Here is a 60,948-nt window from a genome sequence, read left to right as displayed (position 1 = left end):
TAATGGAAGAGTCTGATGGTGATGGCTTCAGGTGTGGCTACATCTAGGGGCTCACACAAAGTCTTCAGAAGTCCACGTGTCTCCATTTCTCAGCTCTGCTTTACTCAGTCTTGGATTATTTCTCTGTAGATCTTTCCCTCATGGTAGTAAGACAGACAGCTGTTGGAAGTCACTTTCTCACAGCTTGGACATCCCAGTGGGGAGCAACGAGGTTCTCATTCTCAGCAGTTCCAACAAAAGTCCTTTATTTGAGTCCCACTGGTTCTAACTGACCCAGCTTTGATCACATGCCCAAACTCAAACCAGCAGTTCTGGCCAGGGGGATGCTGTGCCGGACTGGTCAGGGCTCATCACATGCACCCCATGGGGTAAGGAGAAGGAGGGGTGAGGAAGTTCCCCAAAGGAAAACTGGGTGTTGTTACCAGGGAAGCGAGGAGAGCTGCTAGGTGGCCAGAACAGGGGGTGGGCAGGAGGAAGTGTGGAGGAGGCCCCACTGGGTGAGGAGAAATGGGGAGGGCTGAGGTGAGCAAGGAGGACTCTTCCCTCATTGCAGGGCCTTGGTGCTGTGGTCAGAGTTGGTTCCTGGCTTACGGTCACTTCCCCTCTCTGAGCCCCATGACACTTCTCTGTAGCGTAGGCATGGTTATAATGGAACCTGCCTCTCCTGGGCAATGTCAGACATCAGAGAGACCATGAGGTAAAGCACACCGTAGGTGCTCAATAAATGCTGATTCCAACTCCACTCAGGAGGCACAAGGACACCCCCCGGAGCTGAGAGCGTATTTGCATCTCATGATCTCTTTTGGTTGTTCCAGGCCTCCCTGAGTGCCCATCCTGGGCTGGGTGTCTCCCTGGCCACCCTCACTGGCCTCTGGTGCGAGAGGACCCAGTGCCCCATGGTCCAGACACAGGCAACGTGGCTCAGAGAGGGGCAGTGACTTCCCCAGGCCTCCCAGCCCCAAGAACTTGAGATCCCCTTTCTCCTATGTCAACACGGGGATGGTTGGGCCTGAGACTGGAGGAGGAGTTGGGGGTTCGGCCTCTGCTGGGAGGCCGTGGGCTCTGGGAAGATATTTAAAGCCAGCCTGAGGGTGGATGAGCTCCTGGGTGGGGGGGTAGATACCCTCTGAGGGCTTCAAAGGGGGGGAACAATCAAGGTTGCCTTCACTCCTCAGTGAAGACCTCGTGTTTGATGATTACACTATTTTACTAGTTCCCTTCCCTGACCTATTGCCTTTCTCACCTTCCTCACAGGTCCTCTGCCACGGAAGACTCTTGTAGCAAGGAAGCGATGGAGGGCTCATCCTCCCCGCCTCCCGCCTGCCCCAGGGCTGGGCCTGGTTCCCACATTCTCTGGGCTCGGTTCTGCCAGACCCTGGCTCCTGTGACCTAGGCCTCCAGGCCTGGGAGCACAGGGACTGTCACCTTGATCCTGCCCTCCTGCCCTCTCCTCAGCTGTGGTCCGGGCCTCCTGAGGAGTCCTTCCCATCCCAGGAGGTGTGGTCTCTCTCAGGGTTAATGATTGCTCAGGGGAGGCGGAGGTGGTGTCAAAGTCTGCTGGCCGCACCACCGCAGGCCCCAGAAGGTTCCCACCTGTGCCGCAGGGCCCATCATCTGCCTCCAGGGCCCCTTCCGGGGCACAGGTAGGGAGGGCACAGCTCCTCTGCAGCAGGGGCGTGGGGTCTCCTGGTCGGGGGTAGGGACCGAGTAGGGTCGTTGGGGCCACGGAGTGCTCTGGGGGTCTCCCCCACAGTTGGGTGGGAGTGCTGGGAGGAGGGAGCAAGCACTGAGCGGACCTGGAGTGAGTCCCAGCCTGGCCGCAAGGCCTCAGTGTCTCTTGCAGTGTGAGGCTAGTAATACCTATTCCCAAGTTTCCGATGGCTCCCTTTCCTTCTAAGGCCTTGGGCGATTTGGATCCAATGAGGTTTCTTCTCACGACAGAAGGGAGGCAGGTGCCCTAGAAAAATGAATTCACATGCCCCGGCCCCTTTCACGGGAAGCCTGAATGGGGGAAGACAGGGTGGCTGAGCCAGGGGGCTCCAGGGCTCAAAGAGAAAGGACTGGGCTCCAACTCCAGCTGCTTGGGTTCAGAGCCCAGCTCCATCCTGACTTTGGGTGGGCTCCATAACTCTTCTGGGCCTCAGTTTCCTCATCTGTAGAATGGGGAGGGTAATAGTGCAGGAAAGACGCTGGAGAGCCCCAGAGCAGTTTGGCCTGTGGTCGGTAATGAAGTCCGGTGCCTCCTCGGCCCAGACTAGGAAGTGTCTAGTTGGGACTCACTACAGGTGGCCCCCAGCTCTGGCACATTCCCAGGCCCCGACGCATCTCTTTGCCCTGGGGTACCAGGTGGAGACTTGGCTGAGAGCTGAGCCGGGCCTGGGCCTCTTCCCTGAGGCAGGGACTGCTGGGTTGGGGCACCAGGCACAAAAGCAGGGGCCTGGGGAACACTGAGATCCAACTTATGGAAACAGGCTGTGACCAGTGTGTGGACTCTGGTTCTTATCCACACCCTATTCTCAGGGGGGAAACTGAGGCCAGGAGGATAAGGGCTTGCCTGGGGTAAGTGAAATGCGGCAATCCAAACTCCGGATCATTTGACTCCATGTCTGTTTGCCAGGGAAGCAGCCTGGGGATGGGACTGGAGGGGCCCCAGGGCCCTGGTGGCATCAAGTGGAGCCCAGACCAAGGCTGGCCCAGGGGCTCCTGGTTTGGGAGCCCGTCTGGGTCTAACACTCTGCCTCTTCCTCTGGGCCATCCCTCTCTGAGCTTCTCTGAGCCTCAGTTTCTTCACCTGGACCCCGGAATGATAATTCCTACAGCTGGGAAACAACTGTGAGAAGTAAACAAGAAGGCGAGAAAGCAGAAGTGAGAGTTTGTGGTCAGTTGGAAGTGGCGGAGTGGCTGGTGGCTGAGCCTGCCTGCAGGGGGCCCATGGGTGGGGAGGGCCACCTCCCTCTCTGACCCTCCTGGAGGCCCTGAGCAGTCCTAGGGTCCACACTCCCAGTGCCTCCGAATTCTAGAAAGTCTTGGAGCCATGGGCTGTTGAGAACTGTGGCTGCCGCAGCGGGTGGGTAGGCCCCTCCCAAAGGGACAGGCCCAAGGGCCTGCATGTCTCATGGGGTGGGGGCCAGAGCCACTCTAATTCACCTCTGCATACTTTTTTTTTTTTCTTTGCGGTACGCGGGCCTCTCACTGCTGTGGCCTCTCCCGTTGCGGAGCACAGGCTCTGGACGCGCAGGCTCAGCGGCCATGGCTCACGGGCCCAGCTGCTCCGCGGCACGTGGGATCTTCCCGGACTGGGGCACGAACCCGTGTCCCCTGCATCGGCAGGCGGACTCTCAACCACTGTGCCACCAGGGAAGCCCTCTGCATCCTTTTTGACCCTTCCCCAAGCACTTTTTGAGGGCTGGGAAAGGGGAAGTGTAGAGAGAGCTTGGGGGAGGGGGCTTGGGGGAAAAGAAGCTGTAATTTCTAGAATGTAGATAGTCTCATTTTTCAGGAGACAAACTGAGAGTCAGAGAGGAGCAAAGCAGAGCCCCAGGGCTCAGCTGTGCAGGGACTGGGGCCTGGAGAAAGCCATGCCTCCTTCACTCCCATGCCTTGGCCTAGGGCTGCCTGGCACGACGGAGCCCTGGGGAAGGGACTGGCCTCGGCCCTGTCGGGTCCCTTCCCCAGTATAGCCCATGGGCAACTCCATTCACTTCTCCCCCTCTCCCTCCCCCTCCCCTCCTCTTCTCTCCTTCTTCTTCTACCCCTTCTCCTTCTTCTTCTTCTTCTTCTTCTCCTTCTTCTCCTTCTCCTTCTCCTTCTTCTCCTTCTCCTTCTCCTTCTCCTTCTCCTCCTTCTCCTTCTTTTTCTTCTTCTCCTTCTCCTTCTTCTTCTTCTTCTTCTTCTTCTTCTTCTTCTTCTCCTCCTTCTCCTCCTTCTTCTTCTTCTTCTTCTTTTCTTCTTCTCCTTCTCCTCTCCTTCTTTTTCTTCTTCTTCTCCTTCTTCTTCTTCTTCTTCTTCTTCTTCTTCTTCTTCTTCTTCTTCTTCTTCTTCTTCTTCTTCTTCTTCTTCTTCTTCTTCTTCTCCTTCTTCTTCTTCTTCTTCTTCTCCTCCTTCTTTTTCTTCTTCTTCTTCTCCTCCTCCTCCTCCTCCTCCTCCTCCTCCTCCTCCTCCTCCTCCTCCTCCTCCTCCTCCTCCTCCTCCTCCTCCTCCTCCTCCTCCTCCTCCTCCTCCTCCTCCTCCTCCTCCTCCTCCTCCTCCTCCTCCTCCTCCTCCTCCTCCTCCTCCTCCTCCTCCTCCTCCTCCTCCTCCTTCTTCAGTTTAATAGTATTTTCAATGTTGTTAGTTTCAGGTGTACAGCAAAGTGATTCAGTTATACATATATTCTTTTTTCAGATTTTTTTCCCTTATAGGTTATCACAAAATATTGAGTATAGTTCCCTGTGCTGTACAGTAGGTCCTTGCTGGTTATCTATTTTACTCTATTCACTTCTTGTTCATTGGTGCTCGCTCTGTTCCTTGCCCCTGCTGGCGTACCAGGAGCTTAGGGGCCAGTGGAGGGGCCACCAATGCCTGAATTTGGCTCTACACCTGACCTGGCCTTGGAGGATAGAGAGAATTTGCACATATGCAGAAGACTAGGGAAGGTGTTCTGGGCAGAGGGGAGGGCATAGGCAAATGTCTGGAGGCAGGAAAACAGGCTGTGTACTGAGAACAGGAGCAATCAATGCCCATTGGCCACAGAAGGGGAAGAACAGCTTGTGTGGGAAGAGACTCAGCAGCTGTGAGGCCCTAGCTTGCCAAGCGGAGGGACAGGAAGTGGCTTCTGCAGCCAGTGGGAGCCATGGCGGAGGTTTGAGCTTGGGAGTGGCCGAGCCTGGTGACGTGGGCAGGCTCACTGGTGGGGCAGGTTCAGCCTGAGCCTTCCCCAGCTCACATGGGCTCTGTGCATCTTTCTCAGGTGACCGAATCCAGAGGATGATGCTCTGACTGTAGAACTTTGGCCTCATTATGATCAAATGAGTGTGTGTTTATAAAAGTTTTTGTGACAAGGAGGAGGCAAGATTGCGTGAAACCCAGGGCTGGGGCGAGGCAGTGAGAAAGAGCGCTGGACCAGCAGGCAGCGGGGTGGTGTCCCGGCTCTGCCCCGGGCGTGGCGTGTTGAACAGGAGCCTGAGCTTCCCTGAGGCTCAGCCCTCTCCTCCTTCCCGGGGGACGGTGAGGGTTTGATGCAGGTAAAAGACTCCGTGTGCCTCACACAGAACAACAAAGGTCATCATGCTGTTCTGAGTAAGCGTCACAGGCATCTTGAGGCCCCATGAGAATGGGAGGGGGGAGTCAGAGAAACTTTGATGAGTGATGGGTAGAGCTGGGTGGGGGAAGGGGGCCTGGAGGTGGAGGCCTCAGGGACCCTGCAGAATGAAGCCCGTGGTTAAGGCTGTTCTGCCCCCATCTCGACCCTGGGGGCTCTGCATGGCCTGTGGGAGAGTCTGGCCAAAGAGGAAGAGAAAACCAGAAGCCTGGCAGGAGAGAGCACAGACATCCTGCTCTGAGTTCTGACCCCGTTACTCACTGGGTCGCGTCCCTTCCCATCCGGGACCACAGTGTGCTGAGGAATCAGTGGTAATGGGTGCAAAGTTCCAGCCACAGCACTCGGCCATCGTGCCTGCTCCCTTCCCCTGGGGACTGGATCCCAGGACAGGAGTCTCCTGTCTTCCCTACTGCACTTTGACTTGGTGAGGAGTACAGCTGGCATGTGGCCGCACACTTAAGTGTCCAATAGTCCTATGGCTGCTGATTCACCTCTAAAGGAGGGAAAGCGAGGGAGCAAAAGAGGTGAGGGTATTAGGTCCAAGATCACACCCCAAGGGGGTGCCAGGGCTAGCTACATCCGGCCAGTGTTAAGTGTCCTGGATTTTGCTCACACAGTGGATGCCAGCAGCCTATCAGCATCAATGGAGCCCAGCTCCATCTGCATCCCCACCCGCATCATCACGAACATCACTGTTGCGTCCACCCCCACCTCATCCCCACCGCCATCACTGCTTCCATGCCCTCTGCCATCCCTACCCCTAACCAAACTGCTCTCTCTGGACCCCAACTCCATCGCGCCAGCACCTCTCACGGCATTGCCATCCCCACAGCACAGTCGTCGTCTCGCTGAGGACTATGGCTCAGCACACGTGATTCTGAGGACTGAGGGCTTATTAATTCCTCCCAGGAAGCGGGTCCATCTGCACTTCCCAACCTGGCTGAGCATAGCCCTGCTGTCCAGCATGTGGGCTTTGGAGACCTTGGCAAACCAACAGTTTTCACAGCCACTTCCCCAGGGGCACTGGCTAGAGTCCCGCTGCAGGTGATGACCCAGAAATACAGTCCTTGGTGTCATCCACACACAGCCCTGCCCTGTTCTTGACCTCTACACTCAGTCTCAGGGCATGGGCAGGATCATGGGCACAAGGGAGAGACGGGAGCGGTTTCTGTGGTGACCACAGTCATAAAGTGAAGATGGCCCCACAAGGTGCACAAGGAAGGGATTTGCATTTGCTGAGCACCTACTGTGTGCCAGGCACTGAGCTGGCACATTCTATTCTCATTCGCCGCCCCCCCCCAACTTATCACTTATTGGAGGTATCATTCCCATCTACAGATGAGGAAATAGGCTCAGGGAAGGGCAGTGAATTGCCCAGCGCAGCTCTGCAGCTTCTCAGCTCTGTAAACTCAAGTAAGGCTCTTCACCTCTCTGAGCTTTAGTTTCCCCATGTGTAAAGTGGGTATAATGGCTTCTACCCTTAAGTGCTCCTGTGAGTGTTACATAGCACCCGGGCCAGAGTCTGGCACGTCGTAGCTGTTCCTTACATGGCAGCTCTTACTGTTCATCACCACGATGTCAAATGGCTGCCACACGTTCTGTCAAGGGCTCGGCCACATTTTTTTAAGCATTTGCTTGTGTTTCATGTTTAGGTTACTTCCATTTTCCAAGGTCAGAAATAATGGCTTGTGATGAACAACTTTCTGCAAAAAGTTTCTTTATTTTAGGTTAGTTAGATTACTGGGTCAAAGAGGGTGCATGTTGGGCTTCCCTGGTGGCGCAGTGGTTGAGAGTCCGTCTGCCGATGCAGGGGACACGGGTTCGTGCCCCGGTCCGGGAAGATCCCACATGCCGCGGAGCAGCTGGGCCCGTGAGCCATGGCCGCTGAGCCTGCGCATCCGGAGCCTGTGCTTCGCAACGGGAGAGGCCACAACAGTGAGAGGCCCGCGTATTGCAAAAAAAAAAAAAAAGAGGGCGCATGTTTTAAAGATTTTGAGTCCACAGCTGAACTGGGTTTTTCCTCTCCTGCTGGGGTCCTGGCGGAATGTGGGGCTGCACCCTTCCCTCTGTGCATGGGAGAGACCAGGGCCTTGAGCTTGGAGAACTGTGTTTGAATCCCACTCATTTCTAGCTGTGAGATCCTTAACGGATCAGTCTAAGCCCCAGTTTCCCTGTCTGCAAAAGGAGATTAAATTATGTGAATTCCAAACATCCGGCCTCCAACATATATCTCTACTCTCACCTCTTCTCTCCTGTACTGCTGCTACCATTTCAGCTCACTGGCACACAGCAGCTGGAAAGATCTTTAAGAAAAGTAAATGAATCCCTGTCGCTCCCCTGAAACGACCTTCTGTTTTTCTTAGAATAAAACAAACCATCCTCACCATGTCTTACAGGGCCCAGCATGATCTGGCCCCAGTCTACTTCTCCAGGCTCATCTCCCTCTCCCCTCTGTCCCTGTGCTCCAGCCACACAGCCCCTCTTTCAATTCCTGGCACACACCTGGTTCTTACCTGACCCGGGGCCATCTCTTGTATTGTCTGTACAACCTGGAAGGACCCTATAACAGTGCTCGCTCTATCAAAGTAACACGGATATTTAATGTAAACATTCCAAATAATACTACAAGGTTTAGAACAAAAACCAGCCTCTCAGTTGCTTTTTTCCATGTTTTTGTTTGATTTGGTTTGGGTTTTTTAGTGTCTGTCACTGGTGTGCAGGTTTCCATGATTTGATGTGTTTGCTTATTTCCACGGTGTAAATACTTCCATCCCCGCTGATTTCAAGCTGCCGACATAATGCCAACCAGTTTGCTAAATTCCTGAAACGATGGGTGCCATTGCCTCTGTCTTCCTTTTGATGCCTGGTGATCCCTGGCTGGCTCTAACTAAGGAGGAGGCTCCAAAAAGCTGACTGGGGCCCTGTGGGTGGGGCTTGTTTCCTGGAGGCCACACCATAGAGTGATCCAATGGAGGCCCCGGCAGTTCAGAATCTGTGGGGCTTTTCTCTTAGGTGCGTCAGCTTTCTCTGATTTTTATTTCTGGTTGTTGGGGGAGGGCTCATATCATCAGCCAGTGCTCTTGGGACTGACTGGGGAGAAGGGGCTGAGAGTGTCATCATTTAGTGTGTGGTCTTTCACTTAACGTCCTGTCTTGCTATGGTGTCCCTACCTCCACTGGGCCTCGTGTCCCTGAGTCCAGAGCTCTCTGATTCAGCCTCTCCAGGAAGCAGCCTCCTTGTGCTCTAGGGTGAGGATGAGGAAGTAGTGTCTGGAGTCTAATTGCTTCTCATGCAAACCTTCAACCAGTTTCCTGCCTTCAGGCCACTGCATACCTCTGCTTTCAGAGGGTCCTAGAACCTTCAATCCTTCAGGCTTGTTGGCGTTTTGAGCTTGCTTCCTGTGGCTGTTCTTTACCCCCATCCTTACTCTGGTTTTAACTATCATTGGCTTGATAAGGTGATCATCTCTCATCAATTCATTCCAATTCTAAAATCTTTACTATCATTTTAGTGGGGTTTCAAGAGGGAGGAAGTGGAGATCCATGTTGAACTGTCCATGGTTCACAGGAGGCGCCCTCCTCTACCCCTTACACCTCTTCTCAGCCCTCAGATCTCTGCTGACATTTCACCTCCTCAGAGACTCCACCCTATGTGTTCCCATGATCCACTCCTTCAGAACAAACCATGCCAAGGCTCACTGGCAAACAGCAACAGCAGTCATTTATTATGATGGGAAATCTGCCATTTGGGCAGGGCTCAGTAGGGATGGCTCATCCGGAGGTAGAGGGACCATTTCAGGATGGCTCACACACATGGCTTGCTTACATAGGTGGGTGTTGCCTATCGACTGGTAGCTCGACTGGGCTGTGGGCCAGGAGCTTTGGTTCCTCTCCACATGATCCTCTTCAAGGAGCTGCTTGGGCTTCCTTATTGCATGGCTGCTGAGTCCCAAGAGCATGTGCTCCAAGAGGCAGGAAGGGGAAACTCCCAATATCATAAGACCAGGGCCTGGAAACTGGCACAGCATCTCTGGTGCCATATTCTGTTGATCAGTCACAGGGCCTGCCCAGATGTCTTAATTGTAAAACCTGTGGGATTTTTATTTTCTTTTTTTTATTGAGGTATGGTTGCTGTACAATATTATATATGTTTCAGGTGTACAACATAGTGATTCACAATCTTTAAAGGTTACAATCCACTTCTAGTTATTATAAAATGTTGGCTATATTCCCTGTGTTGTACAATGTATCTTTTTAGCTTATTTATTTTATACCCAGTAGTTTGTATTTCATCCCCTACCCCTATCTTGCCCCTCTCTTCCCTGTTCCCACTGGTAACCACTAGTTTGTTCTCTATATCTGTGTCTGTTTCTTTTTTGTGATATTCACTAGTTAGTTTTATTTTTTAGATTCTACATATAAATGATATGATACAGTATGACTTATTTCACTTAGTATAATACCCTCTAGGTCCACCCATGTTGTTGCAAGTGGCAAATTTTTATTCTTTTTTTATTGCTAAGTAGTATTCTACTGTATGTATGTATGTGTGTGTGTGTGTGTATATATATATATATATATATATATATATATATATATCTATCACATCTTTATCCATTCATATGTTGGTGGACACTTAGGTTGCTTCCATATATAGGCAATTGTAAATGATGCTATCATGAACATTGGGATGCATTTATGTTTTTGAATTAGTGTTCTTTTTTTTTTTTTTTTTTTTTTTTTTGCGGTACACGGGCCTCTCACTGTTGTGGCCTCTCCCGTTGCGGAGCATAGGCTCCGGACGCGCAGGCTCAGCAGCCATGGCTCACGGGCCCAGCCGCTCTGCAGCATGTGGGATCTTCGTGGACCGGGGCACGAACCTGTGTCCCCTGCATCACCAGGCAGACTCTTAACCACTGCGCCACCAGGGAAGCCCTAGTGTTCATTTTTTTCCAGATACATACATAGGAGTGGAATTGCTGGGTCATATGGTAGTTCTACTTTTAATTTTTTGAGAAACCTCCATGTTGTTTTCATAGTGGTTGTACCAATTTACATTCACACCAACAGTGTACAAGGGTTCCCTTTTCTCCACATCCTCATCAACATTTGTTATTTCTGTTCTTTTTGGTGATAGCTGTTCTGACAGGTGTGAGGTGATATCTTATTGTGGCTTTAATTTGCATTTCTCTGGTGATGCTCAACATCGAGCATCTTTTCATGTTCCTGTTGGCCATCTGTATGTCTTCTTTGGAAAAATATCTATTCACATCTTCTGCCCATTTTTTAATCAGGTTGTTTGTTTTTATTGATGTTGAGTTATATGAACTGTTTATGTATTTTGGATACTGAGCCCTTGTCAGTTGCATCATTTGCAAATATTTTCTCCTATTTGGTAGGTTGTCTTTTCGTTTTGTTGATGGTTTCCTTTGTTGTGCAAAAGCTTTTAAGTTTAATTAGGTCCCTTTTTAATTTTTGCTTTTATTTCCTTTGATTTAGGAGGCAGATCAAAAAAATATTGCTACAATTTTTGTCAAAAAGTGTTCTGCCTATGTTTTCTACTAGGAGGTTTATGGTTTACCAGTCTTACATTTAGGTCTTTAATCCATTTTGAGTTTATTTTTGTATATGGTATGAGAAAATTTTCTAATTTAATTTTTTACATATAGCTGTCCAATTTTCCCAGCACCAGTTATTGAAGAGACCATCTTTTCTCCATTCTATATTTTTGTGGTTTTTTGGCCACGTTGCACAACTTGTGGGATCTTAGTTCCCCAACGAGGAAAGTGCGGAGTCCTAACCACTGGACTGCCAGGGAATTCCCCAGGATTTTTAATTTATGCAGATGACGTAGTGATGACCTGGAGAGGCTAAAGCCATTGAAGGAAGATTTTATTACTCACAGTTCCCTAGAGGAGGGGGCATGCCACACCATGGAGGGCCATATGGGGAAGCACCAGGTTTGGTCAGGAGGCAGAAGGAGCAAGGGGAAAGCAGGGCCCAGAGCCTTTACTGCATTTTCCATGGGAAGGAAGGTGGGAAGGAAGCTGCAGGTTAAGCAGCTGAGCAGGTTTAGGATTGGATAGTTTGACTACTTTTGGCAGGTTATAGGAGTCATGCTTGGTCATCCAGTACCTGATGCTAGGGAGACTGGAGGCAGCAGGAGTATTGGTTTGGTGTGTGAGCGTTGATAAAGGTGGCAGCTGGGAATACAGGCTTTGATTTGGTTGGTTTATATATGAGAGGAGTGTTTGCAGACAAATCACTTGTTATCTCTAAGAATTAGTTAGCCCTGATAGGGGCAGCCTTTCCCAGACCAGCAAGGCCCCCAAAATGTCAAAGCATCATAAAATACAGAAAATAAAAACATGATGAATGCACCAGATTCAAGGGGAGCAATCCTCACATCTTGCTGAGAGGAGTGTTAAAAAGTCTGGAGGCCTCTTTATCTGCCAGACTGCCTAAAGTAGTGTCCCCTTACTGTACTCTTGCAAGGCCCACATTCTCTTCCTTCATAACACTTAATGCAGTAAACCATTAGACAGTACTTTCCTTGCTTGTTTAGGGTCTGTCTTATTCACTAAGCATAAATTTGGTGAAGGCAGCACCTTGACTGTTATACCTTCTGGTGTATCCCCAGTGCTGGGAACAAGGTCTGGCACATAGTGGATCAAGGACACCCAATAAGTATTTGTTAGGGGAATGAATGGATAAATAAGGGTACTCAGCACAGAGTAGGTGCTCAGGAAATGTCAGCAGATATTTAAAATGACCAACCTTCTTGATGCCCCAGTAAATCTGGGCAAAGTTGGGCAAAGACAACTCTGAGTTAAAGGGGGAAGACTAAAGCTGGAACTTCAGGACAGGTGGAGGCAAGCCAAGCCCAGAGGATAGTGGCCAGATTGGTGCCAGTGTCCCTCTGGCTATCTAGGGGACATTGACCGAGAGGGGCCTGTGAGGTGACCAAGGCTGGCCAGGGCAGAATATGGGGCTCCCAATGATGAGGGGGGCAGAAGACAGACTTTTATCTTCTCCATAATAATAGTTGCTGACGTTTTTTGCTAACACACTTTGAGCCAGGCACTGTGTAAGCCTCACACAGACCCTGTAGTGTAGGTGCTGTTATTATTCCCAATTTACAGATGGCGGAACTGAGGCCCAGAGAGGTTAAGTTACTTGCCCAAGTTTACATTGGATTAACACCCAGGCTCTCTAGCCCATATGTTTACCCCTTGCACCCTGCCCCACTTCTCAGGCTTTCCACATCAGGCCACTGGGGTTACAGTGATTCACTGGCACACTCATTTATTCATTTCTGAAATGCCCCCTGATCTTGCCCTGGGCTTAGCCCTGGGCTCGGTCCTGGGGTCACAGAGATGAATCATACCTGGACCTTGCCTTCACATCTCTCCTGGTTTGCAGGGAGAGGCTGATCTGCAAAGACATAATGGGCCCTGAGAACTACAGAGGTTAGGCTAGGATCTGAGCAGCGTCTGGTGAGGTCTCTAGGCCAGCGCAGGAGTCAACTCCTCCTGTGGGAACACTGAAGGAGTGTCTGGACAGAAGATGACCTTGGGGCTGCTCATCAGTTAGCAAGGCAGGGAAAAGCATTCCAGAAAGAGGGAACTGCATATGCAAAATGAGGGAAAACGGAGTGGGTCTGTGGATGTGGGAGGTGTGAGGGAGGGAAGCAGGGCCGGATGGTCTGTTCAAAGCCTTTGTATGCAGTTTGGCAATGGGGAGCCACTGAAAAGTTTGGAGCAGGGGAGAAAGGTGATTAGAGGGAGTGAGGAAGGATAATTTTGGTTGAGAGGACTTGATTAGAGACGGAAGGGAAGGAGACCTTGAGGAGGGCTGAGCCGGGGAGAGAGGAAGCCTGTTGCAGGATGGAGAGAAGTGTAAGAGGTTCAGGAACTGGACTGGATGTGGGACATTCGGGAGAGGAGGAGTCAAGGGTGATGGGGGAAATGGGCGATCCCTGAGGCAGGAACACAGGAAGAGGGGGAGGTGGTGGGAGGGAGAGGAGTTGTGGTTTCTGATGTGTTTCATGGTCAAGGTTCAGCTCTGGAAGCCATTCCTCACCCACCTCGGAGGGCCTGTCATATGGAGTCTGCCGTGGGTGAGGGTCCCTCCTTCTTGGTTCTCCCATAGCTTTGGAGCCGGGCCCCTCTGGAAAACAGCACTTGTCTCAGCCGCACTGGGGCAGGAGTGGGAGCTGCCCGGGACCCAGTGAGGGTGCTTAGCAGCAACTGTGTTCCTTTGTGTGCTTTATAGCTTTAACTTATCTTTGGAAAAGTTAATATATTCACTTAGCACGAAATCCAAAAGGTACAAGAGTATGCAATAAAAACCCTGTCTTATGGAATGATCATGTAGATGCAAGCATGCAACACATTTTCTTGACAGAGAGCAAGAAGCATTTGCGAAATGTATCCTGCTCTCCCTCTTGCTTTGGTAACAATTGTCTTTGGGATGAAAGAGCCTTGGGGGTTCAGGTATCTCTCGAGGACAGTGAATCAAAGTCCCTCTTTCCCCAGGTGAAGGATAGCTTGCAATGTAAGATGACCAAGAAGACTGGGCAGGGCAGGGTTTTCCAAGTGTTCCTGCCCAGCTGTCAATCAACAAGAGGAGCACAAAGCCCTTCCCAAACTGACTTAACCAGGGAACCCTTCTGTTATGGGGCATCTTACAGGGCTGGGGTTCCATGGAGTACACTTTGAGAAAGGATGCAAAGGCAGCTATGAATTGTGTCAGCAAGTGAGACAAAGGACCGAGCCCCCCCGACAGAGACTCTGGATGGTCCTGGACAAGTCATAGTCCCTCTCCAGGCCCCTGATTTTGAAGGATGCTATTAGCTTGGACTTTAAACAGGCAGGTTAGTGCAGTGGTTGAGGGAATGAATTCTGGAGTTCAAAAGACCTGTTTTCAGAGCATGGTCTTGACATTGACTCTCTGTGTGGCCTCAGGCAAGCCCCTTAGCAGCCACCTAGTTGTAAGAATAAAGAGATTATGCATGTAATATACTTGGATCCATGCCTGCTACACAGTGGGCACTGAACCCTGGGGTCAAGTTCAGGGTCAGTCTCAGGCTGGGGCTCTAGACCAGGCTCAGCTACCCTGCCCCTCCCTGCCATGCCCTCCAACTCCCCGTCCCCTAGAACATCTGGCAAATGGGCAGAATTTGATAGGGGCCTGGGGGAGAACCTTGAGTGATGGAGGTGAGTCGGCCAGGTTCAGACCTGACTGATCAGGGTCCACCAGAGGAGGGAGGCCTGGGTTCAGGTGACCCTCCCCTGATGCCTCTTCCCCCAGGTCCCTCCAGACGTGATGGTGCGGCCGTGGCTGTCCTGCCTCTTTCTTCCTGCCCTCATGGTGTCTGGTGGGTATCTCCCCTCTCCCACCAGGGAAGCACTCCTGCGGATCCTCAGTAGAACCCTCCAGAAGAGTGGGATGCTGCTTCATCAGCAAGCACCCAACTCCTATGGCCCAGCCCCGGGCTTGGCTGCTCTGGGGAGGCCTGGAGAGGAATCCAGTCCTGGGCCGGTGAGCTGGACTGAAAGTTGGCCAGTGGGACTGGTGTGGGCTCCCACAGGGGCAGATGGGGGTCAGTCTTTATGGAGGTGTCCAGATGTTCCAACACTCTGTGTCCCTACAGTGGCAGCCAACCTGGCCCCAACATTCCTGGCCAACATGTCATCAGTGAACCTGCCCGAGGACCTACCAGTGGGTGAGTAACTGTCCCTGTGCCCAGACTGCACCAAATACTTACCCACAAGAGGGCCCCAGGGTCTCCTCTGTGGGCTTGTTTGCCATCCCTGCAGCTCCACGGCTCGTCATGGGGCAAAGGTGGCCTGAAGGAAGTTTGTTCCAGAAGTTTGTTTTCTCCTTTGCAGCCTTTGGGTCGAGGGCCCTCACACAGCATCAAATAATCAAGACTCACCCCAAGAGAACATTCCTCCCATTTCCCATCTCTTTCAGTCTTTCTGATTTCCCAACGGAGACAGTATCCATTTGGTATCATTATTTCTCTTCTACCTCTCTCACTCGCTCATCTCTCTTCCTCCTCTGCTATTTTTTTTTTCAGACAGAAAGAGAGCAGGCTTTAGGCTCAGAGCCTTTCATGCACACATCTCACCAGAAATTGATACTTTTGCTGTCTTCGTTTGTAGAGTTACCTTCGCTCTATGGCAAGTGAGATGAGTTTTCTATGTACAGTAGCCATCTAGTTTGCTTTTAAAATAAATGTATTTACATAAAACAGTAAGTCAGTTAAAAGGAGGGTCATAAACAATGAGACGTGGGTGTGGTAATGATCTTGGCAGTGTACAGGAGTGAATGATGTTCATGAAATATTGTTTTGGATGAAGCCACAGGGACTGGATGCCAAATTCCCAGCAGGCAGGATGGGGGTTGAAGAAGCTGAAATTATAGATGACTGTATTCATTGGGATACAGGGTCAGCTGCGCATAACAGACCCCAAATAACAGAGCTGTAAACAAGGTCAAAGTTTCCTATTCTCTTACATAGTCATCTAGAGCAGTGAGCCCAGGGCTGTCAGAGGCTCTGTTCCATCAGGCAGTTCCGTGCCCTATGCTTCTGGCATCAGGGACCCTCCTTCCATTTCCAGGTTCTGCCTCCCCTAGGGCCTGACCCTCATCCACATGGTCCCAGATGGCTCATGTCGTGCCCTATTCCAGTGAGAGCTGGAGGCAAGAAAGGGCCAAGAGGGCTCATTTCTTTCTCCTAAGGACAGGGCTCCAGATTTTACACATGTTACTTCTGCTCACATCTCATTAGCCAGAACTTAGCCACATGCCCTAGCTGCAAGGGAACTGGAGAAATGAGGTCTTTATTTTATTTAGCCATGTGCACAGCTCAAAATCTGGGGTTCTATTAGTCTGAGAGAAAGGGGGCTGTGAATACTGGGGGACAAGTTACAGTCTTTGTTGCAGTGTCAGAATTGGGACCCCAAATATCTAAATCTACTAGATGAGGCCAGAGACTGCATCAAAGGTGAAATCCAAAGTCTGGCTTGGAATCCAGAAACCCAGGTCTAGGTACATGAAGAAAGGGTGGGCGATGGGCTTCAGAGCCATGAAAGCCACATCCATTTGGATGTGGTTGCCAGGACAGCAAAGTCTACTAAGGGTTATATTAATAAAGGTTTAGATCCCAGGATGAGGGAGGTGATAGTCTCATTACATTCTGAGTTGGCACAATCCTCCCTGGAGGACTGGGCTGAGGTCAAACTATTTGATATCTGTGAATACAACAGAGAAGTAGTATATACACGTTAATGATATTTTATGTATATTTTCACAGCTGTTTGGTCGTGGATAAACACACACACACCTCCAAACAAATGTCACAAACATATGTAACCCAAATGTCCTCAAGCTCTCCATTCTTTTGGGTGATCCTTTAATGTCAGGTCTGATCTCAGCCAGACCAAATGAGGGTCTTTTCTTTGATAACCACAGGGCCCCTCTCTGGGCTTTCTTAAACCGAAGAGCAATTTCTTCCTTTCTGAGATGAATTGTATGGCTCTCTTGGGATGAGAAAGCATTTTCAGTCAGGTTTTTAAAAAAATATTGTTTAGACCTTTCATTTTGAGGTACAATGTATATACAGGGAAGCACACCGACCCCCTCTCTGCCCTTCTAGTCACTCCCCATCCTTTCTCTCCTGCAGAAGACCTGTTTTCTTGACACTCACACTGTATAGTAGTTTAGTTTTGTCAGGCAGACTTTTTTAAATGCGTCAAATTTGTGTTTAAAGACAGAGACCTAATATATGTCTTTTATTTCTGTAGCTTTTATTGATTTATTTGTTACAGTTAATTCTTTTTCAGACAGACTTTAAAAAAAGCTTTTTCTCCCTGATCCTTCTTTCTGTGTCCATGAACACATGTGTACAGAGAAGGATTTACACATCTCCACTCACTTCCCATATTTCCTTGGGTATAAGGGCCATATCAGTTTACATTTTGACATTTTTGAATCAGGATGTGTCTTATATTTGACATAGTCAGTTAACAGAGTGACTCCCCACCCCAGCAGTCATTAAATTGACAGTGTGTCTCACAACAGAGGAAACATACTGTAGATACTAACAGCTTTCTAGCCCGATGGTCTACCTGGAGGAGGGGGCCTGGGTGGGAAGGGACCAAGCTTTCTAAGGGGTTTCTGGAGGAGCCAGAACTATTTGGTCAAAGAAGAGCAGACTCCAGATGTGCTGCCCAGACTGTCCCTGAAAGGCTGTCGTGGGCAAGGGTGGGGGCAGGCTGGTTCTCTGAGACCCTCAGGCTGGGTGCTTGGCCCCACCACCATGTCACTGTTCTGGCACTTTTGCTTTTGTAGGCCTCTCCCTCTAGAAAAATACATTAAAAATATACTTTAATATACTGCATGGGCATAAAGGCAAATATCCTGAGGGCTAGATTATAATCATTTATTCCTTTTGATTTTTTTTTTACTGTTTGAAAAAATGAGGTATAATTGACATACAATATTATATTAGTTTCAGGTGTACAACATAATGATATATTTGTATATATTTCAAAATGATCACCACAGTAAGTCTAGTTAACATATGTTACCACACATAGTTGCAGATGGCTTTTTTTTTTCCCTTGGGATGAGAGCTTTTAAGACCTAACTCTTAATAATTTTCAAATACCCAATACAGTATTATTAAGTCTAGTCACCATGCTGTACATTACATCCCCAGGACTTATTTATTTTATAACTGGATATGTGTACCTTTTGACCCTCTTCACCCATTTCTCAGTCCCCTGCACCCCACCTCTGGCAACCACCAATCTTCTCTGTATCTATGAGCTTGGTTTTTTGTTTTTAGATCCCACATGTAAGTGAGATCATACAGTATTTGTTTTCCTTTGACTTATTTCTCTTAGCAGAATTCCCTCTAGGTCCATCCATGTTGTTACAAATGGCAAGATTTCATTCTTTTTTTAAGGCTGAAAATATTCCACTGTACATGTATATCACATCTTCTTTACCCATTCATCCATTGATAGACATTTAGGTTGTTTCCATGTCTTGGACCTTCTAATTTTAAAAGAAGCTTTGACATTCTTGTGGGCCTCATGGGCAGCTTGGCCAGGCCAGCATTGAACTAGGTGATCGTGGACCCTGTGCATTCCCTGTCCCGTCTGCAGGTGCTGAGGTCTTCTGGCTGATAGCTCAGGACCAGGAAAATGACCCTCTGACCTATGAGATTAGTGGCTCCTATGCCTACTTCTTTAGTGTCACCCAGAATACTGGGGAAGTGAAGCTGGCCAAACTTCTGGACTATGAGGTAAAGGGAAGCAACCTGAGAAGGTCTCGTGCAGGATTGGGGAGGTAGGGAGGGCTCTGGTGGGCACCCGAACAGGACTTACCTTGGTTCCCTTCTCTCTGCCCACTGCAGACACTCGACTGGTTTTCCATCTACATCTCTGTGAGCGACGGTCACAACAACCCAGTGAGTCAGAAGTGGGGAGGGAAGGGAGGTCCAGGGATCAGAGGGCAGGGGACTGAGGGCCCACCGCTAATTGCCCACCGCAAATAAGCAGAGAGAGCCCCAGCTAACAAAAAATGAATTGAATGTTTATTTTTATCGAAATTATACTTCTCCATTTTTCATCATACAATATTAACCAAGATTTTAGTTTTTATTATAATTTATATTAATTATACAAATATATGGTTTATCTTCTGTGTATTTTGTATATCTATTGTATATCATTAACTACATTATTATTTTTTAAAAGATTTATGTATTATTTTTTATTTATTTTATTTACTTTTGACTGCATTGGGTGTTAGTTGCAGTACGCAGGATCTTCGTTGAGGCACGCGAGCTATTCGTTGTGGCGTGTGGGCTTCTCTCTAGTTGTGGCGCATGGGATCCAGAGCACATGGGCGCTGTAGTTTGCAGCAGTCGGGCTCTAGTTGAGGCGCGAACTCAGTAGTTGTGGCGCATGGGCTTAGTTGCCCCGTGGCACGTGGGGTCTTATTTCCCTGACCAGGGATTGAACCCGTGTCCCCTGCGTTGTAAGGCAGATTCTTTACCACTGGACCACCAGGGAAGTCCCAATTACATTATTAACTTGTATTAATATACTTATTAATAAAAAAACAAGTGCCAAATACCTCCCTACCCTCTCTCCACTGAGGTCATCACTTTCAACCCCTTTGGCTGATGGGTTGGTCTCAGTGTTCATGTTTCTCAATAACACACTTATACAGCTGCGTCTTGTATCTGTGAAAGTTGGGGGTTTTGTCTTTATAACCTATTCCCCAAACACTATCCATTAAAAAAAATCATTTTAATGACTTGAATATTCATAAATACTTTCTCTTTGTAAACATTTTAAAAAGTGCAGATAAAGCTCAAGTCCCCTTGGGCAACCCTTCCCAGCCCACTCCCACCTGAAGTGTCCGCCATCACCGTGTTCTTTTCTATCCATCGCTAAACACTGGCATGCATATATGCATCCACGGAAGAAAGATGATAGTTTTGGGTGCGTTTTCTGAAATCCAAGTGAGATCCTACCGCATATATGGTCTTGAACTGCCTTGTCGACTCAATAATCAGCTTTGGAAGACTTCCCTGGTGGTCCAGTGGCTAAGACTCTGTTTTTCCACTACAGGGAGCCCGGGTTCGACCCCTGGTCAGGGACGTTCCGCATGCCGCGGGGTGCGGCCAAAAAACAACAATTGGCTTTGGGGTCCCTTCTGTGTCTGCACATGAGTCTTCTGTTTCCTGTGTGTCTATATCCCAGTGTGGGGACTATAAGCACCACGGTGCTTAGCTGGTCTCCTCAACACTTAGGTTGTTCACAGCTTCATGCTATGGCTAACAAAGCTAAAAGAAACATTCTTGTAATAGGACATTTTAGATTTTTTTTAATGACCTAATGATTTCTACAACATACTCTCCAAATAGTTCAGTAAATCTGCAGAGAGAAAAACTAAATAAGGGGTAAATCTGGATGAAGTGTATCGGGAATTCTTTGTACTGTACTTGCAACTTTTCTGGAGTTTGAAATGGTATCAAATAGACACGGAGGGGAGAGGGGGAAGCTGGGGCAAAGTGAGAGTAGCATCAACATGTATACACTACCAAATGTGACATAGATAGCTAGTGGGAAACTGCTGCACAGCACAGGGAGATCAGCTCAGTGCTTTGCGACGACCTAGAGGGGTGGGATAGGGAGGGTGGGAGGGAGGCTCGAGAGAGGGGATACGGGGATATATGTCTGCATATGGCTGATTCACTTTGTTGTACAACAGAAACTAACACAGCACTGTGAAGCAATTATACTTCAATAAAGATGTATATAAAAAAAGTCACCCCAGACACCACCTAATTGTCCTCCTGAGAAGCTATACCAACTTGCACTCCCATCCTGATGCTCCTGACTTTGTTTTCTCAAGCTCCCACGTTTTCTGGGCTCACCTGGGCTTTCTCACTTGCAGGTGCAGAAGCAAATGATGGTGATCGTGGAGGACAGAAATGACAACGTACCCATTTTCCAGAACACAGACTTCTCCACCAGAATCAGTGAGGTAACATCTGCCTTAACGGGGTGTGTGTAGGATGCAGACATCCCACAAATGTGCTTAGAGTGGGAAGGACCAGAGATAGCCAGCAGGGCATCCAAGATTGGGAAGTGCACCTCCTAGAAAGGGCAGCTGCAGGAACCAAATTCAGGGGGTTGCATGTAACCCCATGTACCATAGTTACAACAACGTTTTGCAATCTATCAGACTGGATTGGAATGCTTTAAGTTATGATAGTCAGAGGTGGTGGGGGGGAAGGAGTTGATTTTCTCATGTTTCTTTAAAAATTTAACAGTATATCTGACTTTAGGCATGGCTGGATCCAGGTACTCAAGCCATGTCATCGAGAAGAGATTTCTCTCCACCTAGCGGCTCTGCTTCTCTTGTTGCCACCATCCTGGGGTGGGGCGAGCAGTTCTCCCTTATGGTGATAAAAGTGTCTCCCAGCATCTCCAGGCTCACATCCCACCGGCTTTGCAATTGCAACACAGACTGTCTCTTTCTCAGTGGTCCCAGCCAAACCCCCAGGACTGACTCTCATTGGCCCATTTTGGGTCAGGTGCCCATCAGTTGAGGAGTATGGAATGCTCCAGTTGTCTAGGTCTGCATCATGTGCTTTCCCCTCCAGCAAGAGGAGCAGCCCCACTTGAACTGCATAGGCAGGGAGGAGGTTTCCCAGTGGTCCCAGGGCAGCAAACACAACACCAATCCTGAATCTTCATTACCACGTGGCTTCAAAGTCCTGACAGGTGTGGGTCCCCCTCCCCCAGGCCAGACCTAAGGCTGGTGAGGTTCAGAAAGCCCTTCAACAGGCTCTGATTTGAGCGCCTACTGTGTGTCTGGCACTGTCCTTGGTGCTGAGGGTATCCAGTGAAGACAGACTTGGTCGCCACCTTCGCAGCTCACATTGTAGTGAAGAGCACAGACAACAAAACATTTAAAAAACAAAGCATTAAACAAACAAGATTATTTCAGATGGTGATGAGCTCTATGAAGAGCATAAAACATGACTGGGGAGGGGCCTGCTTTAAGTTGAGCCAGTCAGGAAAATCTTCTCTGGGTAGATGACATCCAAGCAGAACTAAATGTTGAGGAGCCAGCATGGGCTGCTCTAGGAAAAGGATAGTCCAGGCAGGGAACAGCAGCTGCAAAGCCTCTGAGGTGGGAATCAGCCTGGAGTGCTGTAGGCATAGCCAGGAAGCTGGTGTGTGTCGGGGGAGGAGGCTGAGGAGGAGGCGAGGTCAGAGAAGTGGGAAGTGGCCTGACCCTGGAGGGCCATGTAGGCAGTCTGGACAGTATTCTGGGCAGAATGGGGGAACCACTTGTTGGTTTTGAGCACGAGACTGATGTGGTCTGGTTCCGGATTTTCAAAGATCTTTTTGGCCACCGTGAAGAAATAGTGAGGGTGTAGACAGGTCCTAGAGGAAAAGCCTCCCAAAAGAACCTTCCAGCTCTGCGGGGTGCTGTGTGGAACCTATTGCTGGAGGCTACAGAGAACACACAGGGCTGTTTAAGCAGGGGAGTGGCACAGCCTGAGCTCTGGAATGATCACTCATGGTGGTTCTGAGGGGCGCTGCAAATCAGAAGCCAGCTCACGTTTCAGGGAGGCTGTGTGGGGGGAGGAGAAGGGGGAACTCTGCTCCCTGCCTCCATCCAGACGCCCCCAGAGGCCCAGCCCAGGTGGGAAGGAAAGGGGGACATCTGTGGAATGCTGGGTTTCAGGTTCTGGAAGGTCCATCGCTATCCCCGCGTGGTACAGTTGGAGGCACTGAAACTCCAGGAGGGGGCATGATGTGCTTGGGCATGGAGATGTGTTGGAGCTCGGAGGTGACAAAACCCTTGTTACAGACCCTGCCGGTTGGCTCCCTGATTTTCTCTGTGCTGGCCACGGACAGAGACACGGGGTCCGGAGGCGCCGTGGTGTACTCCATAGTGAAGGTAAGTGTGTGCGGGTCCACGTGGGAGTGTGGGCGCCACGTCTCCTCATGGCCACCAGGGGGCAGCATCTCCCACACAACCTGCAGGGACCTTCGGAGCAGGGGCTCTGCGACGGCCCAGCCCTGGTCCCCACGCTTTCCTCTGGCCCCCTCTGGACCTCATTTGGCCCAGCCGCCTAAGGAGGGTGCCTGCTGCAGACCGGACCCTCCTTCCCACCCTCTCGCCTGGGGCACTGTCTGTATCTTTGCCCGGTTAGCGTCACACCACCTGATGGCTGCGGCAATCCTGGCTTCAAAGAAGAGGAAATCAAGGCTCAGAGAGGTCCAGGGTCTTGTCCAAGGTCACACAGACAATGACGGGTGTGACTCCAGTTCTCATGAAGACACATTGGCTAGTCACGGCCCCCATCATTGAGCGCCCACTACGTGCCTGGAACCTACCTTAGCTCACTTGACCCTGTTTTCGTCCCACTGAGGCGATATCTAGCCCATTTCCCAGGCTCAGAGAGGTTAAGTGACCTGGTGAGGTTGAGAGCAGAGCCAGGATTCGACCCCAGGTCTCTCAGAGCAGGTCCTGGGGGCAGGGCCGTCCTGGGGAGCCTGGCCTGACTGTGCACTGCCTCAGGTCATCCCTAGCACGGACAGCAGTGAGTACCTCTTTGGGATCCTGCCCAACGGCTCCATCATCCTCAACGGCAGCCTCAGCCACAACAACAAGAGTGCCTTCTATCAGCTGGAGCTGAAGGCCTGTGTGAGTGCGGGCGCAGGCGGGGTCGGGGGCGTCGAGACCCGAAGCCCCAGCTTCACGGAGACCCATCTCCCGGCAGGACTCGGGCGACAATTACAACAGCATCGCCGTCCAGTGCTCCTCGCCTGTCTTCGTGTCCATCTCTGTGATCGACCAGCCAGACCTGGACCCCCAGTTTGTCAGGGAGTTTTACTCGGCCTCTGTGGCTGAGGATGCACCCCAGGTGTGCCAAGGAACTGGAGGGGTCTGGGTGGAGACAAGAGGTGGGGAAAGGGTCTGGCCACTGACCACGCCTTCTTGCAGGGAACCTCAGTGCTGAAGGTGGAGGCCATGGATGGCGACAGAGGCATCAATGACCCTGTGATCTACAGCATCTCCAGTGAGAACGAGGTGTCCCCAGGCTGGGGCTGAGGCAAGGGAAGGGGTGGGGGCTCCGTCAGAGCCACTGGAAGCAGCTGCTCCTGCTGCCTTTTCCCAGACTCCACAAGGCCTGGCTGGTTCGACATTGGGCCAGACGGGGTGATCAGGGTCAACGGTTCCCTGGACAGAGAGCAGCTGCTGGAGGAAGATGAGGAGGTGCAGGTGCAGGTCACGGTGAGTGAGAGGGCCACTGCCCACTTTGTACTCTGACTTTCTAAACTCTGACCTTTGATCTCAGCTCTCTCTGAATGCTAGTTTTCTGACCTCTGCCTCTCGGCCTCTGCTGTGCTCTCAGGCCACCGAGATGCACCCCAACATCTATGGGCAGGAGGCCAAGGTGAGCATATGGGTCATGCTGAGAGTGACAGACGTCAATGACCACAAACCTGAGTTTTACAACTGCAGCCCCCCAGCCTGCACCTTCACCCCCCAAGAGGCTCAAGTCAACTTCACTGGCTACGTGGACGAGCACGCCTCCACCCACATCCCCATCGATGACCTAACCATGGTGGTCTACGACCCAGACAAGGCAGGGGCACCCAGACCATGCGCGGCATGGGTGGAAGTGATGGTTGGGAGACCGCTGGGGGAGGGAAGTGGCGAGTGACCAGCAGAGTGTGGTACCACAGTGCTCGGCGGGGCAGCGGGCAGTGGGCAACAGTGGTGCTGACCATGAGTGGTGGTTGGAGTTGATGGGTGACATTTGTAACTGCTGAGTGATGTTGAGCTGGCTGCTAGTCTTGTGTTCAGGGTGGTGCTGCGTGGTGGGGAACAGAAAGGCAGCACTGAGTGGAGGTTGGTCCTGGATGCTGGGTAATGTTGAGTGGAATGTAATTTTTGGCGGTGTTGAGTAGAGGGGGTAGTGATGTGTGGATGGTGAAGTTGTGGGGTGCTGGGATAGTACTGGGTATTGGGGGATGTGGGCAGTTTTGAGCACAGTGTGGTCTGGGTGGGTGTCAAGTTGGAGGGTATTCCTAGGTGGAGGTTGATACTGAGGGGTGGGTGATTTGGGTAGTATTGAATGCTGAATAACTATGGATGGTGTTTGGTAGTATTTGGTGATAATGAGCTGGTACAAAATGTCGACTGGAGGGTGATATTGGGTAGTGGTGGATGGGTGGGTGTGTTGAGATGGTGGTTGGCCTGACTGGAGAGGGGTGTGGAGTAGAAGGGGTGTGGATAATGGACCGATGTTGGACATTGATGATGTTTGGTGGTGGTATGGGTGGTGGAGGGTGGTGCATGGTGGCTGGTATGGAAGACTCAAAGGGAGTGAGGGGTGTGTGTCCAGGCGCTGCAGCCCAGGCTGGGGCCTTGGGTAGGTCTTCTTCTGATGAGCCCACATTGACAGGGACTAGTGACCAGTCTACCCTCCTGGGACCTGTGGCCAGGGATTGGGAGAAAGATGCAGGTGGGTACATTGCAGGAGTGGGGTCCCTAATATACAGCCCACGTCTACAGGGCAGCAACGGCACCTTCCTTCTATCCCTGGGGGGCCCTAATGTTGAAGCCTTCAGCGTCTCCCCGGAGCGGGCGGCGGGCTCAGTGGATGTGCAGGTGCTGGTGAGAGCACCGTCGCTGGTGGACTATGAGACACAAACGGTGATGCTGCTGCAGGTGGGGGGTGCTCCGGGGCACCACGGAGAGCGGGCCATGGGGTGCTCCAGTCCCAGTGCCACTGCCTCTTCCCCTGTCCTCAGGTTGTGGCCACTGACTCGGTCAGCAGAAGCTCCTCGGTAGCCTTGGTGACCATCCACCTTAGAGAGATTAACGATCACAGACCCACATTCCCCCACAACCTGTACAACCTCAGTGTCTTCGAGCACAGCGCGGTCGGCTATGTGGTCACCAACAGCATCCGAGTGAGTGATGGGGGACAGGGCTGGGCAGGGCTGGGAGAGATGCGGAGATTGGCCGGCCTGGGGCTGTGGCCCTGCTGGAGTCCCTGTATCATCTGATGTCAGCGGGGGCCAGCAGGTGTGTATGCGCGTGCGCATGTATGTGATGTCTATGTGTCAGTCTGAGCGTGTCGGGGGTTTCTCCCTTTGGGTCAGGAAGCAGGACGGCCCTGTCCTCATCAATTGCACGGTTGACAGTGCGGGTATGGCTTCTGCTCAGTGTCCCATTATCTCTCTCTCTGCCTCACAGGCCTCCGACCCAGACACGGGCGAGGGGGGCCGCATCACGTACAGCCTGCTTCCGGGGAATGGGTAAGTTACCTGGGTGGGCAGCGGACAGGTGGGCGAGGGGCACCCAGGCTCACCTCTCTGCCTCACAGCAGGGCTGGAGGAGTCAGATAAAATATAGGGTACCCAGTTACATTTCAATTTCAGATAAACGATGAATGGGTGTTTTTTTTTTTTTAGTATAAGTAGGTTGCAAATATTCCATGGGATGTCCTAAAATATTTTTCATTGTTTATCTGAAATGCACATGGAAGTGGGCATCCTGTATCTTTATTTGCTCCATCTGGCCACCCTGCACAGGGCGGACATCTTTGCGGTGGATCCAGACTCGGGGACGGTGACGGTGAGAAACAGTGAGCTGCTGGATCGGGAGAAGCAGGCCGAGTACTACCTCACGCTGTTGGCCACGGACGGCGGGAACCTGTCGTCCTCCACCACGCTGCAGATCGTCGTGCTGGACATCAATGACAACAAGCCCGTGGTCAGCGGCTCCTACAACATCTTTGTCCAGGAAGAGGAAGGCAATGTCTCCGTGACCATCCAGGTGCAAGCCGGCCTGTAGCTGATGGGTGGGACGGGCACACGGCACCATGCCTGCCTCTGTAGTCATGCTGGTCCTGGGTTGGAATCTGGGCTCTGCTGTGTAGTCCTGAGAAAGTCACTCAGTCTCTCTGGGCCTCCGTTTCTTCTTTGGAAAGTGAGGACAATCTCAGTACTTATTCCCAGGGTCATAACGGATGTAAAGTGCTCGGCACAAGGCCTAGCACAGAACAAGCCCTCAAAAACATATCGCTCTTTTAAATTCAGGCCACTGCCTCATTCCAAAAAGGATTTGAGGTGGCTTAGGTTTAAAAGTGTGATACAAGAAATAAGGAAAAAGAGAAAATAAGGATGGTATTTTTTTAAAGCGCACAAAGGTAGAAGCCAAACAATTGCTAGGAGTGGGCTGAATACTCAGTTCTGAGCTTCCTAATGGCCAAAGCAAAAATGGAAATGAGATCAGAGGTCAGGTTCACAGACTCTGTGAGATAAAAACCCACTACTGGCTCCAGAGGAACACTGGAGAGAAGCTTCTCCCCTGATTCTGAGGCCTTCAGAAGCTTCTCCACTGAGTCATCTGTAAGGGGATCTTGTGAGAATCGAGACACCAGGTCCTCGGAATGACAATCACATGGCCATGGAGCCCTCCCATCTTTCTGGGGCTTGTGGTTTCCAGAGTACATTCCCATCCCTGATCTCTTGACAAACTTATGAAGTAGGTGCTCTAATGCTCCCCATTTCACGGAAGGAGAAAACTGAGGCTCAAAGAGGTTAAGTGACTTTTCTGTGGTTATACAGCCAGTCCGTGGCAGTGCTGAAACCTGGGCCTTTCTTCATGCACCTCAGTGCTCCCCACCCTGGTCTGTGAGCTCTTTGGGGCAGGAGCATTTCAGATCTGCTGCCAGAAGCATGGTGCCCAGTGTGAGCCCTGAGAAGTGCTTGGTGAATTAACCGGCCTGAGTTCAGAGTGCCAAGGAATGAACAAAGTTTTTCATTTCATAAACACGATCTCAACAGATCTGAAACAAAAACCTGAAGGTGGCAGTGGGCAGAGAGGAGGAGAAAGAATTGGATCCAAGTGGGACTAGCCCAGCTCTGTATTCAAAGCCATATTTGCACCAAGCCCTTTGCTGGGCCCTGGGTCCTCCGAGATGAATCCACCATAATTCCTGCCTTCAGGGAGGGTGGCGGACCATCATCCAAGGCTGTCACTTGTGCTGTACTGAAGGTAGCACAGGGGTTGTGGAGGACCAGGGGAGGCACCAATCGGACCTGGAGTCAAGCAGACAAGGTGTAGAGGGCATTCACGTGCATGTGCAAAGGCCTGGTGGCAGGGAAGAGCATCTTGTGCTCTCCGTGCTGGATCACCCCAAAAGCACACTAAGCATGTGTTCAGGATCTTGGTAGGACAGAAACACACACACACACACACACAGAAACACACACACATAGATTGGATGAAGAATTTCAGCTATTTAAAAAATACAGCACTGAAGTAGTCATCATGGGAAAATCAGAATCTTGTTGGACTTCACACTTATTTATTTATTTGGCCGTGCCGCATGGCTTGTGGGATTTCAGTTCTCCAACCAGGGCTTGAACCTGGGCTACAGCAGTGTAAGCCCAGAATCCTAACCACTAGGCTACCAGGGAATTCCCCCACACTTTTTTTTTTTTTTTTTTTAGTTTATGGCTGCGTTGGGCCTTCACTGCTGCGTGCAGGTTTTCTCTGATTGCTTTGAGCTGGGGCTACTCTTCGCTGCGATGCGCGGGCTTCTCATTGCGGTGGCTTCTCTTGCTGTGGAGCACAGGCTCTAGGCGCATGGGCTTCAGTAGTTGTGGCTCGCAGGTTCCAGAGCGCAGGCTCAGTAGTTGTGGCGCATGGGCTTAGTTGCTCCGCGGCCTGTGGGATCTTCCCGGACCGGGGCCCGTACCCGTGTCCCCTGCATTGGCAGGCGGATTCTTAACCACTGCGCCACCAGGGAAGCCCCCCAACACACTTATTTTTGCTTGTTTATTTTAAACTTCGACTGTCTATATTATACTGCCCCCACTCTTCCCTCCCCACTAGAATATCAGCTCCATAAGGGAACTGTCTTGATCATGGCTCTATTCCCAGTACCTAGAACAGGGGTGGGCATGTGATAGGTAAACAGTTGTGGGATGAATGAATGACCTCAATGTTTCAGACCTCAGAAGCTCTTGAAAGCTGTTGGTCTGGCCCTCTCAGATGCGAGACTGAGACTGGGAGATTGGGGAGCATCCCTCTAGCTTCAGGCCCAGTTACTGCCCTCATGGGCCAGCGCTGGAGGGGGAGTCCAGATTGCAGGGCAGGGGCTGGGGCCGGGGAGCACCTGATGGCTGACGTCCCAACCCTGCTTACCTGCACAGGCTCACGACGATGACCACCCAGGCACCAACCACAGCCTTCTACACTTCAGCCTGCTGAGCAGCCCCTACAGCCACAACTTCTCAGTGGACCCCAACAAAGGGATCCTCAGAAACCTGGGGCCCTTGGACCGAGAGGCCATCAACACCACCCTGGGGGGCCGCATCGTGCTGACCGTGCGCGTGTCTGATTGTGGAGAGCCTGCCCTCTGGACTGACGTCAATGTCACCGTCACTGTGGAGGTAAGGTCTGGCTCAGCCGGGGACAGGGTCCAGGATGAGCCCTGTACTGGGGACTCCTGAGCAGATGGCCAGCTCCCTGTCCTCCCAACTCAAGACACATTTCTGCCCTTTGCAGTGCAGTGGGTAAAAGAGTTCTGGAACCAAGCCGATGGGTCAGAATCCTGGCTCATTTGTTGTGTGGTCTTAGGCAATCGCTCAACTTCCCTGTGTTCTCAAGTTCCTCATCTGTAAAATGGGGCTGAAAATAACATAAAACGAGTTAAAAAATGGAAAGTGTTTCAAAGAATGCCCGGCCCAGAGAATACACTCAGTGTATACCTGGTCCTGCAAGGGAGGGATTGGTTAGCACCATTTTATTGATCAAGGGACTAAGGCACACAGAGGTTCAGTAGCCTGCCTCGGGTCACAGAATGGGGTTTTGAATCCAGTCTGTCTGGTTCTAAGGCTGCCACTGGGTCACAGGCACCTTCCTCTACAATGTCCACAATGTGGTTGGTGCCCCCTCGGGTTGTGCAGTGCAAAACCTGCACCACCCCACACAGCAGCCCTGTTTCCCACTGGGTTGGGATGTGCCGCTTTCCCACAAGGATCAGAATGAGACCTCAGGGAAAATAGAGAAACAGAAGTCAGATGAGGACTTTCCAGCTGTCCTTGGGGTGGAAGTAGGCCGCAGAGAAGGAAGAAAGCAAAATTGCATTTCCTGAGCGAGAAGGGTCCTTTCACACCCATGAGCTCTGTGAGTAGGGAGGACCACTCCACTCTGCAGATGAAGATGAAGTCACATGTGAGGAAGAGGTGGAGCTGGACTGAACTCAGAGCTGTGCTCCTAGCCCCTCCTGTGAGTTAGGACGACCTTGAGAATGCAGTTGGCCATGTGCACGGAGGCAGTAATGCCATCTCTGGGAAATCGCCCTCAGAAATTACATCTGGGGGCTTCCCTGGTGGCGCAGTGGTTGAGAGTCCGCCTGCCGATGCAGGGGACACGAGTTCGTGCCCCGGTCCGGGAAGATCCCACATGCCGCGGAGCGGCTGGGCCCGTGAGCCATGGCCACTGAGCCTGTGCGTCCGGAGCCTGTGCTCCGCAAGGGGAGGGGCCACAACAGTGAGAGGCCCGCGTAACAAAAAAAAAAAAAAAAAAAAAAAGAAATTACATCTGGTTAAGGGGGAGAGGGCTCAGTTTTCAAAGATGTTCGCTCTACCATTATTTAGAAAAAGCTGAAAGCAAAAGCAGAGACCTCTGCACCATCCTGGGGAAGGACTGGGAAAGCCAAGGGCGCCCAGCACGCACCAGCATCAGGGGAGGAAGCACAGGCGGAGTTGGCCTGATGCTGTGACAACAGGGGCAGCACTCTGTCTGGGCGGGGTGACCAGGGCTGGAGAGGGAAGGCGAGAACAGAACACAGCGGGCGTCTCAGGACAGGACCAGGTCAAGTCCTGGCAGGTGCCCCCAGCCCAGCCCCACCTGAGCACAGAGTGAGTGTCTTGGGGTCGACCGAGGGCAGGAGGGACAGGAGAAAGGAGGGGACCACGGAAATCTTGGGCCTTTGTGGGATCATGGTGGTATTGGAGCCAACCCAGTAAATCCGAGAGATGGGGAGTCAAGCTGGGCCAGACAGGGACACAGGTGGGGACTCAGAACTATCCGTCCTAAGAGCAGGGTCTAAGACGGCTCTGAGTGGTGCACAGGGAAACAGAGTGTACACCAAACTTCAGAGTACCGCCACAGACCTCTGAGCCCCAGGGGTGGGGTCTGGGCGAGTTCTGTCCGCTTGAAGTCTGTTTCATCATCTAGGAAGTGGGCAGTGCTGTCTGAGGAGACCTGGACAGAGAGTCTGGGCCTCGGGCCAGGGGAAGTATTGGCTTCTCAGACTGGATCTGGGGAGGCTGAACCTGGGGTCTCCTGAGTTTCCTGGGCTCAGAACTGCCTCTGTCTGCAGGACATCAATGATAATCTGCCCATCTTCAACCAGTCCAGCTATTCCTTCTCAGTGAGGGAGAGGGACCCAGGTAAGTCCTCCCTCGGCCAGGCTGTACGACCCCTTCGAGGGCAGGCCTGAAGCCCCCAAGGGGGGTGAGGACAGAGGATGCCCCCAGTGGCCGGGTCAGTGGTCCCTCCACACTCCGCCCCTCATTCACAGGAGTGCTGGTGGGCGTGGTGGAGGCCTGGGATGCAGACCAGAAGGAAGCCAACAACCGCATCAGCTTTAGCCTATCAGGGGGCGGTGCCAACAACTTCTTGCTCCGAGGCTTGGTGCTGGGGTCTGGGTGGGCAGAGGGCCACCTCTGGCTGCCCTTGGACATGAGCCTGGACTATGAGACACAGGACTTCTTCAATCTGACAGTGAGTGCTGAGAGCCCAGACCCCCAGGGGCGTGACGCCACAGCAAAAGTCCTCGTGAATGTGGAGGACGTGAATGACGTGCCACCCACCCTGGACTCAACCTCGCTCCGGGGCATCCGTGTGGCTGAGAATGGCTCGCAGCACGGTATAGTGGCTGAGGTGGTGGCCCAGGACAGGGACACCATGTCCCAGTTGGAGGTACAGCTTGTGAACGTCATCTGTACCAAGGCTGGGGTCGACGTGGGCAGTCTGTGCCATGGCTGGTTCTCTGTGCTGGCCAACGGCTCTGTGTTCATCAGTCAGAGTGAGGTCATCGACTATGAGACCTGTGACCTGGTCACGCTGGTTGTGCGGGCCTATGACCTCACAACGGACCCCCGCTTCCAGGCCTACAGTGACAATGGTGAGGCAGCCTGGCCTGCAGGGCACAGCAGGCTGTAACATAGGGGCTGTGGGAAACAACTGGCACCTGCAAGGTCTGGGTTCAAATTGTGGCTCCAGCCCTTACCAGCTGTGCCACTGGGAAAGTCATGACACCTCCCCAAGCTTTAGTAGCCCCATCTGTCAAGTGGAGCTGGGTAGTAGGTTGGCTGCGAAGATTAAAGGAGAATATATACGTAAAGCATTTCGTGCAGTGTTTGGCACGTAGTAAGCACTTAATTAATGCTATTATGTTGTGAGGCAGCGTAAAAGAAAGAGCACATTTCAGAGCCAGATGTGCACTCAGATCCCACCTCTGACACCAAGTAGCAATAACAATCACATTAACAGCTAGCATATACTGAATCCTTACTACAGCCAAGAGCTATGCCAGATACCTTGCAAGCATTTCTTCATTTTATTCCCACACAATCCATGTGGTAGGTGGTCCTTATCCAATTTTATAGATGAGGAAACTGAGGCACAGGGTGGGCAGTTCAATAATCTAGATTACACAGCTAGTAAGTGTCAGAATAATGTTGTGGTCAGGTGGAACATACCTGGTTGGGCTCAATCCTGGCCCACTGCTCTTGCTATGTGACTTTGGACAAGTTGCTTTATCCTCTCTGAGGTCTGGGGAGGATTCTCCCTCCTATGAAGGCCAGAGGAGACTGAGTCAGCATCCTGAGTCAGGAGCAGGGGAGGGCACTGAGCATGGGAGATGCATGGGAGGGAGGCTGCTAGGAGCAAGACTGAGGACCAGACTTTCTGGGTCAGGTCTTTGCTTAGATACCAAGGCCAGCCAACATTTCCCCCCTAGGAAGCCTCCCCATCACCATCGAGGATGTGAATGACAATGCACCCTACTTTCTGCCTGAGAATAAGACTTTTGGTAAGCAGCAAGCCCCTCCCTCCACACTCAAACACTGTACTCTGCCAGGACTACCTTTGGGCAACTCCCACAGATGCTCCTCAGACCCCAGGTGTGCCCTTAGAAAGGGAAGAAGGCCTCCAACCCTGCCTCTCCCTCAGGGTTTCAACAGGAGGGGAGACCTGAGTTTTCACCCCAGCTCTGTCCCAACTCACATCTGACCCTGGGCCAGGCCCTCCTTCTCTGGGCCTCAGTTTTCCCATCCGCACAATGGGAGGTGGAGGACCTGCTAACTAACGGCTTAGGGGTAGTTGTAATGGGGGTCTCTGGTGGTGGAGAGGTTAAGGGCAGGTTTGGTGGGATGAGCACTGAGCTGGGCTTACGGTCAGCACTTGGCCAAGTGGGCACTGGCCCTGACCCCACTGACCTCTTCCTGTTCACACCTGTAGTGATCATCCCAGAACTTGTGATACCCAACCAGCAGGTGGCTTCTGTCCAGGTAAGTCCTTGGCTCCAAACTTTGTCATTCACATTAGCTCCAGGAGACACAGGGCCTAGGCCTTTAGGTCCTTCAGTTGCCCCAAAATGTTTTAACACTAGAAAGAAAATCTATTGGCTCCAACATATGAAAAGAAAACCTCAGAATGGAAATGAACACCTGCTTAATTGATATGATTAAACTCCATTAACTGTTAAATGTAGTATTCATAAAAATTTCATGACCGTAAAAATCACTTGCAGTGGTTTTCTCGCTACACCAGAATTCTGGAGTAATTCAGAGAAATCATAGTAACTGTAAATTAAACAAGTTCCTCGTATTAAATAATTTTCAGAGCAAAATTGTAAAAATACTTTCAATTTTTATGGCATTGTATGTGTTTATTAGAGGGTGGCAGCTATGCCATGCAGGGCAGCGGGTAGTGTGGCCTCCCATACAGCCCTGGGGCCTGGGCCTGGCTTGGCCTCTTACTGAGCTGGGGAGCTGCCACACCTTTCTGGAACTCACTTTCCCTCCTGGACAAGGAGCTGTCAGTTCTTTGCAGTAACTCCTTAGGGTTAAGAGACAGGTTATATGTGGGCGCCACGCCCTGCGCTGTTGAAAGGGCACAGGTGTGGAGATGGATGGGTCTGGCCCTCCCCACTTAGAGCTGCGTGTGCCTGTGGGCAGGACGGGGTCTCTCTCAGAACCCCAGCGTTCTCCCATAAAAGGGGGATAGTGATTCTCCCTCTCCAGGTTCTTTCCAGGCTTAAACAGTCAGTTTTCCAGTCTTCAGCCAATTGCATTCCAATGTCATGAGTCTGGCCACGGCTTTGAACAATTTTCTTTAAATTGACTCCTTTTTGAAACATAAACACCAGCTTTGGCCTCATCCTGAAAAGTGATGTCAGTGGACTCACAGCTCTGTGTGTTGGTTATATTCTTCTCTAAAAGGCACTAGAATGAATAAAAGTGCTTGTGCCCTCTCCCTCCATCATTTCGTGGTCCACTAGGGGAATTCGTACTCATGTTAGCACACACTGAAAGGAGGGATCTAAGGGAAGGTGACTGGCACACAGTAGGTGCCCAGGAAATCTGAGTGTCCCTGAGCTTGTGTGTGTGTGTGGCAGTGGCGGGGGCAGGGGAGAGCAGGATGGGATTTCCACACGGGAGGGACTTTGGGCAATGACCTGTTGAGCTGGGGGGCCAGAAGCAGGGACTTATTCAAACACTGTTTACAGCATTTGGTCAGTGGCCTGGGGAAGGCTGATAGAGATCATGGGGACAAGCCTCCCAGGCCACCCTAGCCTCAGACTCCTGCTGGGGGTGGAGGGGTGCCTGGCCTGGCCTGGCCCGCAGATGTTGTTCGCCCTTTCTCCTAGGCCAGAGACAGTGACTCAGGGAACAATGGGGCCATCCTGTTCTCCATCCTCCAAGTGGATTTCATCGCTAAGGATGGGACCGTGATCCCTTTCCAGGGCTTCTTCCGTGTCTCCACTTCCTTGGAGGCCAGCGTGTTCATTGGCAACATTGAGTAACTGTGGGCAGCCCCTGGATGGGGTGGGGGGAGCCAAGCAGGGCCTCAGGGCAGTGAGTTCCTCGTCATGGGAGGTGTACCAGGAGGTTCCAAGGAGACTTCAGCTTGGGTTTCCAGACTGAGCTCTGCCCTCCTACCTTCCATAGGCTGGTGACCAACCTTGATTCCACTCTCCAAGGCACTTATCAAGTGACGGTCAAGGCCCAGGACAGGCCTTCTGAGGGTCCTGCCCAGGAAGCCAAAATCACCCTAAATGTGAGTGTCGGGTTCTGCCTGCAGTTCCTAGTGCCCTCTGCCAGCCCCTGGGTCCCTTGTGCCTCATCTTCCCCATACCCTCTTTCTGTAGCTCTTCACTGTGGACCAGAGTTACCGTGTGAGGCTGAAGTTCTCCATGAGCAAGGAGGAGGTGGGCGCCAACATGGAAGAGATTAAGGCGTAGGTCTGGGGAGCTGGGAGGGGCCTGTGGGGAAGAACATGGCCTGGGAGCCTGGTCCCTGACAGAAACCTGGATGGCATATCTCTCTTTTTTTTTTTTTTTTCGGTACACGGGCCTCTCACTGTTGTGGCCTCTCCCTTTGCGGAGCACAGGCTCTGGACGCGCAGGCCCAGCGGCCATGGCTCACGGGCCCAGCCGCTCCGCGGCATGTGGCATCTTCCCGGACTGGGGCACGAGCCCGCGTCCCCTGCATCGGCAGGCGGACTCTCAACCACTGCGCCACCAGGGAAGCCCTGGATGGCATATCTCTTAACCCTGTCCCTGGCCCACACTTGACCTTGTCCTTGTCTTTTTTTAAATTAATTTTTATTGGAGTATGGTTGCTTTACAATGTTGTGTTAGCCTCCACTGCACAACAAAATGAATCAGCCATACACATACAGATATCCCCTCCCTTTTGGACTTCTCTCTCATTTAGGTTACCACAGTACATTAGGTAGTGTCCTTGTCTTTGACCCTGTACCTGTACTTGCACTTCCTTTCTGCCTGTCCCCAGAAGCCTATGGTTGCCTGGGCAGAGACAGGCCTAAATAGGGCTGCCATGTACAGTTGCAAAGGCTGTGCATTGCACAAGGGCACTCCTTGCTAAACTGTAAACCCAGTCCCAGAGGAAGGGGCATCCTTGTCTAATTTGCACAGAAGTGCAACTTGCTTGGCCAATGGAGCTGTCCAGAGGAGATGCCCCTCACACAATCCTAATTCCACTGGCAGAGCCCTGGCCGCAGGCCTGGGCTAAGGCCCCTACCCCAGCCCTCTGTGACACCTGCCCCCTTTGCAGGGCTCTTGTCCAGGCGACCAGGACTACTGTCTACGTTGTGAACATTCAGGACACAGAATCCATGGCTCGGTGAGTGCCCACAGAACCGGTGGTTGGGGCAAAGAAGAGAAGACCAGCAGCAGAGGGGCCTGTCTGGTGGTTCTGCGCTGCTGGCTTCACCTCTGTCCCATTCCAGGGCCCGAGGCCGTTCCTACCTCGATGCCTACTTTGTCTTCTCAAATGGGTCAGCCTTGACCCTTGATCAGCTGAGTGTGTGAGTGGGGCTGACCTTGGGGTGGGCAGGAGGGTGAGCAGGAAGCCTGGGGGATGCCAACGTCCCTCGGGCCTGAGCGGGGCTCTGTGGCCAGGACGATCCGGAATGACAAGGACTCCCTGACCGAGCTGCTGCGGCTGGGGCTGGTGATGCTGGTGAGTGTTGGCAGGGTGGAGGTAACAGGGGGGTGAGGAGGGGGGTGTTGACCCTACATCCTCCCCCATCACAATCCTTCTTCTCCAGGGCTCCCGGGAGAGCCAGAAGTCAGAGTTGCCAAACACGCTCCGTAACATCATCATAGGATTGGGAGTGGCTTTGCTGCTGGTCATCGTCATCATGACCACGGTCCTTGTGTGTACCCAGAAGAGGTGCTGCTCCCATCACCCCCTGTGTCTCCAACCTCACCTCTCCCACCACCCAAGATATCTGAGGGGTAGAAAGACCTGGGGTTTAGGTGTCAGGTACATCTGTATTCAATCCCCGGTGACCCGTTATGACCTCTTGGGTACGTTAAACTCCCCTCCCCAAGCCTCAGTTTCCTCATTTGCAGAATGGGCATGACACTAGATTCCTCAAAGCATTCAAGGGAACCATGCACATCTCATACCGAGCAAGGTGTCTGGCACATACTATACATTTAATAAATGCTGCTTCTTTTTCCCTTTCCAATTCATATGGAGCCAGTAGCCACATCTGGGTTTGATTCTGGGCTTTGCCACTGGTCAGCTGCGTGGTCTTCAGCAAATCATTTCCCTTCTCTGGTTCTTCCTTGTACCCTCTGTAAGATGGAGCTAACACTCCCATCTGCCAGGGTTGTTGTGAAGTCACACTCTCAGGGCCTGCACTGGGCACACAGTAGGTGTGCAGGGAAAATAGTGATGCCCCCCGCCATGTTCCCCCTAGCTACCACCGGAAACTTCGGGCTATGAAGGCTTCCAAGGAGGCCCGGAAGACAGCGGTGGGGGTGATGCCCCCAGTCTCTGCCATCCCCGGGACTAACGTGTACAACACTGAGCGGTAAGTGGGGGTTGAAGGATGGGTAAGAGGCCCCATGGGGTGGTTGAGGCCCATGGTCGCTTGACTGGGCCTTCTTTCCAGTGCCAATCCTGTGCTGAACCTCCACACCAAGGACCTAGGCTTCGAGTCCCAGTCTTCCTCCAGTGACTTGGACCACATCAGGTGAGCAGTGCTGGTTGGTAGTGGTAGTCATGGTGGTGGTAATGGTGACGGTGACAGTGATGGTGGTGACGGTGATGATGGTGATGGCGATGGTGCTGATGGTGATGGTGGTGGGGTGATGGTGGTGGTGGTGGTGATGATGGTGGTGATGGCAATGGTGGTGGTGGTGATGGTGGTGATGGTGGTGGTGATGGTGGTGATGGTGATGGTGGTCATGGTGATGGTGCTGATGGTGATGGTGGTGGTGATGGTGGTGGTGATGGTGGTGGTGGTGATGGTGGTGGTGGTGATGGTGGTGATGGTCACGGTCATGGTGGTAATGGTGATGGTGATGGTGGTGGTGATGATGGTGGTGATGGCAATGGTGGTAATGGTGATGGTGGTGATGGTGGTGGTGATGGTGGTGATGGTGATGGTGGTCATGGTGATGGTGCTGATGGTGATGGTGGTGGGGTGATGGTGGTGGTGATGGTGGTGGTGATGGTGGTGATGGTCACGGTCATGGTGGTAGTGGTGATGCTGATGGTGGTGGTGATGATGGTGGTGATGGTGGTGGTGGTGAGGTGGTAGTCGAGGTAGTGATGATGATGGTGGTGATGATGGCAGGGGTAGCTGTTGGCCAGAGACAGGGAGGGCTGGGCCTGCCAACTCTCTGAGCTCCATTATCTCCCTAACAGCCTCAACTCCCTGGATGACAACTCTGTGGATCTGGAAAATAGCAGGCAGGAAATCAAGGCAAGATGGGGGATGAGTTGGTGCCTGGGGCTTCTGACTTGGGGCTCTTCTCTGAAGGGGTGGGTTTCAGGACAGAGCTCGAGGGACCTCCTGCTGCCATGGGTGTGTCTGCATCTGGCCCTGGGAAGCCCCACGGCTTTGGAATGGGGCCCGATCCTCGCTCCTCTACTCATTAACTGTGACCCTGGGTGGGTGAATTCTTCCCTCTGGTTCTCAGTTTTCTCATCTATAAATGGGGATCAGAACATCAAATATGCAGGACTGCTGTGAGGATGAAATAAGAGTGGGTATAAAAACGATCTGGCATAAAATGAGTGGTCAGGAATCTGGTTCCCTCCCTTTATATCTTTTATATAAAAGCTGGTGGGGGGGGGAGGAAATCCAGAGATGAACATAATGTAGCCAAGGACAAAGGTAGGCTCAGATGAACAACAATACCATCATTTGTTCAATAGGTTAGTTGGTTCAGTTAGACCAAGCATTTGTGCAGCCTGGGCTGCTGACTGGAATCATGTGGGGAGCTCTTGAGACCTGAGGATGCCAGGTCACAGCTCAGAGATTCTGATCAGATGGCTGGGGTGGGCCTGGGCAGGAAGGTGCTGCTAAAGCTTCTGGGGTTCTAATGTGCAGGCAGGAGTGAGAACCACGAAAGCAGGAGAGTAGATCAGAGGGCTGAATGGGGGATGGGACGCCAGAACCAGAAGGAACTACCCTCTCCTTCCCACTCTGAAAACCACCGCTGAGTAGAAGCTCTAAGACCCACTGAACTTTAATAGTCTGCGGTTCTGTGTGTGTGTGTGTGTGCGCGCGCGCACGCGCGTAGGGGTGGATATCCACCCACTATTCACCTTATCCACCCTACTCTGGGTCCTGCCCTCAGCCGGGCCCTGCCCTTCCAGGGGGTCCCTTGCTGTCACTCATGATTCAGGACTTATTTTCCCTTGGGGACCCCTTACTTGGAAAGATTTGGTCAACCAAAACCTCTCGTGGGTGTTAAAATATCAAAATGCTGCCCAGGGACCTGGCTATAACATGGAGGCCTCCAAATGGACCCCCAAGGATGGGGGTCATCGATGGTGGTCCAGGCTTCCAGGCAGTGCAGGAGGCCTCTGGGTGGATGGTTCATCTCTGGTTCAAGATGGTTTGGGGCAAAAACTCCAATAAACGTATCTGGGGGGAACTGAGGCAGAAGGGAACAGTCTTGTGGGCTGGAGCTTGTGACCCAGCAGGTAGGCCCTTTTGGAGGCCAAAGCTCACCCCCAGAGGGGAGTGGAGTCAGAGACCCCAGCAGTGGGGCTGGACCTGTGGGCTGAGGAGGTTCAGGGAGCTCTGAGAGTCTGGAGAGGGAGAGGGGGCCAGGCCGCTAAGTCTTCAAAGCCAAGAGCGAGCCAGTCCTGCAACGGCAGGGGGTTGTTCGGTGTCTGAGAAGCTGCCCGAGGCTCCACTCCAACTCCTGCAGTGGTAGGTGGGCCTTGGGGTCTCTGGGTGGGGAACGCAGGTGGGGCTTCTTTCCACAGATCCCTTGGTGCCCTGACTCACCTAAGACTTCCGTAAATGTTTGTGTGGAAGGTCTGTGAGATCTGAGGGCTCATCCAATCCAAACTTTTCAAGCAACCAAGGCCAGGGAGGGGTGCTGAACTGCCCAAGGTCAGAAAGCTTGCAAGGCCAGGGCAGCCCAGAACCCAGGTATCCTGTCTCCTGGGCCAGGCTGCACTTCCTGGGCTGTACTGCGCCAACTGCTCCCACTGGGGATCTGTGTAGAGGGCTCTGGGAAGCTCAGGCAGAACGTTTAGTCCCTCCTGGGGCCCCTCATATGTTCTACTGTTTACCAGGGACTGGAACAGTCCCAGTCTGGAAAAAGCCTTTAGTGTGCCCTGGGGAGGGTGGAGGTGGTGGAGGCTCTGTCCCCGTGGGTGTCTATGTGGTGGAGTGGCTGAGCCTTGGGCCCTGGCTGGTCCACAGAAGGGATTCTTGTGAGGGTGTGAGGGTGTGACATATCACACGGGGAGGGGTAAGAGGAAAGGCAGGAGATGAGAGTGTGTGCCATGATGGCCTGTAGGTGGGACCCTGGGTGTGACATGTCCCTCTGGGGTGGCAGAGGGACCTGCCACACTCAGCCAGGAGCAGCGCTGAGCCATGGACAGGCTTTAGAGCCAGCAAGACCAGCGGTCCAAACACCTCTCTGTCCCTTCCTGGCCAGAGAGCCCTCCAAGCCTCAATTTCCACATCTGTAAAGTGGGGGACATGATCCCTCCCTCGGGGGTCCTGTGGGTACCTCAGGTGATGGATGGTTGTGCCCAGCACGGTGCCTGCCATGAGGTACAGGTGACAGGAACTGTGCTGGACTGGCTCCTTGGCACAGGATACAGGGCCTGGCATCATTCAGGACTGGGCAGAACACCCAAATGCCACCATGTCCATGGGTGGGCAAAGGCCAGAGTAGACCCCTTAGGCCCTCCGCTTCACCTGAGCCCATCTGTACCACCAGTATCCATGGCCCCCTCTGGGACAGAGTCAGGAAACTGAGGCCCCAGCCAAGGAGCCATCTGGTCGTGGGCTTGAAGGCCCACCCACTCTCCTAAGGACGGGGGAGATCACCCCATCTTGGCCCTGGCCTCACACCTCCCCACCCTCTTCCCACAGAAGGAGCCCCTGCACAGTCTGATGGGGCCGGATCCAGAGCCCCTGAACAGAGTGCTGTCAGGAGTGAAGGCGGGCACACGTGGACAGCAGAAGGAGGAGCTGGCCTTCACCAACACTGGCCTGAACACCACAGACCTGTGATGGGGGCCCTGCCACAGGACCCTGGCCACAGAGCCCCACATGGGCCCCCACTCTTCTGGGTCACCTCAGAAGAGGCCTTGTTACCCCCAAATTATACCTACCCCTCCCTGAACATAATAATATATCATGTTGCTCCACCCCTGTCTGCTTGTAGCCAATCACAGCTGACAAGAGTTGGGGGAGTATTTTATTACCAATGTATATACTGTGACAGTTTGTAGCCAAAAACCGCGGCTGGAGGGGTGGGACACGGATACTAAGTTGTCACAAGGGACTTGTGGGGCTCACAGCACTGAGGGACGGGGGGCTGGAGAGGGTGGTCTTTCAGGGACTACTGTGGTTGTAGAATGAGCTCTCCATCCTGCCCCCAATACCAAGACCAGCTGTCACCCAGGCTGTCTGTGAGCCTCTGACTCTGATCCCCGGACCTGTCTGAGCCCTCTCCCCTTTCTGTGACTCAGCTGCGCCCCCAGGGCACTCCTGCAGCTGCCTTTGGCCTGTCTGAGAATTGTGAACCAGTGTCCAGTGGGGGTGGGGATAGGGTTGGGGATTGGGCCAGGTGAGGGGGAGACAGGAACTGGGGACAACTACCAGCATGCAAGAGATGCCCAGGCCATGGGGCCAGCCCGCCGCATGGACATGTACTCGCATACACCCGGGGCCTTGCACATCGGGGGTCTCACATGTCAATCCTCGCACACTTGGGGTTTTTGTACAGTCTCTCCCGTTCTGGGGACCTGGCCGCCGCTGGAGACCACAGTGCACCAGTCTGGACATCTCAGGAGCCTGCCTCAGCTCTCAGGGCTGGGAGCGTGGGTGCTGAGCGGGTCCCCAGAGGTCGCCCAGTGTGACCGGGAGGGGGTGGAACTGAGGGCTGTGAGGGGACGGTGGGGTGTCAGGGCTGGGTTCGCGGGCTCATGACCACGAGGGAGCCGGGTAGAGGGCGTTCATTTGTGTGTTTAGGAGGGGAGGGGGCTGGAAAGACAGGATAAGACCCTAGAGGCTGCCCGCCCCTCGGAGGCCTGTCACGCGTCGAGGGGATCCCTTCTAGGGGTCTGGGGTCAAGAAGGGAGCCTGAGAAGGTTGGAAACCCGGGCGTACAAAAGGGGAGCAGATTACTCGGCCGTGGGTCCGGCCCGTGAGCAGCACCGCGGCCGGCGCACGCTCTGCAGCAGCGCGCGGAAGAGGCCGGGTGGGCGCTTCGCTGCGCCCTCTGGGGGTGCGGTGCGCACGGAGCCCGCACGGCCCGGGCCCTGGCGCGCGGCGGGCGGCGGCGCGGGCGCCCCTTGGCGGCCGTGCTCCTCGATCTGTCGCTCCAGATGCTTCTGGATGGCCATGCCCAGCACCTCCACCTCCATGGCGGCGCCGTACACCTCCCACGTCATGCCCTTTTCGTCCCAGCTCACGTCGCGCACCGGCTCAGCGGCCTCTGGGGGCGCCACGGCGGCAGCCAGTGCGGAGCCCGGCCGCACCCGCACTTCGGGGAAGGCGGGCGGCGCGGCGGCCTGCGGCGTCATGGGCTCCGTGGCCACGGAGCGCGTCTCAGCGGCGCCCAGTGACACCTGTAGGCCCGCGTCCCGGCGAGAGGGCGGCCTGGGCGCAGGGCTGGGTGCGCGCGGCGCCGCCTGGAAGCTGAAGGCCGAGCCGCCCCCGCCGTCCTGCGGAGACATGGGGCTCACGGCCACCGATACGCAGGCCTGCGAGCCCGCCTGCGTGCCCGCGTCCTCGCGTGGCGGCGTGGCGCTCGCTTCCCACGACGGCGCCTTGGTGAAGTTGTCGCGAGTTCGCGGCCTCGGCGATGGCGCTACGGCCTCCAGGCCCGGGTTTCTCTCGGCCCTAGTCGCCGCCGGGTCCTTCTGGCCAAGGCTGCAGGCCTTGGAGCTGAGCAGTGGCGCTGGCTCCACGCGACCCCCGCTAGCCGCGGGGTAAGAAGCGGAGCCGCAGGGTTTGTCATCTGCCTGCCTGGAGGAGGAGGCCTCCGCCTTCTCCAGGGTCAGGTGGGCCTGCTTCCCCGAGGATGGGGGTTCCCCTTTTCTCTGAGGCCCAGAGTCAGTCTTCCCCAGGGCTACAGGCTCCAACTTCCCAGAGACAATAGAGGATCCAGGATCCCCCTTCTCTGAGGTCAGCGGCTTCTCCTTCTGCAAAGATTTAGCCTCTGCTTTTCCTGATGAGGCGGTGGCCTCCTGCCCAGGGGGCCTTGTTTCTGCTTTGCCCTCAGACTTGGGTTCTGCTTTCCCTGAGGCCCTGGGATCCACCTTCGTGGAGTTCATAGGATTGCCCTTCTCTAGAGGAAGAGGATCCACCTTTCCCTCTGGGACAGCTTCTGCTTTTCCCGAGGATGCCTGGACTGTTTTTCCTAGGGTCATGGGGGCCACTTTTCCTGCAGACTCGGAGTCCATGTCTCCAGGGGGAACAGTTTCTGCCTTTCCCTTGCATACAGGGTCCACTTTACCCAAGGTAGGGGGATCGGCCTTCCCTGAGGCCGTGAGACCCACCTTTCCAGTAGCCACAGGACCTGACTTTTCTGAAGATAGTGGATCTGCTTTTCCTCCAGTCACTGCCTCAGCTTTTACAGAGGATGGGGGACCCGCTGGACCTGAGGACATAGGGTCTATCTTTCCTGATGATTCAGGATTCACTTTTCCAGAAGACGATGTTTTTGTATGTCCCACAGAAATGGGATCCCCCTTTCTGGAGGACACTGGGTCCTCCTTTCTTGAGGATGCAGTTTCTGTGTTTCCCACAGACATCAGTTCTGCCTGCCCAGGAGACAAGGGCTCTGGCTTTCCTGAGGACACAGGATCCACTTTTCCCAAAGAAACTGGACCCGTCTTGCCTGAAGACACAGGGTCCATGTTTTTCAAAGATGTGGGATCCATCTTTCCTGAAAACATGGGATCCACCTGTCCAGTAGACATGGTTTTTTTCATTCTCATAGACATGGACTCTTGCTTTCCTGAGGAGGCAGGATCCATCTTTCCCAGGAACTGAGGGTCCTCTTTTGTAGAGGACACGGTTTCTGCATTAACCATAGATGTAGGATCTGTCGTCCCTAAGTGAGTAGGATCCACCCTTCCAGATGACCCCAGAGCCACTGTTCCAGGGGATACAGGCTTGATTTTGCCTGATGACCCTGGAGTCAGCATTCCCAAGGACCCGGGATCTGTCTTTCCTACAGATGCAGAGTCCGTGTTTTCCAAGGACATGGGATCCACTTTTTCGGAGAGCTCAGGATCTCTCTTTCCCAAGGATACAAGATCTGTCTTTCCTGCAGATGCAGGACCCACCTCTTCTGAGGACACTTGAAGGTCTTTTCCTGAATACCTGGGCTCCTCCTTTTTTGGGAATGCAGGATCCACTTTGCCCAAGGATACAGGATATTCCTTCCTTGCAGACATTGTATCCACCTTGCTGGAGCACTCAGGATCTACCTTTCCTAAGGATCCAGGATCCTCCTTTCTTGGGGTCACAGGATCCATCCTTCCAGAAGCCACAGGATCCCCTTTCCCCAAGATTACAGGCTCTGTCTTTCCTGTAAACGTGGGATCTGCCTTCCTCAAGGACCCGGCATCTTCCTTTCCTATGGGAATGGAATCTGCCTGCTTTGAAGACTTGGAATCCATCTTCTGTAATAACATAGGATTTCTGTTTTCTGAGGATGAAGGGTCAGTTTTCACTGAGGACACAGGCTCTGGCTTCCCAGAGAAGGTGGTTTCTGGTGTCCCTGAGATCAAGGCTCCATGTGTCCCTAATGTCTCCTTGGCGGCTGCCTCCTGGGGAGGGATGCAGGTCAGGGAGGGGAAGGCCAAACTCCTGCCCGGGCCCTCAGAGCAGGATGCCCTTTCCCCAGCCCCAGTGGGGCTGCTGTGTCTAGAGTCCATGCCTGGGCTTTGGGCAGGGGTGTGCCTTGGGGGTGCAGGGCTGGCCTTTTGCTGGGAGGGGCAGCAGTCCCTCATGGCCGGGCTCCCAGCCCCCAGGCTCCCATCCTGTGGGCAGCAGAGGGCTGTGGGCTGCGGTCCTGGGGGGCTGGAGTCCTTTCGAAGCAGCTGGAGCCAGGCTGGGTCTTCAGCGCTGCCCAACTGCCCTCATGACCATGCTTGGGCCCCAGGTTTCTGTCTGGTTCTGAAACACAGAGAGAGCAGACTCAGACTCAGAGGGGATCCAGTGGGGAGGAGCCTCCATCTGAGCCTCCTCCTCCTCACTCTCTTTCTAGCAGGCGGGGCTTCTCACCACGTTCTCTGCCTTTGTCTGTTCCCCTCCTGTCCATAGGGTCTGGGCTAAAACATGAACCCAACTATGTCATTCCCCTACTTCACTGCTCCCAGTGGCCCTCTGTCTGGATAAAGGTCAGGCTTCCTAAAATGGCATTCAAGGCCCTTCACAACTTGGCCACAGACTAACTTTTCCACTTCATCTACCATCACCCCTCCCTTATCAGCCCACCCCTTGCAACATGCTACCTGTAAGTTATGCTTTTCTCCTTTAGGCCATGGGTCACAAATTCTGATGCCATAGGAGCCAGGTAGGTAATTTAATTGAGGGAAACAGACTGGGTACAGAACAGTAGGGAGTGGTGGGGACTAAGGCAAAGTGGAGAGCACATGCCCTGTCTAAAGGGGGAGCCATACTCCATCAGCCTAGTACTGCCCTGGAGAAATGCATCCTAGTAGTATCAGTCAGAAGTGGGAAATATAGAAGTTTACTGTAAAATATCCCAATTAATTCAAGATTTAAAAAAAAAAAAACAACAGTATGTGGCCCAAACAAACTATGTCTGCAGATCACCAGTTTATGTCTGTGTAGGCCCTGGGGAGATGGGAATGGTTTACAGTCAAGGAAAGGACACAGTCTGAAATGTGTGTTTTCAAAGATTGCTTAGGGATGGTGTGGAGGCTGGAGGGGAGAGGCTGGCCAATCATTTATTCAATCTCTCATTCATCTAATTCTTCATTCGTTTACCCAGCCCCTTCTCTGCGATAGTCTGGATGAGAGACGGTACAGCGAAGGTTGTGGGAATGAAGAGTTGGCAGGATTGAGAGGTCTGAGGGAAACTAACAGGAACCAGCTGGCGGTAAGAGGTGATGGTGGGGGTGGCCTGCAGGATGCTGGCTAGGGTGGCGGGTGCTGGACAACAGATCAGGGAAAAGGGGGAGTTGCATTTTGGACAAGGTGAGTGTGTGTTGCCTGGGGGATATCCAGGGAGAGGGTCTGGCAGGCAGCTGGATCTGCATGCAACTCTGTTTTATTATACACTCAGCGGCCAAAGCAAGCAGAGTTCCCAATTCCCCCCAGACCTCTTCCTCCTGCCATCTTCTCCAAAGCCATATTGCTGGTGCTCAGGCCAATATCCCTTGACTTTTTCTCACACCCGGCATCTCACCATCAGCAAAACATAATGGATCTACCTTCAAAATATATCGAGAATTTGGCCACTACCCTGAGCCAAACCTGCACCATCTCCCACCTGGAATATCCTTGCTTTTTCCTTCACCCCATGTAGTTTTTTCTCAACACAGGAACCAGAGGGATCTTAGTAAAACTCAAGGTAGATCATGTCCCTCCTTTGCCCAGAACCATGCAATGTCTCACCATCTCATGCAATGTAAAAGTAAACTCTTTACCATAGCCCACAAGTTCCTGCATTTTCTGGCCCCGTCACTGCTCTTGGCCTTGTCTCCTACTGCTTTCCTGTGATTACCCTGCTTCAGTCACCCTGGCTGTCCCGCTGATCCTTGAACCCACTGCCTTGGGGTCTTTGCACTCGCTGTCTTCTCTGCCTGAAATGCTTTCCTTCCCAACACCTGCATCTCCCTGAAGCTTTCCCTGACCCATCCTGTGTAAAATAGCCTCCTTCGCAACACTGGCTGACGCTTTCCATCCCCCTTGCCCCGATCAGTTTTTCTTCATGGTACCTGTCTCCAGCCACCACACTGCATGTGTTTGTTTATTGCTCGTGATTTGTCTCTCCCATCAGAATGTCAGCTCCAGAAGTGTGGGGACTTTGCTGTGTTTACTGATGTGGTCTCAGGGTTGACAACAATGACTGGCACATGGTAAGCAAGTGGCTCCCAATAAATATTCGTTAAATGAATGACTGAATGACCTGTCTATGATGTTAGTCCAACCATGCCACTCCTTGGCTCAAAACCCTCCTTGCTTTTTCGGGGGAAGTAAATTGGTTGTAATGTTTTTGGAAGGACATTTATCAATTCTTATCAGTTTACAATGCATACAGCATTGGGGCCAGCAAGCCCACCTCCGGGGTGGTCTTGAAGACAGACAAATGGTGCATGAGAACATGGCTGGTGATGAGAAGAAAACCAGGAAGTGGGTTTGTAAAATGTGGGACAAGCACAGAGGACCTCCCCTCCCCCACAGCTGTTAGACTGTGTGGAGTGATGAGGAAAGATGCCCAAGATAAATTAAGTGAAAAAAAGCCAGAGGATAGCATGGCTAGTGGGATCCCATGCGGGTAGGCAAGGAAAAGGACAAATACACATCTGTAGGTTTATTTATAAAGAGAAAATTTCTGGAAGGAAACCCATGAAACTTTTAGCAGTGATTGCCTTTGTGAAGCGAGACCAGGGATCTGGAGCTGGAAGAGACTTTTTTTGAATGCCCCTTTGCAACACTTGAATTTTGTTTGTGTGCACATATTTTTTTAAAAACAGAAAAAAAAGAGAAACTTTTAATGACTCCCTGTTACTTATAGGGTCAAGTTCCAACTCTTCAATGTGCTTCCAAGCCCCTGTGTATTTACTCACCTGCTGGGCTTTATCTTTCATTATGCACTCCATCCCCCAAAGCATGTGTACACACACACACACACACGAAACCTCTTTGGGTTCAACCATGGGTTCACATTCTTTCCAATCTTGGCCTCTACACACCTTCCCGCTTGGCTCTTATTAAACCTTCAGTCCTCAGTTTAAATGCCTCCTCCTCCAGTGAGCCTTCTTGGCCTACCAGCTTCCTCAGGGTTGCTGTGGCCTCTTGTTCTGCCCCTAACCAGACTCTTGTCCTTCTGCTTGTAGCCCGTTACACCTCTGGGTCCCCGCCTAGCCCTCAGGTCCCTGGATGGGGACTCAGCTGGTATTGTTCACGACTGGGTCCCCCAAGCTTTGGGCATATGGGACTTGGAGGGATGAGGGTTATCACCAAAATGGGGGCATGGGGGAGAGGCAGTTTGCAGAGGATGGTGGGGGACTGGGTTTTGGGAAGTTGAACTGGGGTGCCTGGGGGACTTATAGGGGAGATATCCAGGAGGCTGCTGGGAGACAGGTTTGAAACACAGGAGAGGTCTGCTGCAATTCTTCGGATCTGGTTTTCATCAGCATAAAAATGGCAGGTGTATGGGGAGCTTCGGCTGGAACTGGAAGGAGTCACCAAGGGCTATAGGAGGTGTGCTCTGAGTCTTCACCACCCTTCCTTTCATCCCTGGTAGCTCAGCCCTGGGGTCCTCTCACACCAGCCCCTCCAACAGGCTCCCTCCCCCTGGGTGAGGCATGGATAGGAAGTTGGGACAGCTCCCTGATTTACCAGCTCTGTGACCTCAGGCCAGTCCCGTCTCCTCACTGGGACCCTAACAAACCTACCCCGTTCCCACAGGGCTGCAGGGAGAATTAAAGATGAGGGGTGTGCACGTCTCTGCTACTTTAGGGCTGGTCTGTGTACGTGCAAGGCCTGTTTTTATCTACTCAGCCTGTCAGAGCCCAACTGTGCTCCCAGGAGGGGGCAGGGGAGGGAGGGCCAGCAGCACAGGCACAAACTGGCAAAACCTCACCCTTGGACATGCTTAACTCGGAGTGCTTAAAAATTTTTTTGAAGGAATTTAGTCATCAACATTTAAAAATTAGAAGGTTTCATGTAAAAATCAGGTTTCTAGCTTCTCTTGGCAATCTGAGCATGCTTCCTGCATGGCAGCAATCAGCTGGAGCCAAGCAGTGGCTGCTTCCTTAGATGGGGGTACACTCTCCAATTAGCCACCATCTCTACCCCTCCCAGTGGTGTCCTGGACACGGAGGTTGACTGCCCGCTGCCACTGATCACTGATTTGCACCATCATTCTTCTTATAGCAGCCCTTCATGCATGCTACCCACCCGGCCTGTAGCCACCTGAGTTTTGCCCCTTGACCTAGATGCCAAGAAAGGTGGGAGGTGACCTCAAGCCCTTACTATGCTTATTATGTGCAGATCCCATACACTTTCCAGGCAGATGTTGTGTTCTTATTTTCCAGAGAAGGAAACTGAGGTTCCAAGAGGCAGGCATGGCCCAGCTGGTAACATACCCTTTCCAAAAGTCCTCCTGGAAGAGGCCGCCTTCTTAGTTCTCAGCTCACAATTCTCTGACATGGGATAAGGTCCCGGATTGGGACAGAGAGCCTGGCCAGGGAGTTAGAAAGATGTGGGGTCAAGCCCCAGCTTAGTCATTGACTTGCTACATGACTTTGGGTGAGTTTTTCCACACCCTGAACCTCCGTTTCCCAATCTGTGAAATGGGGGAGAGGATGTAGTTATATTTAGTAGAGCTGGCTGAGCCCTGAGTTTAAGATCTGCCAAGATACCATTCCCAGAGGCTCTGCTGCTCACAGTTCTGCTAGACTTTTCCTGGCTCTCAAAGAAGCCTCGGTATCCTCCAGCCTCTTCTCCAAAAGGCAACTCAGGCCTGGGGCCCTACCCCCTCGCCTCCCATCTCCCACTGGAACCCAGCTCCATCACTCTCCCACTGTGTGCTCAGCCCTGGATGCAGCATTCTCGGGCTCATTTTAGCACCTGGACTCCACAACAATCTCATGAGGGGGGCATTATCATCCCATTTCACAGATGAGGACACTGAGGTCAGAGGGAGAAAAGACTTGACCAAGGGCACACAGCTGGGATGGGGGGGCTCTGATTCAAAGCCTGTTTTGTCTGAATCCAAAGCCTGGTTCTTCCCACTCATATCAGCTGAGATCCTGGACACTGATGCTTGGCTCTTAAGACCCCTTTCTGCTCTTCAGGGTCATGCCAAGGGTCCTCCCAATCCCCTGGACCTAACAGGCAACAGTGTGAGGGATCGTCTAGGAGAGGAAGCAAGAGTGTCCTCCGTGCGGGAACCCACCTTTGGGAACGCCCTATGAGCAGATGAGCCTGCACACTTCTCCCGCCCGATTGAGGTAAAGGGTTGAAATGACCCCCAGTTGTATGGGCTGGCTCACCCAGCATGCAGGAGAGCATGTAGGTGGCTTGCGGACATCTGCACCAGCTTAGAGCAGCCTGGGGAGCCAGGGCCTGGCTCCTACCTTCTGCTCAAGAACTTGGTGTGAACATGTGCAACCTGTATGTGCAGAATGCCCTGTGTGTTTGTGTCTCATGGTGGCCACTTGGACCCTGTGGGTATGCACATGTGTGGCCACATGGCCTCAGAGCCTCACTCATAGGAGAGATGGCCTGGGTATGTGCACAAGTGATTGTACCCTGCTCCCAGGCAGAGGAGCCCCTGTGAATGCTCACTCAGGCCCAGAGACCTGACCAGCCAGTTATTTTCCCTTTAGGATTTCTTCCCTAATTGGAGCCAGGGCGCCAGGCACCTGCAAACACCTCCTCCCATGGTGATAAGATTGACAAAGGCTTGTGGTACTTCAGCAAGTGTGTGAGAGACAGTGTGTGTGTGTGTGTGTGTGTGTGTGTGACAATCCTGGTGTGTTGTACTTCACCCTCTCATCCCCTTGTCTCTACAACCGTCAGAGCAGCAAAGCTTCCTCCCTGGGGCTGGAGGGGAGATGGAGTCTAGCAAAGGGTGATTGATAACCAGTCTTCCTTCCAGAAATGGCCTCCAGACCATCCGTCATCTATCCACAGGAGAGCAAGACTGGACATGCAGGAGTGGGTGTGTGTGTGTGGAGAGCAAGCTAAAAGTGTGTGACGGAGTGTGTGACACGCCTGCTCCGGGGTCCGGGGGTACATGAGGGATACCATGACGTACAGCTGTGAATAGGCGCAAGCAGGCCAGAGCAGGATGGCTGCGAGTGCTTTGTGATCGGGGAGTATTGCTGAGTTGAGTGTGCTGTGATAGGCAATGGCTGGTGTGAGTGTGTAGCTATGCCTGGGTGTGTACCAAAGGTGTACGGGGTGGGTGCACAGGTGACCATGTGTATGAGTCTGATGGAATGATCAAGGGACACAGTGTGTGTAGACCTGTGGCCTCGAGCGGTGAGTGTGTGACAGTGTGTGTGACGGAGCCCCAGAGTGTATTCCACACTGAGTGTGCGACAGCGAATGTGCTCCATGGTGCCAATAGAGCCACTAGAGCGCCGAGCTCGCTCCAGGGGGAAAATGAATCAACGCGGGCGGACCCCTCCCCGCGGTGGCGGGAAGCGCCCCCTCCCGCACCACCGCGCCAAACAAAGCGGCAGTCAGCGGCGAGGCCAGGAGCGGGGCCGGGGTCTTACAGGGCGGGCTGGCCCGCAGGGCCCCTCGGGTGCTCGGCCAGGACTGCGGACCCACCCCCGCCCCGCCCCTGAGTGGAACCTGGAAATGGACACCCGCCGCCCCGGCCGCGAGCGTACATTCACCCGGGCGCACGCCAGACACACGCTGCGCACGGTGCCCAAACCCCGCCACCCAGGAGGTTCGAGGACCCTGGACAGCGGCTCTGGGGCGGCCGCGAGCCGAAGAAGGCGGTCGACACCGCCCGCCTGGAGCGGGCAGCAGGTGCAGGCGCGGCGCTTACCCGGCTGTGCCGCCGTTCCGTCTCCTCGGCGCGCTGCGCTCCGACTCCCGTCACCGCCACCGATACCGCCACCGCCGCCGCCCGAGCTGCCTCGGCTGCCTCCGGCAGGGCTGGCGGGCGGACCCGCGGACTCCGCTACGCCGTCCCCCGCGCCGGCTCAGCGCTCCAGCCCCGCGCCCCGCCCCGGGCATGCGCACTGGCCGACTCGCGGCCTCACAACCCGGGAGGGGGCGGTGCCCGCAGGGAAGCAGGGGCCCAAAGGAGGGAGGGGCGCCCCTCGCCCGCCGCCCCTCACCACGGGCGCTGGGTTCCTGGGTTCCCCGCCTTCCTCGACCCGGTTCCCATTTCACAGATAGGAGACTAAGGGGCGGAGAGTCTGCCTATTTGCTGCGCGCCTGTTGCGGGAGGGGCGCGCTGTCAGATCTCACTCGATCCAGTCCGGTGAACGCTCTCTGCTTGTTTCACCGAGGAGGAAATTGGGGCCCAGAGAGGGGAAGCCGCTCGTCCGCGGATACTCGGCCCCTGGAGCGGGACCCAGGTCTGCGCGATCTCCGAGCTCCCCCTGCGCGGAATTTCCCGCCTCCGCCTTGGCCGTACTTCCGGCCTTCTCCCCCTCACCTCGCCCCGCCTCCGCCTCCTTTGTCTCGCCTCCACCCACGCTCCCGGGAGTAGAGGGACCTGCGTGGTCGGGGGAGAGCCTTCGATTTCCCCGCTACCGGCCTCCCTAGCGGGGGTGCCCGCCCACCTTCTAGTCTGTGCAAGCCGGGTTCTCCTCCTCCTGGGTACCCTCAAGTAAATCATTTCACCTCTCCGAGTCTCAATTTCCCTATCCGTAAGGCGGGACTAACATTAATCACCTCACAGTAAGTGGTCTTGGAAGGATGAAGGAGCCTGAAGTAGGTGTTCAGGGCCTTCCAGCTGAATCTGAATTGCCAAGGACATGAGGACTTGCTCCCCACCCTGCGTTAACGTTTCTCAGCAGAGAAATTGTCCCCTCCCCTTTGACTTCCCAGAGGAGAAAAAATAAGTCTGTAATTGCCAAGAGGTGATAAAGCCCTCTCGCTTGTACTGTGAAACCACCTACTAAAAATGGTAAAAACTAACGTTAATATAATGCTTATTTAGGGGCAGTGTTTTTATGGTAAAGCCCGCAAGTTAACCTAACAACTAACGTTACCTTAATTTTGTTTTCCGGTTTCATCTAATTTCAATTTCCAATCACTTATAAGAAAGTTAATATTAATGTATTATATCCCCGTTTTTCAGATAAGAAAACTGAGATACTGATGATAAATCACTTGTCTGCGTTAGTAGTGAAGCTAACTCCTGAAACTTCAAGCGTCACCCTTACTTTCTATTCCTCTCACTTACCTGGTGAACCATAAGTCACCGTGATCGTTAAAAAAAATTTTTTTTAAATCTAGATGGCAAATGAAGAAAAGAAAAAAAATCTAACGGATGACGTCTTTAGCCAGCATCCCAGGGTAGCAAAAAACGGGAGCACAGAACCAATTTTCAGCACCATGGACAACACTCATGCAAGGGCGGCTTCCCCATGTCTCCGACCCTGAAAATTGCTCATTCATTGCCACAATGGCACTTCGCTTCACAGTTTACGAACCCTATTCTACGCTCGTTTCATTTTACTTTCCCTACAATCCTTCAAGGTAAACATCATTGGCTCCATGATACAGATGAAGACATTGAGGCTTGGGCAGTTTCACAAGACATGAAAAGTAGCAAGAACGTGGCTGTGATCTAAAAAGCCTCTCACACCCCCACCCCAGGGCAGGGCGAGTGCGGATGGGAGCAGGATCAGGGCATGAGTGAGGAGGCCGTAGCAGCTGCCCAGGTGAGAGGTAATGATGCCTGAACCATTGGGATGGAGAGGAGGGGCCAGATCTGATAACTATTTAGGGGTAAAGTCAACATGTCTACGTCATGGAGTGCATGTGAGTGTGAGTGGAGAGAGGATTCTGCTGCCCCTCTGAGGTTCTGCCTTGGGGAGCCAAACGGTTGGAGGACAGATAACTGAAGAGCCTGGGGAAAGAAGGGACTTGTGAAACAGCCACACTGAGACATCCGAGTCCAAAACTGAGCTGGCCAGGCCTGGCGACAGACCAGGGAGCTGGTGATGGAGGTCAGGAGAGGTGTGTTGGTACCTGAGGGGAGAGTATAGTCCAAAATAGGGTGAGACAAGGGCCCATCCTGAGGAACATCAACATTAAGGGAAAAGGAGCCTGCAAAAGAAGAATGAGAAAAAGTGGTCTGGGGGCTTCCCTGATGGCACGGTGGTTGAGAGTCCGCCTGCCGATGCAGGGGATATGGGTTCGTGCCCCGGTCCGGGAAGATCCCACATGCCATGGAGCGGCTGGGCCCGTGAGCCATGGCCGCTGGGCCTGCACGTCCGGAGCCTGTGCTCCGCAACGGGAGAGGCCACAGTAGTGAGGGGCCCGTGTACTGCAAAAAAATAAAAAAAAAAAAAAAAGAAAGAAAAAGTGGTCTGAGAAACCAGAAGAAACCCAGGAGAGTGTGATGTCTCAGAAGCCAAGGGGAGAGAACATTCCAGAAGGAGATCAGGGTAAACTGCATCAGGAAGACAAGATACAGCCTGAGAGTTGTCCTCTGGACTTGAAAAAAAGATAATGGAAATTTGATGAAAGCATGGTTAGTGGAGTGGTGGGGGTGGAAGCCAGACTGGGGTGGGGTGGGGCAGGGACTGATGAGTTAATGGGAGCAAGGAGGTGGAGAGGGCAAGTAGATGACTCTCAAGTTTGGGCTTGGAGGGAGAAAGGGGATCTGATAATCTCTACAGGGGCATTGGAGGCATTTAAGTCCTGATGAGAGGGAGCTAGTAGAGAGGGAAAGGGAGATGCCAAGAAAGGAGATCATAATGGCTGGGCCCAGATGCTCAGTGTGGAAGGATAGGATGGGATCCAGCACCCTGGGGCAGCTCACAGACCCTGAAATGAAGATTCAGGGAATATGGTTTATTTGGGAGGTGCAGGGACACCAGCAGGGGAGTGGGAAGGTGACCCAGGAAGGGAAGGCATCCAATAAGAGGTGGTTATCAAGCCAGCTACCACAGTGGGTGAGTGCGGCTTAATCCTGCAGGAAGTCTTGGGAAATGGGGTAAATGCACATCTCAGAATTCCCCTGGCTGAGGGCAAGGGAGCTGGTGTATTTATATCCCAACATCTGGCAGACATTGGTGAAGAGCCAGCCCATGGGGTTGTGTGTTAATTCCCAAGCACTTCTAGCCCACAGTGCATGTGGACAAAGTGGGTTCCACAGCCCGAGGACAGCTCTTCGATAATGATGCGGGTACTGGCTGTTGGGAGTCCTACTGGTGGCCACAGAAATAGTATGGTCATCTGAGGGGATGTAGTCAGAGCTCTGGCCATGTCCGCTACATGCGCACAGTCAGGGCCTTTTTCCATCGGTGCCCTTTGCTACGCTCCAACCACTCTTGTTCCACGGTGACTTGTTGATTAAAAAAACACATTTAAAAATGAAAATTTCCAGACAACAAAACAAAACACTGCCAAGGCGGAGCGGGAGCTCAAAAGGGCATGGAGGTAGGCAGCATGGGTTCACATTCTGACTTTGGCAGTTGCTAGCTGTGTGGCCTTGACTGAGGTCACTCTAGGCCTCCACTTCATCATTTGTAATTCTTAGCTCTCAGAGCTCTGAGGAGGATGTAGGGAGAAAAACAAACCCAGACACCAAGCATAGTGTAACACTTGTGGTGGATGCCAGGGTATGGCAAGCCCAGCACTGTGTACCCTTGTCTGACCACAGCACCTTCATTTTCCTTGAGGAACCGCCTCCTCACTCCAGTCCATGTGGTGGAGTGGGATGGACCCACTGCCATTTTTAGGGATGGGCAGTGACCCAGGCCTGGCCAATCACTGTGCAGTGATTAGTTCTGGGGTAGAGGTAGAGCAAAGGACCACAGCCAGGGCAACTGGCTCTCCCACTTCCTTGGAGCTTTAGGGGTTGCTAAATTGGTGGTGTGTCTGCCTGGAGCTGCTGAGGGTCATCTTTGTCCCCATGTGGAGCAAGTCTGCCTGGGCCCGGACCCTGGCTCATCGGGTTCAGGCTCATCCTGTGACAACCAGCATGGTTACCCGCACCGGTGTGTGTGTGCATGCATATCTCTGGTTGGTCTGCCTCCGTGAAGCCATATACACTCATACACACCAGAAGATAAACAAGTGCCTGCAGCTCCTTGGCTGGCGCCCAGGCCGGGGGTGGAATAAACAATCCCAGTGACTTTCTGAAAAGCAAGCGTGTGTGGCAACAGGCACCATGGAGACAAGCAGACTGTACCAGAGCAGAGACAGCGGCCACCCCCCAGTGCCACCCCGGCCCCACCGCCACACACATGCACATACACACGCACATCTCATGTTCACATCTACTCCATCACACATGGTTCTGCTTTCAAATCCAGGCACATCACCCTTGGGATCTGGCCCCCATTCCAGCTTTGCTTGAGACTAAAGGCTTTTGAGAAGGTCTGAGATTTCCAGTACAGTGGCATTCACAGTTCCTCACCCCTTGCGTGGACACTGGTCCTGGTCTAGGCCAAATTTCAGCAAATCATAGCCTCTAGGAAAGGTGTGTATGTGTATGTGTGTGTGTGTGTGTGTGTGTGTGTGTGTGAGAGAGAGAGAGAGAGAGAGAGAGAGGAGAGAGAGAGAAGGGGAGAGAGAGAGGGAGGGAGAGAAGGAGAAAGAGGTGGGAGGGTGGGCAGGATCACATGGCAGGCAATGCCACACAAACCCAACTTTCTGGAAAGTTCTTCTCTTTGCTTCAGAGGTGCACACACAACACACATTCATCTGCTCCTTCAAGAAACACTCACCCAGACCCCCCACCCCCTGAGGCTTGTATGGACACAGCCCTGGATACAAACACTCAGATATGTACCCATCCTCATGCATGCAGGGTATAACCCAGTATCCCCTAGATGGTGGTGGTGGTGTACCATTTACTGACTGCCCAAGTGTCTTACAGTCATCTCTTTATATTTAACCCTTAAGAAAAACCACCTGAGATTGATATTATTATTATTCCCATTTCACAGATAAAGCAACAAAAGTTCATAGAAGTTAAGTAACTTGCCAGGGTCACACAGAAAGTGACAAAGCTGGCAGCCAAACTCCTGCGCACACTATGAGCCCCTCTTCATTCAGTCAGATATACATGCAACGCCCATGCGTGCACAGGTGTGCGTGTGTACACACACACACACACACAAACCCTGCCTCCTCTGTCAGTGCAGGTAACTGATGCCCATGGGGTCACTTTCCTCACCCTGACCTCCTCATATGCACCACTCCCAGACCCGCACAGCACTACCCTGATATTCATGAGAGCCCCTCGTCCAGGCACCTATGAGCACAGCCTGCTGCCCACAAAGGTCTCCTCCCCCCAGCAGCTGTAGGCCCCGGCCCAGCTGGGGGCCACCCTGGCATTTGGATGGGTGACTCAGTCTGAATCATGGCCCAGCTGCTCCTTGGCAGCCCTCTCCCCCACTCTGCCCAGAAGGCCTATTTTGAAGGCAGAGATGGGCCTTGGGTAGTGGACAGGGAGCGGGGCAGTCGGGGATGGGGACAGGGAGCATGGGCACTTGAGCAGGAGGAATCAGGCACAAGAGGGTCTCTGTGCCCTCCTCCACTCCTCAGTGGTCTGCAGGTGCTCTCAGGCAGCCCCCAACCACGCCCCTCATTCTGCCAGGGAAGTGGATCCTTCTGCCTGGACACGGGCAAGGGGCTCCCTCTCTGATCCCAGGGCCCACTTTGGCTCCCCCGCCCCACCTTTTGGCCCTAATAACAACAATAATTACAATATTTACTATTCTAATTGCTCACTCACGTGTTACAGTATTCTACAGTTTCAAAGCACTTTCTCATCAGTATTGCATTCAATTCTCTTATTAGTCCTAGAGTAGACTAATAGCATCCTTAGGAGTGGAAATTATCCTCCTTACGTTTGAGCTGAAGAAACTGAAGCTCAAAGAGATTCTGTGAACTACCTAAGGTCACACAGTTGAAGTGACAGAGCCAGGAACCAAACCTAGGCTTCTTGGTCCGATCTGTGGAAGGTAAGCATTAGGGCTGGAGTTAAGCTGCAGTTGGGCACGGCAGGGCCATGGTGGGGCCATGGTTGGGGCATTGGAAGTGGCAGGGGGAAGTGGCAAGGTAGGGAGCCTGCCTAGTGGCTTGGTGTGTGGCAGGATCATGACAAAATTTTTCTCTTTACTCTTCTGCAACTAACAGATTATGGAATCATTTATGCTTTTAAATCTTCTTTTCCATGTTTCAGGCCAATGTCCTATGTCTAACAAGTGCAGAGCCATGGAGTTTCTGCTGAGAAGTCTTGACCCATAGGACCTTTGCTTTCCAAAGCCTTAGTTTCCTCATCTGAAAAAATGGGTCTGGGCCTCCAGTGGGGCAGGGTGTTGAGATGCGTGAGTGCAATCATGTGCATCATACCCTTTAGAAGCCATGAAGGACTTCACAAAAAATGCTGTTTTTCACATTTTGTTTTATCTTTAAAAAACACCTGTGGGTACTGGGCAGAGGGCAGGTGGGCTTCCGGGAACCTGGGGGCAGTGCCGAGAAGGGGAGTGGGTGACAGCTCTTCCTTCCCCCTGCCTGGGCTCGGCCTGGCCTTCCCCCACCCTCAGCCCAGAGCTGGTTTCTAGGCAACAGGATGGATGCAGGGATGGTTCGGAGGGGAGAGAGCTATAAATAGGGAAGGGAGAAAACAAAAATAAAGTTCCAGAGAAGGCTGTGGAGCCACATTACTAAGGGTGGGGGTGGGAAGACAGGGAGGGAGATGGACGAATGGTGGGGCACAGGGACAGCCCCCATCCCTTCATCAGGGGAGAGGGCAGTTTCAGGTTACCCAGCCAGCAAAGGTCCACAGAGTGCTGACATGTGTGAGGAGGGGGTCTCCGTGTGCACAGCTGAGCAGATGGGGGTGACAAGAAGTCAGTTCTGGTTAGAGAACTAGGGGAAGCTCAGAAGAGGGAAGGATTTCAACAGGCAGAGTTGCAGGCAGATGTCCAGGTGAAGGAAAGAAGCAGGCAAAGGAAAGGAAGGTGTGAACCAGGTGGGGGGGGCTGGACCCACAGATCTCAGAGGCCTGGCCACGTGTGGCCTCGCCAACCACACACACCGTGTCCACAGAGACGCAGCGGGGCTCTTCCTGTGCTGTGATGCTTGCCCTCCCCAGATTTCCCAGGCCACCTCCTTTTCATTCAGGTTTCAGCTCTACCTTGCTTCCTTAGATGCTTGACCTGACCACCCAATTGAATGCTGGTCACCACCCTTACTGTGTCACATTCTATCACATTGCTCTGTTTTATGTTCTCCATAAAACCCAAAATTATCTTGATCCATATATTTGCTGATCCATGGACATGAGTTCTGCCAGGGCAGTGACCCGCAGGGCTGTTCCCTGCAGCCCCTTACTTCTAAGAACAGAGCAGGTGAGCAACACACACTGTCGAATGACTAAATGCACACAACGTGTGGGCAACCTCCATGTACACGTGTGAACAGAGATACACCTGCATCCATATGTAAGTGTGCACACTCAACACCCCCCCACACACAATCTCACTTGCAGTCTCCATGAAGTTGCGCAAGCATCTGTTATCTACACTCTGCTGCCTGCACATTTTCCTGTTGTTGGTGGGTTTTGTTTGTCTCCCCTCAGAGCAAGTCCCTTTTGGAAAATTCCAAAGGAACTGGGCTTCGGAGTCAGGCTTGGGGCTGGATGTGGCCTTTGCCACTTCCCAGCAATGTGACCTAGGGCAGGTGACTCTGCCTCTCTGGCCTCCATTCTCTCATCCATAAATTGGGGCTAATAAGGAATCCTTGAGGACAGTTTCAAGTGAAATGAATGGAGGCAAGTGCTGGATGCCTGGGAGATACTGGGCACTGGGGAAATGGCTGTCCCTGTCCTGAGGGTGGAGCCCATGAGCTGTGTGTGCTCACACACGCACTCACAGTCAGGAGTTCGGTCTGACACAGGGCTGGCATCTTCCATGGTCACTTCTGGGCTTGTGCCTGGAATGCATTTAAAGTGACCCCTGCAGATGAGAACATTGGTCTCTGAGCAGAAAATCAAGCTCAGAAAACCAGGTGTGTGGCTTGGCACCCGGGAACGAGGAATAAACCTCTTCACAAGCCAGATGGTGAACCTGGTTTGGGCATCTAAAAATGGATATCAGGTGCTGGTAGCTGGCAAGGGGTTGGCAAACTCAAATTCCTCAGGCATTTCATGAAAATGAGTGAAGAGGATGGGAGGAACACAACAGGGAGGGAAAGGGGCTGTCGCCACCTGGAATCAAGTGAAAAATATTTAAACCTTGTGCTAGAAAATTAAACATCTCTACAGGCCAAATTCAACCTAAGGGCCACGAGTTTGCAATCCCTGCAGACTGTGGGTTGTAAATAATGTCTTAATTCAGCCAAAAAGGATCTGGCCATCCTGGAACCCGCACGTTGAGCCAGAGAATTGGAGTCCACCGGTTTGTTCTCCCTACACACACGTCTGCCATAAGCCTCCTACTTCCAGAAGTAAAGGCTCGTACACTGCAGGCCAAGGTGACCCGAGTGGACCCCGGTCTCCCCCAGCGTTCAAGGCCTTCTCGAGCCAGGCACCACCCCCCCGCCCCGAACAACTCAGGGAAGGAGGGGGCGCTAAACACCTGGCGGTTGACTGAATACAGCAAGCTCCTTCCAGCCCTTGGGGCTGGCGGGGCGAAGCAAGGTTTGAGTCGGAAAGGAGGTCGGACCTGGCAGAGAAGGGGCCGGGTCTTCCTCAGGCAAGAATGGGGGTTACTGCGGCAAAGCAGAGCCGGGCTTCCGCATGGGTGAGTCAATTTAGCCCGCGGCTGCGGCAAAAGAGAGCAAGAGTACTGCATCGTCGGGGGCGGGGCCTATCACAGGTTGGGGCGGGGGAGCTTCTGTGCCAATCAGAGCAGTGCCTTCGCCTTGATGGAGGCGGGGCCT

At 52.8% G+C, this 60,948-nt stretch overlaps 2 protein-coding genes across 2 annotated transcripts; one reads left to right on the top strand and one right to left on the bottom strand.

Moving 5' to 3' along the window:
* Positions 1-1,472: 1,472 nt before the first annotated feature.
* On the top strand, positions 1,473-41,332 carry CDHR2 (cadherin related family member 2). The gene is made up of 32 exons (XM_082622700.1): positions 1,473-1,643; positions 14,611-14,677; positions 14,954-15,025; positions 18,480-18,619; positions 18,731-18,784; positions 20,785-20,874; positions 22,717-22,806; positions 23,431-23,556; positions 23,633-23,776; positions 23,857-23,932; positions 24,032-24,147; positions 24,269-24,502; positions 25,435-25,590; positions 25,674-25,835; positions 26,122-26,183; positions 26,460-26,703; positions 29,091-29,330; positions 31,268-31,337; positions 31,469-32,074; positions 32,912-32,983; positions 33,412-33,461; positions 34,823-34,974; positions 35,124-35,232; positions 35,324-35,412; positions 36,252-36,320; positions 36,427-36,504; positions 36,599-36,659; positions 36,748-36,872; positions 37,408-37,521; positions 37,603-37,683; positions 38,361-38,418; positions 41,062-41,332. The coding sequence occupies exons 2-32, from the start codon at positions 14,626-14,628 to the stop codon at positions 41,200-41,202; spliced, it is 3,933 nt and encodes a 1,310-aa protein (XP_082478826.1). The 5' UTR covers positions 1,473-1,643; positions 14,611-14,625; the 3' UTR covers positions 41,203-41,332.
* A 985-nt stretch (positions 41,333-42,317) lies between these two features.
* On the bottom strand, positions 42,318-45,286 carry GPRIN1 (G protein regulated inducer of neurite outgrowth 1; the record flags this gene model as incomplete). Its single annotated transcript, XM_082622709.1, has 1 exon — positions 42,318-45,286. Exon 1 carries the CDS (start codon positions 45,156-45,158, stop codon positions 42,318-42,320), a length of 2,841 nt encoding a protein of 946 aa, XP_082478835.1. The 5' UTR covers positions 45,159-45,286.
* Between the last annotated feature and the right edge of the window lie 15,662 nt (positions 45,287-60,948).

This window comes from Mesoplodon mirus (genome assembly GCF_964341445.2).
Source record: "Mesoplodon mirus genome assembly, chromosome: 5".
Classification (NCBI taxonomy): Eukaryota; Metazoa; Chordata; class Mammalia; order Artiodactyla; family Ziphiidae; genus Mesoplodon; species Mesoplodon mirus.
Note: the sequence above shows the minus strand (reverse complement) of the source record. Positions and strands in the feature narration are given on the sequence as shown.

Bases quoted from the DNA above. Each gene is read 5' to 3' on its own strand.
- CDHR2 (XM_082622700.1), top strand. From the start codon at position 14,626: ATGGTGCGGCCGTGGCTGTCCTGCCTCTTTCTTCCTGCCCTCATGGTG. The intron at 24,503-25,434 runs GCAGGGGCACCC...CCACGTCTACAG, and splicing joins TGGTCTACGACCCAGACAAG to GGCAGCAACGGCACCTTCCT. The intron at 25,591-25,673 runs GTGGGGGGTGCT...CCCTGTCCTCAG, and splicing joins AAACGGTGATGCTGCTGCAG to GTTGTGGCCACTGACTCGGT.